Source organism: Malania oleifera, chromosome 1 (assembly GCF_029873635.1).
Source record: "Malania oleifera isolate guangnan ecotype guangnan chromosome 1, ASM2987363v1, whole genome shotgun sequence".
Lineage (NCBI taxonomy): Eukaryota > Viridiplantae > Streptophyta > Magnoliopsida > Santalales > Ximeniaceae > Malania > Malania oleifera.
In genome coordinates this window covers 56,545,104-56,617,192 of record NC_080417.1, presented here as the reverse complement: position 1 = coordinate 56,617,192, position 72,089 = coordinate 56,545,104, and the positions used below count along the sequence as shown (strand labels likewise).

At 35.4% G+C, this 72,089-nt stretch overlaps 3 protein-coding genes across 3 annotated transcripts; all 3 read left to right on the top strand.

The window, feature by feature from the left end:
- The first annotated feature begins 32,826 nt into the window (after positions 1 to 32,826).
- Positions 32,827 to 36,496, top strand: LOC131159374 (beta-amyrin 16-alpha-hydroxylase CYP87D16-like). Its single transcript, XM_058114248.1, has 9 exons — positions 32,827 to 33,149; positions 33,497 to 33,842; positions 33,982 to 34,131; positions 34,532 to 34,780; positions 34,950 to 35,042; positions 35,199 to 35,277; positions 35,701 to 35,807; positions 35,931 to 36,058; positions 36,166 to 36,496. The coding sequence occupies exons 1-9, from the start codon at positions 32,947 to 32,949 to the stop codon at positions 36,257 to 36,259; spliced, it is 1,449 nt and encodes a 482-aa protein (XP_057970231.1). The 5' UTR covers positions 32,827 to 32,946; the 3' UTR covers positions 36,260 to 36,496.
- Positions 36,497 to 45,672: 9,176 nt separating this feature from the next.
- On the top strand, positions 45,673 to 55,396 carry LOC131164553 (uncharacterized). The gene is made up of 2 exons (XM_058121865.1): positions 45,673 to 45,761; positions 54,916 to 55,396. Exons 1-2 carry the CDS (start codon positions 45,673 to 45,675, stop codon positions 55,394 to 55,396), a joined length of 570 nt encoding a protein of 189 aa, XP_057977848.1.
- Positions 55,397 to 60,824: 5,428 nt separating this feature from the next.
- Positions 60,825 to 62,558, top strand: LOC131164483 (uncharacterized). The gene has a single exon (XM_058121747.1). The coding sequence runs from the start codon at positions 60,825 to 60,827 to the stop codon at positions 62,556 to 62,558; it is 1,734 nt and encodes a 577-aa protein (XP_057977730.1).
- Positions 62,559 to 72,089: the final 9,531 nt, after the last annotated feature.

The following is a 72,089-nucleotide window of genomic DNA, read 5'->3' as shown; positions in this document are numbered from 1 at the left end:
TCTGACTAGGGTGCGCATAAGAAAGCCAGAGGAGCGACTTGATCAACAACGATAATCTGCTGTGCGAGATTTGCTGCAAACTTTCCTAATTTGTAAAACAACCCTTGTAAACTCTAGAGCCTACAAGTATTTGATATGAACACAAGCTCTGGGTTCCTCTTTGGCCTCTCTTAGGTTTGTGATAGACCTAGGAAGTCATTAAGAGCCAAGTTAGAATAGGAGTACAGTAGTTTCAGTTCGTATATGGAGTATCTAACGGCCTATGACAACCGGCGGCATTCATACAACAACCGTGTATATTAGGATCTTCTTTTGTACTTCTTAGAATTAGTGATAGACATGATGAATGCAAAGGGATGATCCTTTTACATGCTTTCATTTAGAGCTTTCCTTTACTGCTTTCATTTATGGTTTAGATTGTGATGATGTTTAGTGACAAGATTAGCACCTTTATTGCTCCAGTCAGGTACACGTATTAGGCTACAGTCTCCCATAGAGGTTCTTGTGATCGTTATACTCCGGTTCCCAATCGTGCTCCGGATGGCTGGTGCACCCTTGCTACTCTATAACCTCGAACGAATCCTTGGATTGTTTAGTCGGATTTTGGTTAGTTTAGTATGGTAAACTCACTGAACTTGGAGTAAGCAAAATAACATCCTAAACTATTCTCATGTCTAAACACTGCGTTGTAGGAGTAGAGTTAATATAAATTTACTTGCCTTCATTTAATTGCTTTCCAGTAGTTGGTTAGATTTCACCCATTGAAAAATATCACCTTTTACTTCTTTTTCATGACACGACTATAATACACTAATTTGGAAGTAGCTTGATAACTGCGCTTTAAGTTTCTGTGGATCGATACCCAACTTACCCACTTTCTATTGAACTTGGGATAGTTAGGTTTTATAAATATTATTTTTGGTAGTTAAGGACCCAAGTCTTGGCGAGCCTACCACCACTAACCTATTATTTACCTAGGTGCTGTTAGAATACCTAATTACTACTTACTTGATTGGTCACTAGACTAAACCTAGGCTAAGGAACCAGTAGTCTCAGTCTGCTTATACCAAAGTTGGGATCGAGAGTACAACTATGTGAGGGGAAGGCATTTGCACCCCCTACGCATCTGTTTGGCGAACGGTACCTACCCCAAATTGAATTTAATAATATTTAATTAATTCCTTTTAAAACAAATAAATAAATAAATAAATGAGCAAATTAAAAGGAGATTAAAAATCTTGGTGTGATTTAGGAACTTCTAATAAGACCTCCAAATAAGGGGGTCTTGTTAGATAAACCCCTCTTAGAGCTAATATGGGTGAGGTGTGAAGTACCTTATTGCCCATTTTTTAAATAATAGAGATGCACACACACAAAAATCAAATAAAATCTTTGATTTTTTTAAGCAAGAGAATCTTTAAAAACATTCCTAGATTTCTCAAAATTTTTTAGGAATTTTCTAAATTTTTTCAACATTTTTCCTAAAATTTTCTAGAATTTTTAAAGACTTTTCCTCATTTTTTTTTTTTTTTTGGCAAAAAAGCATTTCATGTAGTAAAATACAAGAGAACCTAGTTTAACTTCCAAATGCCCAATATGCAATGAATTGGCTTTTTAGAACATGCATGCATTGATGAGCAAACCAAAGCCATGTCATGTGATAAAAAGAAGAACAATGAAGCATTTAAAAGCAAACAACAACATATTGTGTTGATATATAAGGAAACTTGGTTAAAAAAGAAATCAACAACCATTATGGTCTTATATAAGGAAACATGAATCAAAAGGAAACCAACAACACATTCTGGTAATATATAAGAAGACGTGATTCAAAAAAGGGAAACCAACAACTATTGTGGTCACATAAAAGGAAACAAGAATCAAAACGAAACCAACGACCATTGTGGTTACAAAAAAGGGAACATGAATCAAAAGGAAACCAATAGCCATTATAGTCACATAATAGGAAACATAAATCAAAAGGAAACCAACAACCATTGTAGTCACATAAAAGGAAACATGAATCAAAAGGAAACCAACAACCATTCAAATCAAGAAAACAATTTGACTTAATCCATAAACATCAGGGACGCAATATTTAAGTCATAAAATAAGAAAAAGCCAACCCTAACCAAGTTGCAAGCCTCCAAAGTAGCCTTGCAACCTATTCAAATCAAAACTGATTAGATCAAATAAAGCCAAGGTTGCACGTTTAAAATTAAGAGAAAAGAAAAAGAAAGCCAAATCCTAGCCTACTTGGCCACCACGGCTGCCATGCGAAGTTGCCAAACTCCCAAACTCCCTTCAAAGCCACTCCTTTAAACACAAATACACAAGATAAATCAAACAAGAAGCAAGCAATCATTAAAGTATAAACATAAAAATGCTATTTTGCATGGAACTCATACCTTCAAAGCTCACTCCGTTAAACAAAAATTACACAAGAGAAATCAAACATGAAGCAAACAATCATCAAAGTATAAACATAAAAATGTTATTTTGCATGGAACTTATACTTTCAAAGTTCATTCCTTTAAACAAAAATACATAAGAGAAATCAAACAAGAAGTAAGCAATCATTAAAGTATAAACATAAAAATGCTGTTTTGCATGGAACTCATACCTTTAAAGTTCACTTCTTTAAATGCAACTGCACAAGAGAAATCAAACTTGAAGCAAGCAATCATCAAAGTAAAAACGTAAAAAAGCTATTTTGCATGGAACTCATACCTTAAAAGTTCACTCCTTTAAACACAAATACACAAGAGAAATCAAGCATAAAGCAAGCAATTCTCAAAGTATAAACATAAAAATGATATTTTGCATGGAACTTATACCATTTGAAGATGTATTGATTTTTTAATGCTTTCTTCTCTTTCTTTTATTTTTATTGGTTTGCAGCCCTAGCTTCCCTTTACTCTTTCTCTCTTTTTGATCTATTTTCCTCCAATCCTGAAGCTGTTGCCACAATGAGGCTGTTGTCCAAGCCACAAAACCAAATTTACAAAGCTTCAAATGACAGTCCAACTGATCATAATGAAGAAAGATGAGTCACGAACAACTTGTCAAAAGTTTAGCTCAATCGAATGATAAATTACCATCCAATCTTCAAGATCAAGCTAATTGTGCAGACACCTCCAATCCTGAATTTTTAGTAAACAATTTTTTATTCTCCCTCACTCTTTCTTAGCTGTCAAAAGGTATTGAAATTGTAGATATTTAAATGCACGACAAAAAAATTGATTTTTAGTGACGAAAGTATTAGTGACGGTTGTAAAACCGTCACTAATAGTACTGTATTAGCGACGATTTTTAAAAATCGTCACTATTAGTGTGACGGTTTTGACAACCGTCACTAATACAACACTATTAGTGACAGTTCTAAAACCGTCACTAATACATTCGTCACTAAAAACTAATTTTTTCACTCAAACTATCATGGGAAACCACTTTTCGTGCGGAGACTATCCCGAGAAAATATTAGCGAAGCTTCTTGGGGTATTAGTGATGATTTTAAGTTGTCACTAAAAGAAACTTATTAGTAACGGTTAGTTAACCATCACTAATAGTGTTGTATTAGTAGACAAAGTCAACATATTAGTGACGGTTCATAGAAACCGTCACTAATAGTCTATTCTTAGTGGCGAATTTTCTGAACTATCACTAATAGTGTTTTTTATTTAAAAAATATAAAAATAATTTATTTAACTATATTGGTGACAGTTTATGAAAATCGTCACTAATAGTCCATTATTAGCGATGGTTTACGAAAACCATCACTAGTAGTCTATTATAAGCAATGGTTTACGAGAACTGTCACTAATAATATTTTTAATTTTAAAAAATATAAAAAGAATTTATTTAACTATATTAGTGACGGTTTAGAAAAATCGTCACAAATACTCTATTATTAGTAAAGGTTTATGAAAACCGTACTAATAGTTTTTTTTATTAATTTTTTTAAAGATTCTTATTAAAAATTTAGAAAATCAATAGTTTAGTTAAATGTGCAGAATATTTTTTTAAATTTTTTTATTTATAGATTTCAATATAATTACATAAAAGATAACTCGCTTTCAATTTTTTAAAAATTATTTAAAATAAAATTTGAAATCATTTATTTTGAAATTTGGATTTGAATTTATGTATTAGAAAAAACATTACATATGGTCAATATAATTAAAATCCAAAATTTGAACTTCATCGTCCCATTCATAATGTAAGAGTTAGACATCTATAAAATAATTAAAAAATATTTTCTAAATTTTATAGAAAAATTTGAAAATTTTGAAATAAAAACTATTTTCAAAAACTAAAAAATGAAAAAATAAAATTATTTCCATAAGCATATAAAGCAATATATATGCGGAAAATATATATCAAAACACCACAAGCACAGGACACACAATTTTTACATGGAAAACCTTCTCGATGTGAGAAGGAAAAGTCATGAGACCGTAGTCTACTCAAACAATTCCACTCTTAATAATTACGGGAATGCATGTGTCTCCTCTAGTCTCAAATAGATCATACAATCAACAACTATCTTCAAGAAATAGAATTCTTGGCATAAATCAACTTGTACAAGAATTAAAGAAAGATCTCACAAAAATAAAGGCTATTGTTCTCAGGATAAAAAAACAATAATGAATGCCCAGAATCCAATTTCCACCTTTCACAATGAATATTCACATGTCATGAACATCCCTATAAATTTTTAGCTCAATCGAACTATAAATGCTCGTTGTTCGGAGCAGTTGATCAAGACTAGACATCTTTCTCTCTCTATGGTGGCACAAAAAATCGAGGCTACAGTTCACAAGCTGAAAACCAACACTGAATGATTAGAATCCAATCTCCATTGTTAAAAATGAAGTTTCATGTGTCATGTACATCCATGTAAATTTTCAGCTCAATCGGACCACAAATGCTTGTTGATCGGAGCAGTTGATCAAGACTGAACAACTTTCTCTCTTTGTGGCGGAAAAAAAATCGAGGCTACTATTCATGAGCTAAAAACCAACACCAGATGCTCAGAATCCAATCTCCACAGTTCACAATGAAATCTCCCATGTAAATTTTCAGCTCAATCGAACCACAAATGCTCGTTGATCGGAGTAGTTGATCAAGATTGAATAGCTCTCTCTCTCTCTGTGGTGGCCACAACTCTCTCTCCTTTTTCTTTCTTATTTTATGATTGTGCACTACTCTTTGCAGCAGCAAAGGATAGGGTTTAAACCTATTCTCCCAAATGGGCCTCTCCACACATGGGACCATATTAGGTAAGTTTGTGCCATCCTCACTTAGGCGGGAAATCCAACCCAACATGTCTTTCTCTTTAAGCATTCTATTTAAGGAAGTCTCACTTTCATCATCTGTGAAAGAGTTTTCCAGTTTCTTTGAGACAAAATTTGTAGTATTTTATTGAATTTACAATAAGAATTAAAATCTTTAGGGTCTTCATGTTTTGCTTCGAGTGTCATTCCTTGAGGTGCTCATCTAAGCCTGCACAAACACTTGAAAACCATCAAATACCTAAGTATTTGTCATTATCAAAACCGGGTGTGACCTATAAGGTCAACATTCTTCCCTGTTTTTATGATGGCAAATAGATCATGCAAAAAATGGGTATAGCCTTAGAAGGCTCCCCCTAACAATATGCATTATGTAAAACTTTAAATAATTTTCAATTCAACCCAATTTTTGCCCTCTTATCCATCTCTCCTTTTTGGCAATAGCAAAATGGGCCTTGAAACTAATAGCTTTAGGAAATGGGTAAGAATCATTTGTATACAAGAGAAGTTTGAGAATTTTTAAAAATTTCGGCAACATGCCGTTTGAAAATAAGACATTTCCCAAAAATTTCTATATAAAAATTACCTGTTTTGAGTTTTTAAGACCTAACAGTTTATCCACAACTAGTTAACTCAAACAGTTCCAGTATGATCAAGATATAAAACATAAGGGCAATCATCATCATGCAGTATATATGAGAATTTTGCATTGCAAAACATGATCAATTTCATAAAGTCTAAGCCAATAAGGGATATCAATAGTTATATTAGTTGTTAGACTTTAAAATTATTTGAAAGATCCCTCTAAATTTATGCAAACAATGAAATATCTAGGAAGCATCTCTACTATGCGTGAGACCTAATTTATGTCTAATTTGTATGAACCTATCTTCTGGAAGTGGTTTAGTGAAAATGACCGCCCACTACTCATTAGTTCATACAAACTCAAGAGCCACATCCCCTTTCTACACATGATCACGAAGGAAGTGATGCCTAATTTCAATGTGTTTAGTTCATGATTGTGAGATAGGAATTTTAGAGATGTTGATTGTGCTAGTATTATAACATTTAATCGGTACTGTATTGTAGTGCAACCCAAAATCCATAAGTTGTTGTTTCATATAAAGAGTTTGAGCACAACAACTTTTAGCCGCAATATATTCTTGTTCGGCTGTGGATAAGGCAACTGAGTTTTGTTTCTTGGAGAACCAAGAAACGAGAGATTATCCTAAATAGAGACAAGTGTCGCTGGTACTCTTTCTATCAACCTTACTACTGGCAAAGTCAACATCAGTATAACTCACAATCTCAAAGGTAGTATGCTTAGGGTACCATAAGCCTAACTCTATAGTTTCAACTAGATACCTAAGGATTCATTTAACTACTATTAGATGAGATTCCTTAGGAGTGACTTGAAACCTAGCACACATTCACACACTAAACATAATATCAGGCTTACTAGCAGTGAGATATAGAAGACTCCCAATCATGTCACTATACAATTTTACATCAACAGGGATCCCTTGCTTATCTTTATCAAGTTTAATGAAAGAACTCATAGGGGTACCAAGAATTTTACAATCTTCCATATTAAATTTATTTAGCAAGTCAATGACATATTTAGATTGGCATATGAAAGTTCCATATTCAGCTTGTTTAATTTGCAGCCTTAAAAAGAAACAAAGCTCACCCATCATGCTCATTTCAAATTCACTTTGCATGCATTTGGCAAACTCTTTACACAGCTCATCATTAGTTGCTCCAAAAATGATATTGTCAACATAAATTTGAACTAGGATCATATCATCATTTTTGGATTTGATGAAGAGTGTAGTTTCAATCATGCCACGGGTAAACCCATTTTCTAGCAGAAAACCACTAAGCCTCTCATACCAAGCTCTAGGAGCTTGTTTCAATCCATACAAGGCCTTAGACAACCGGTAAACATGATTTGGATATTTATGATTTTCAAAACTAGGTGTTTGTTCTACATATAATTCTTCATTAATATAGCCATTTAGAAAAGTGCTTTTAACATCCATTTGAAACAATTTAAAATTTTTAAAAGCGACATAAGCAAGTAGCATGTGAGTGGCTTCTAACCTAACTACAGGAGCATATATTTCTTCAAAGTCTATCCCTTCTTCCTGATTATAACCTTGGGCAACTAGTCTGGCCTTATTCCTAGTTACTACTCCATTATCATCTTTCTTATTTCTATATACCCATTTAGTTCCAATAATTGTATGATCATTAGGCCTAGGAATTAGGGTTCACACTCTGCTTCTTTCGAATTAATTAAGTTCTTCTTGCATGGACATCACCCAAGACTCATCCTCTATGTTTTCTTTAATATTTTTAGGTTTTTTTTGGGACAAGAAAGCGAGAATGACTCACTAGGTTCTTCAAGGAAAATCTTGTGGCTACACCACGGGATGGTTCACTTATGATTTGATCTATAGGATGGTTCCTAATGAGTTTCCAATCTCTAGACAACTTCTGAACTTCATTTTCATTGTCATTATCTTTAGATGATTTGTCATTTACTTCTGAATTTTCACTTGCATTGTTTTCAATAGATAATTTATCTAAGCATTTTCTAATATCAATATCGTCTTCATCATCTCTTTTAGAAAATGGATTAGGTTCATCAAACACAACATGGATAGATTCAATGATAGTCAATGTTCTTTTCTTGAAAGCCCTATATGCTTTACTGTTAAGAGCATAACCTAGGAAAATACCTTAATCAGATTTAGAATCAAATTTCCCTAGATGTTCATTATCCCTAAACACAAAACATTTACAACCAAAAACATGAAAATATGAAATACTAGGTGTATGATTGTTCCATAATTCATAAGGGGTTTTATTATCTAATCAACACCCTAGTCATGACATAACAAGCAGTATTTATGGCCTCAACCTAAAAATATTTAGGTAAGTTATGTTCATTCAACATAATTCTACCCATTTCTTGTAATGACTTATTCTTTCTTTCTGCCACGCCATTTTGTTGAGGGGTTCTAGGTGCAAAAAAGTTATGTGATATGCTCTCTAGGTCACAATAACTATGCTTTGATTTTTTAATTCAGTGCCTCTATCACTTCTTATTTGAGTTATCTTATAGCCCTTTTCATTTTGAATTTTCCTACAAAGCTTAGTAAATTGTTCACATGATTTATTTTTATGTGAGAGAAATAACACCCATGTGAACCTAAAAAATCATCAACAATGACAAAAGCATATGATTTACCACCAAGACTTTGCACAGAATTAGGACTGAACAAATCCAAGTGAAGCATTTCAAGTGGTCTAGTGGTAGATATAAATTTATTTTTCTTAAATCTTGATTTTGTTTGCTTACTCATTTGACATGCATCACAGATTTTATCTTTCACAAATGATGTTTTAAGCAAGCCTTTCACTAAATCTTTTCTTACTAGTTTTGACAATAAGTCCATGCTAGCGTGTTCGAATCGCCTATGCCACAACCAACTAGCTTCATTTATTACACAAAAACAAGTTACTTGTTGTGAAGCTAAGTTATCAAAAGTGGTAGTGTATACATTTTCATGGCAATTTGCAGTAAAAAGCACTTTATGATCTGATTTACTTTCAACTATGCATTTATCATTTTAAAATGATACCTTATATCCTTTATCACACAATTGACTTATGCTCAATAAGTTATGCTTCAACCCATCAACTAAGAGAACATTATCAATAATTAGAGAAGGATCCTTACCAACCTTACCTACGCTGATGATGCGTCCCTTTGCGTTGTCACTGAACGTCACATACCCACCATCCTTGGGAATGATTGATGCAAATTTTGCCTTGTCACCGGTCATGTGCTGTGAGCACTCGCTATCCAGATACTGCCTGTCCTTGTAGGAGGACGACGATCTCAAACATACCTGCAAAATAGACTAAGTAGCTGATGCTGGTCCCCAAATTTTATTGGGTCCACGGGGGTTAGTAACTGGATCATCCTTAACTACCCACACCTTTCTAATTTTCACATGCTTATTCCTAAGTGGGCAATCAAATTGAATGTGGCCAATTTGTTTGCATTTAAAATATTTCATTCTACACTTAGGATCTTTTGGTGGGACTTGAGATTTTGATTCATGCGTGAAATGTCCCAAGTAAAGATTAGGTCATCTAACATTTTGAACACCATTAAAACCTAGACCTTCTTTACTTAGAGAATATCTTTGGGCACCAAGTAGTTTTTTAAAGTTGCGTTTGCCCTTGTTGAATTTAAAAACAATCTTGGAGCTATCCTCCAATTTACTCTCAAGCTCAGCAATAGTCACATCTTTTTCTTTCAAAATTGAAGCGTGAGAGGTTTTTGCAATTCCAAGCAATTTTGACCAATTTTTACATTTCTTTTTCAAGTCATCATTTTCTTTGGTCATTTTATTCACCAGTATACATGAATATATTCAAAATGTAATTCTCTAAACGTAGGCATGTAATCAGAATCACAATCATCAGACGAATAATATGAAGACAAAGAACAAGAGGATGATACCTCATCTCCATGTGCCATCAAGCATATATTGGAAATCTCCGAGTCACTGCGGTCTGAGTCTGGGTCACTACTGCTTAATTTATCCCTTGAAGTTCCTGCCTTCATGACTTTCTTCTTTTTCTTAACCTCCTTTTTCAGTAGTGGGCAGTCTAGCTTGATGTGCCCAACTTTGTTGCAATTGTAACATGTGGGAGAATTTGGTTTTTCTTTTCTTTTACTATACTCTCCTTTCTCAAATGCGGACTCCCTATATATTTTGTATAGCTTTCGATTCTTCCTGAAGAATCTGCTAAATTTTCTAGTTAGCATGACCATATTATCCTCAGAGTCAGGTTCGTTGCATTCACTAGATGTATTAGTGGAGATCTTCAATGCAGTCACCTTTTTCGCCATATTATGTTCATTGAGTCTCTCATTTATGGCTAATTCATAGGTGATCAGGGAACCTATCAATTCATCTAGAGTCATGGCCTTAAGGTCTCTTCCCTCAGAAATGGCTGTAGCCTTAGCTTCCTAAACAGGAGGTAAGCCTCTAAGGATGTTTCTAATCATCTCATATGTAGGATAGGTCTTACCTAATGCATGTAGTGAGTTTATAATGTGTGTGAATCTAGTGTACATGCTCTGAATGGACTCACCTACATTCATCCTAAAGGCCTCATATTCACTAGTCAACATATCTATCCTACTATCTTTCACATCCCTAGTACCTTCATATGTGACTTCTAACTTATCCTAGATTTCCTTTGTAGTAGCTTATGCCATTACTTTATTAAACTTATTCACATCAAGACCACAATACAAAATATTCATAGCAGTGACATTCAAACTAACAGCTTTCATATAATCATCATTATACTCTTCCTCAGTTTTAGGAACTCTAGTTGTATCCTATGTTTTCATGGGAACATAATTTCCCTTAGATACGATCCTCCACACCTTCTAATCTGTATTTTGAAGGTAGATGCACATCCTTTGTTTTCAGAAGGTGTAATTAACACCACTGAAAATTGGAGGTCGTGTGGAAGATGGTCCCTCAGGGAAATGGGTCATAGAGTTATGAGTCATATAAGATCTTTTGCAAAATAACTATTATTCTATGCTACGTGGCTTTGATACCAATTGTTAGCTTTACCATGATCCCAAGAGGGGGGGGGGGTGAATTGGTATTTTAAAATTAATGCCTAGGTCAATATCCTAACAGCAGTATTTTCACAACCCTAAAGTCAATCTAGTGCAAGTAAATTAAATCAATTGCAATATGTAGCAAAAATTAAATAGCACAATCCAATCAACTAAGCATGCGCTAGAAAGCAGTAAAAAGTAAGTGACACCAAGAAGTGTTATTGAGGTTCGAAAAATGGCCTACATCCCCGCTTTGACTAACAAGCACAAGGATTACCACTATAATGCTCACATAAATGGGTAGAGCCGCACCTAAACAACTAGGTCAATTAGCACAGGATTGACCTTAACCTTTACACAATCCTTACTGAGTTGGATTACCGCTCCCTCAGGCCACGTCTGGAATACAACCAGATTTTTTCAATCAACTTGTACAATGATTATACTTTCATGTGAAGCAGATATTTACCTAATATGCACAATCACATACGCATCAATAACATGAATATAGTGTAAGCTCAGTGATGAAAATAGTTGTGCTAACAACACTCATATGGTATTATTAATGTAATGCTCAAGAGTGTTCAATACAAGCAATATCTTGGAATTTAAGCAAAGCACCTTTCAATAGCAAATCAAAATTCCAAAGATATCAATCATACATTCAAACTAGTTCAAAAAGATTTTCTTCAATGAAATAAGCACACCACTAGTTTGAAAAAATAGTTTTGCTTGTTGAAAATATTTTCGCACAATAAAATCAAAGCAATGGAAGTTTTGCAACAATTATACAAGGACCCCAAAACTTTCTAGTCTATCCCAGTAATGATTTATAATGTGAAATCAATGGGATAAAACTAAGCCAAACTCCCCAAAAATAATATCACAATCAAACACACAAATGGGAGTTTTTAGCAAAATCTACCAATCACAAGCACTCTAAATATGCTCTCACAATCTCAAAATGTATCAAGGGAATGGAAATTTGAGAGTATTTGGACAAAGAGTGTATTTTGAAAAGAGAGGATTTTCGATTAATGAAATTGATAATTAATTTTTTATCCTCACAAATGAGCCTATATTTATAGGCAAGGTAAAAATTATAACCGTTTGGGACTTGTTGGGAATTCTTTGAAAAGTTTCAAATTGTTTAATCATAATTATTATCAAAATAATCCATATTTACTGCAGTTAAATGATTTTTAACCCGGCGAGGTTGAGGTGGCTGAACCGTGGTTCGGTCTTCCAAATAGACACAGTTATAAAATCCTTTAAAATTAGTTTGGCAGCCCAAGTTAGAGTTCGGTGGCCCGAATCAAAGTCAGAAATATTTCTTTGTAACTTCGGATGCTCGATCATAGGTTCGATAGCCCGAAATCATGTGTTCAGTCGTCTGGGGCTCAAATTGAACTAAACAGCCTGGTAGCCCAAGTTGGTGAAATGTCCTTTTTTGGTGGTTTGGGCTCCCGTGGACGGTATGCACAAAATAATTCTGTCGCTTGAGAGCCTAAGTCAACTATTGATTCTTAATAGTTCGGGTGCCCGAGGAGTTTTGAACTCTTGAAGTTCGGTCACCCGAGCTCTCTCAAATTCCTTAGAAATATTCAATTAAGTGCATTTTTAACACTCCTGTATTTTGTATGATATGTGTGCATGAGTGTTGGGACCTAGAGTCATACTATGATCTTACTGAGCTTACCATATATCCTATATGCATGATATGAAGTTAATTAATTACAGACCAAATCCTAATTACTATTATAGACCCATATAATATAAATTGAATTTATAATAAGAATTAAAATTTTCAGGGTCTTCATGTCTTGTTTCAAGTGTCATTCCTTGAGATGCTCATCTAAGTCTGCACAAACACTTGAAAACCATAAAATACCTAAGTAATTGTCATTATCAAATTCGGATGTGACCTATAAGGTCAACATATCACTTAGTCAAGCACATGGTCAAACCTTGTAGCATTTTTTTCTCAGTCTAAACCTTAGAGTCTACAGTTTGTGACCTGGCCACCCCTATGTTAGTTGGTTGCCCACATGATCGAATAGGGTCTTCATTCTTTTGATGAATGGAGGCTTTAGGGGCTTGGTTGAGCATCTAATTTGAGTTTTGTGCACTCCAATTACTCCCTTGGCATCTCGTATTCCTTAATTCCTTGGTTTTATCCTGTTTTTCATGAAACATGAATAACCCTTGCATAAATCTGAACTATGATAAAAAAGGGTAATTAAAATATAAATGAAGATAAAACAAAGGTAAATTAAGGGGGCTAAAAATAGGGCATTTTAGGAACACATCACACCCTTGATTACTTTTTGCTTCAAAAAAGGGGGGGGGGGGGGGAGAAATATTGTATATGTATGCTCTTATATATCCTTGTGGGTTTTGCATATACTATATACAACTACTATCTTTGGATGCATAATACAATGTATACTTCTTTTAGTTGTTGTATGCACAATAGGGATTCGCCCATGATACTGATGACCCCCCCCCCGCCCACCACACACACACACACACACACACACACACACATATATATATATATATGTATATATGTATGTGCTTGATATAGTTTGCTATCCTCCTTTTTTAATGTTATTAATCCTTATAAGCATATAGTAAAGGGGAATATAAACAATGTTTGGTCATCATCCAAAGAGGAGATTGTTGAAGTTAAGTTTTGATGGATGAAAAAAATTGATTGTTAAACTTCCTTGCATTAGATGAAGTGTAATTGTGCTATAACTCTGCAACATTTATAGATGCACTTACAATTGCATTTATAGATGCATTTACAGACAAATTTACAGATGATGCAATTACAAATGAAATTAAAAAGCCATTTCAATTTATTCTCTCAGTTGACTGATTAATCTAATGTATTTTAAATTGTTTCCTATTTTATTTAAATTAATTGATATCTTAAAAAAATATTGATTCTTCATGAAAAAGTTTTGAACGTTCAAAATTCAAAGTGGAGAATCGAGATGATTTGTTCAAATGACTAAAAACTAATATTTTTAGAAAAACAAATGATCACCCCATGTGCACGGATTTGCCTAAATGATCAAGCATTTACTGTTGTGTCTAGAAGTGTTGAGCTAAGAATAATCATGCTACCACATCTATAAGTACTAGCTGATCAACTAGACTGAAGAGGACTAGGGAATCAAATTACACAAAAAACACACACACACACACACACACGCACACACACACACACACACACACACACAATATCATTTTGCCACTCTTTTATTTTGTTGTTTAGTTGTAATTATAGTCATATAAGCTTTTAAACTTGAAATTAGCCACACAGGTTGAGTTCTTTACAAATATTCTCTAGCCTTATTGATTTTGAAATTCAAACTTTGTGTGATCTAAAAAAGACCTTAGAGGCTTGTTTTATTTTATTTATTTTGCATAGTGTAATCTCAATGGGGTTGGTATGTCCTAGAGTGCTATGAAACTGAGGTAGGCTAAAAGGGTTATGTGATTGGGGCTATATTGATCCTAAAGGGTTGTTGTGGTGACCTAGGAAATAAAAGGAAAATTCAAAAGGAATAAAAGCATGGTTCATCGATGAACCCCCTGGTTTAGTTGACAAACACCCATATACGGTTCGTGGACAAGCTTCAGTGCCTTGTCAACGAAGAGATACCGAGAGGGGGATATTTAGACCCTTTGGTTCATCAATGAACTCATTATCCTCGTTGACGAACTCCCTTCTTCGGTTCGTCGACGAGTCCACGTGTCCCGTCGATGAAACCATGTGGCCAGCCATTTAAAAATATGCGAAAAATAAGATTTTGGGTGAGAAAATCAGTTTTATTCACTTTCTCTCTCTAAAAATTCGGTCTCTCCACCTTCTCTCTAAGATTTTGTCTTTTTTTTTCCCCGGTTCGACGATCAGAAGTTACCACGATGATCCTGAGGAAATTCTGTACAACTTAACCAGAGCAAAATTTTGGTTTAAGAAGTTCAAGCACCATCCCAAAATCAGGGTAAGTAGGTGATTTTAGGGTTTTCATGGTTATTAGGCTTTTCTGAACCCAGATCTTGTATTAGATGAAAATATACTGAAGTTTGAGTTGATTAAATTAGGGTGTTGTGATTTCAGGGTTTTGGAATCATGAGTGCCTTAAGCGTGAGTTAGAGGTCAATAAACGAGTACAGTTAACTAGGTAAGGGAAATATGTTATGCCAGTTAGATTAGAAATTTTACCAGTAAAGCGTAGTACTTGATTATGAGTTATAGAGTATGATTTCTTTTCAGAGCATGGAAATTATATAGTATTACAAATTATATTCAATGAGTTTTATTTAACTGTGTTACATGAGAAGTATTGGAATATTGCATAATTTTATACATATTTACAGAACTATGATTATATAGTTTTTACATAATTATGATATACAACTTGTGCAGTGTTATACAGAATCATGCAATTCAGATTACAAAACCATGAATATACAATATTTTACAGAATTATGAATATATATATATATATATACAGTGTTTTACATAACCATGATTATATAGTGTTATACAGAACCATGATATACAGATTATAGAACCATGACATACAAAAATATAGTTGATATAGATATAAAGTTATATTATAGCGTCATGGTTAATACAGAGAATTGCAGTATCATGTTAAATAGAGTTGATATAGAATCATGGTAAAATAGATAGAAATTATATAGATATAGTATTATTTAGTATCAAACCCTAATGGAACAGAACAGTTTACAGAGCACGGTACCGTAACTATATAGTATAGTAGTGCAACCATACATCTCAAATAGAGTGTGGTGTTGAATGCTGATTATGCCACAAGTAGAGTAGAGGGCTCCCTGGTGTCCGGACCAGGTGGAGTAGGCCTTTTATGCTATATATATGTATATATATATTTAGACTAGCACTGGTAGGCCAATCAGTGTTTAGTCCCACCTACGGGCCATATAACCTTGTCATGAAGGGTTAAATCATGAGATAAATCCATTTAGGGAAGTTTTTAGAACTATATACATATACAGTATACATAGAAAATAGAGATTATATATTATAGATAGAAGTATGTTTGAATAATTAACTCAAAATTACTGTATTTGAAATGACATAGATGTGGGTTGTAGTACATATACTTTTACATGATATCTCATTTATATTTTAATAAAAGGTTATGTTTTGCGTATAAACTCATATGCCACACACTGGTAATAACATGTTTCTCCTTACGGAGAGGTGTCTCACCCTAACAATATAAACATTTCAGGTAACCTAGAGAGACATACAGGGCTGGCTCAGAGATAAAGGAGGCGGCTGAGTCGACATAGTACTAGGGTGAGTTTTGGGCTGGGTGATAGAGTCCTAAACATTTTGGCATTTTTGGGTAAAGAATGTATATGTAAATGTGGGCGGTTCTGTAGTACTCTGCTATTATGTATTTTGGGCTATGGTTTGGATACTTTTGTTTTCCACTATATAGGTCGCATGTATGGAACACACAGGTTACTACGACACCCGCTCTGGGCTGTGATGATGTTATGTATATATATATTATACAGGATATCAAAGTTATGTTATATAGCTTGACAGTGTGTAAAAAAAATAGTATGAATTTTTGGGTCATTACAATTTGGTATTAGAGCCTAGGTTGTTAGGTTCTATAGACTATAGATTACAGCGGAAAACAATACCAGAGTATAGGAATAGATTTGGGAAAGAATGGAAATTGGGATGGATTACAATTTCAGTGAATTAATGTTGGTAAGTTAAGGGAGAATTTAGGGTTTTGTCTTGTGGTTTGGAGACAAGAACTTCGGGATGGTTTCTGTGTTTTTTTTTTTGGGGGTGATGATTTTAGGAAAATTATAGTAAACTATCGTCGGTTTCTATTTCCAGATGGTAGGATTGAACCATAAATTAGAAAGAAGTGGAAGGGGATATCTTATTTATATAAATGTAAGAATAATGTTATGAGGTATAGATTCTCAAATTTTTTTGCTGTTGTTGCATGATGGATCCAAGAAATAGTAGTGCTCATGCTAGCAATGATGATGGTGCTGTTTCTTCTGGCAGGGGTGACGGGGATTCTGATGCCGTTCTATGCAGTGTAGCTCAGCGGGTTATGGCTGAGATTGTGCGTAGCTCTAGAGAGCAGGGAGGCCATCGATATATCAGGGCTGTACCATCGAGAAGTTTACTAAAATGAATCCTCATACATTCTCAGGAGGAGCTAACCCTGCAATTGTTGAAAACTGGGTGCAAGAGATGGAAAAAATACTGACAGTGTTCCACTACACCAATGAGCAGAGGGTCCTCTATGCCACGTATAAGTTGACAGGCGAGGCCGAGGGATGGTGGACGACTATGAGATTATTGGAGTAGTAGAGATGTGTACCAGTAGCTATGACTTGGAGCCGATTTAAAGAAATTTTCTTTGATCATTATTTTCTTGCCACTGTTAGATAGGCTAAGGTAACTGAATTTCTAAAATTGACTCATGGAAATCTAACAGTCCAATAGCATGCGGCAAAGTTCATTGAGCTGTCACGCTTTGCCCCCTACATCATCTCATATAAGGTTTTAAAAGCGAGGATGTTTGAGAGGTGCTTGAGGCAAGATATCTACGAGCAGGTGGCAGTCCTAAAAGTGTAGGATTTCTCCGAATTGGTGGACAGGGCCATAGTCGCAGAGGAGAGTAGCCAGAGGGATGCGGGGACCACGAGTCATTGCAAGAGGCCCACGCCTCCGAGATTCCAAGCAGGGTCCAGTGGAGGCCCTTTGAGGGGAGATAGATATGGAAGAACTCAGAGATGGGATAGGGGAGACCATGGGTACTAGGGTGAGCAGACATACCCTATTTGCCCCATTTGTAGTAGGAGACATACAGGAGGATGCCAGTTGGGAAACAATGTTTGCTACAGATGTGGTACACTTGGACATATAGCACGAGAATGTCATTGGCCACTGAACAGTGCACTAGCCCCTAGAAAAATCCAGAGACATAATCAGGCACCTAGGGGTGGCAGCCAGTTGAGGAACACAACCCCGGCGAGGTTTTATGCATTGACACAGGGAGATACGGAGGCTGCAGGCGACATCGTAATAGGTATTATTAATGTTTTACCATATAAAGTTATTGTTTTATTTGACTCAGGTGGCACCTATTCTTTGTGTTGTCAACATATACTAAATTATCTGGGGTTGAGGTACAATTGTTAGATGTTGAATTGTCAGTAGCCACACTGACTGGATCAGTAGTGAGGTGTAGAAGGGTACTTAAAAACTATCCAATGGGCATTCAGGAGAAAGTATTACTAGCCGATCTCATAGTATTAGACATGCCGGGGTTTGATGTGATATTGGGTATGGATTGACTGGGAGCTAATTACGCCAGCATTGATTGCCATAAAAAGGAAGTGATCTTCAGACCCCCAGGTGAGCAGGAATTCAGCTTCGTGGGGTCTCATGTACGTGCCTCACCACAGTTTGTGTCAGCTATTCAGGTGAGGAGGTTGCTTCAGGGTGGTTGTCAGGGGTATGTTACTTATATAAAGGAGATGCCAAAGGAGGAATTGAAACAAGTTGATATTTTGATAATAAGATAATTTCTAGATGTTTTTTTGGAAGAATTACTTAGGTTACCACTAGATCGGGAGATAGAATTTGCCATTGATTTACTACTAGGGTCAGCACTGATATCTAAATTACCCTATAGAATGGCTCCGACAGAACTGAAAGAATTGAAAGACCAGTTGTAGGAGTTATTGGATAAATGATTTATCAGGCCTAATGTGTCGCCTTGGGGAGCATTAGTTCTGTTTGTGAAAAAGAAAGATGAGACTGTGAGGATGTGTATTGATTATAGAGAGATAAATAAAGTAACAATTAAGAATAAATATCCTTTTTCTAGAATTGATGATTTATTTGATAAACTCCAGGGGACCCAGGTCTACTCCAAGATTGACTTGCGATCGAGATATAACCAAGTAAAAGTTATAGCCAAAGACGTTTCAAAAACAACTTTCCAAACCAGGTATGGGCACTACAAGTTCTTGGTAATGCCATTTGGATTGACTAATGCATCGGGAGTATTTATGGACCTAATGAATCGGGTGTTCCATAAGTTCTTGGACCAGTTTTTTGTGATATTTATTGATGATATACTAGTCTACTCAAAGATTTTTGAGGACCACGAGGATCATCTGAGGTTGGTATTGTAGGTGTTAAGGGAAAAGAAGTTATATGCTAAATTCAAGAAATGTGAATTCTGGCTGAGGCAAGTCACTTTCCTCGAGCATGTGATCTCTGGGGATGACATATCAGTAGACCCGAGCAAGATAGAAGCAGTGGTAAGTTGGGTGAGATTAGGGAACGTTCAGGAGGTCAGGAGTTTCCTAGGTCTGACAGGGTACTATAGGCGTTTTGTGGATGGTTTTTAAGGGTTATCAGGTCCATTAACACGACTCACGAGGAAAACAGGAGATTAAAATGGATTGACGAGTGTTAGTAGAGCTTCCAGGAGTTGAAGCAGCGGTTGGTCACTACACTAGTATTATCTATTCCATCAGAAGAGGATGGATTTGTTATATAGAGTGACACGTCTTAGAAAGGGCTTGGATGTGTGTTGATGCAACATGGGAGGGTTATTACTTACACTTATTGGCAACTTAAGGAGTATGAAAAGAACTACTTGGTACATGATTTAGATTTAGCTGCAGTGGTGTATACTCTAAAGATTTGGAAGCATTATCTTTATGGTGGGAGATGTGAGATCTTCACTGACCATAAGAGTTTGAAATATTTCTTCACCCAGAAAGAACTGAATATGAGGCAGAGAATATGACTATAGCTCATTAAAGATTATCATTGCACTATCAGCTACCGCCCAGGGAAAGCAAATGTGGTGACTGATGCTTTGAGCTAAAAATCAGTGGGAGCAGCATTGTTAGCAGTGGAGATTCAGCATTCGATTCAAATGGACTTGGAGAGGTTCGGTGTGGAGTTAGTAGAAAATGATCGCAAGAAATTTATTGCCAACCTAGTATTACAGCCTACCTTGTAGGAGAAGATTAAAGTTGTTCAAAGGAATGACGCAAAATTAGTAGAGCTGATAGTTAAAGTGCAAGACTGATAGGGGGAGGAGTACATTATTTCAAATGATGGGGCTCTGAGGTTTCGTATCAGGCTATACATACCTGCAGATGTTGAGATTAGGAGAGTTATTCTAGAGAAGGCACACAGATCCTTTTACATAGTACATCCAAGAAGCACTAAGATGTATCAGGACCTTCGAAAATCCTTCTAGTGGAGCGGCATGAAGAGGGAGATAGCTGAGTTTATGGAATAGTGCTTGACGTGCCAGTAGGTAAAGGCTGAGCACCAGAGACCGGCAGGATAGTTACAGCCGCTCCACATCCCTAAGTATAAGTGGGATCATATTTCTATGGATTTTTTTTATAGGGTTACTGCCAGTGTTGTATGGTCAGAATGCTATTTGGGTGGTCGTTGATCAATTAATGAAGACTGCTCATTTTCTCCCTATTAAAGTCAACTACTCTATAAACAGACTAGCAGGGTTATACATACATGAGATAGTTCGGTCTTATGGTGTGCCAGTATCCATAGTTTCAGACCGAGACCCACGATTTACATCGTGATTTTAGAGGAGTTTTCAAGAGGCTTTGGGGTCTCAGTTATCATTTAGCATAGCCTTTCATCCCCAAACTGATGGGTAGATAGAGAGGATGATGTAGATACTTGAGAATATGCTATGAGCATGTGTTCTGGATTTCGGGGTAAGTTGGACCAGTTATATGCTGTTGGTTGACTTCGTGTATAACAACAGCTACCACACCAGCATCGGGATGGCGCCTTACGAGGCATTATATGGTAGGAGGCGTCCTTCTCCACTATACTAGGATGAAATAGGTGAAAGATGAGTTTTGGAACCAGAGTTAGTGCAGGAGGCATACGATGAAGTCTAGCTTATTAAAGACAGAATCAGTGCAGCTTAGAGTTGGTAGAAATGCTACGTAGTTACTCGCCGTTGGAAGCTAGGATTTGATGTAGAAGATCAGGTATTTTTGAGAGTAGCACCGCTAAGTGGAACCATGAGATTTAGGAAGAAGGGTAAACTGGGTCCTAAGTTTATTGGCCCATTCGAGATACTTGAGAGAGTGGCTTCAATCACCTACAGGCTAGCTTCACCCCCAGCTCTATCCAGGATTGATGATGTATTTCATGTTTTCATATTGAGGAAATATGTCCCGAATCCCTCCCACGTGATCAGCTACGAGGAGATAGAGCTTAGAGATACTCTACCATTTGAGGAAACACCAGTACATATTCTCGATAGAAAAGAACAGGAGTTGCATATCAAAAAAATTCCACTAGTAAAGGTCCAATGGAGGAATCATGCAGTGGAGGAGGCCTCATGGGAGTTAGAGGAGAAGATATGATAGAAATACCCACATCTGTTCAGTGGGGACTAGCATTAGACAGAAACGGAATGGTAATTATTTAGGTAAAGTAAGTATAGTTTGGTTTTATTATATGCAGAGTAAGATAATGTATGTCTAAGTTGTATTTTAGATCATAGGATAAGTAGTGCTTTTGGTTTTGGGAGAATTTTCTTTTATGTACATGCTTATAATATCCTAGAACCCTAATTGTAACCGCGGTATTCCTTCACCACAAGTGAGGGTAATTAATAAAATAAGTAGCAAATTTTTCTCAGAGGATGGTGTATAGCACATATAGCAAATTTCAAGAACGAAATATTATAAGGAGGGGAGAATGTAGAGACCCGGGAAATAAAAGGAAAGTTCAAAAGGAATAAAAGCAGGGTCGATCAACAAACCCCCTAGTTTCATTGATGAACGCCCACATACGGATTCATGATTATTAGGCTTTTTTTGAACCTAGATCCTGTATTAGATGAAAATATGTTGAAGCTTGAGTTGATTAAATTAGGGTGTTGTGATTTCAGGGTTTTGGAATCATGAACGCCGTAGGCGTGAGTTAGAAATCAGTAAACGAGAGTACAGCTAACTAGGTAAGGGAAATATGTTATGCGAGTTAAATTAGAAATTTTTCCAGTAAAGCATAGAATTTGATTATGAGTTATAAAGTATGATTTTTGAATAAATCAGAACATGGAAATTATACAGTATTACAGATTATATTTAATGAGTTTTATTTAACTGTGTGGTATGAGAAATACTGGAATATTACAAAATTTTATACATATTTACAGAACTATGATTATATATTTTTTTACAGAATTATGATATACAACTTGTGCAGTGTTATACAAAATCATGCAATTCAGATTACTGAACCATGAATATACAGTATTTTATAGAATTATGAATATATATGCAGTGTTTTATAGAACCATGATTATACAGTGTCTTACAAAACCATGATTATACAACGCTATTGATTACACGCTTAAATTGCGTAATTAGACATTGTAATTCATGCAATATTTTAACAAGGTATCCTATTTATAATCTCTGGGTTTTATTGAGCAATTTATGAATTTTTGGTATTTTTTTATCGTAGAAAAATTATTGGGTGCTAAAATCAGCATCAGTTCGTAATTCGTGCATAACTTTTCCGTTTGAGCTCTGATCGAGAGGATTCAAAATTTTAGAGAAAGATGAGAAAATTATCTACAACTTCTATGTTTTGAGCTTCGAGAGAAACGAGCTCCAAGAGGATCAAAATTGGCTTCGTTCGGTAAGAAACAAAAAGAAAAAAAAAGAAAAAAAATATTAAAAAAATAGTGATGTGACCCAGCCATGCAACCGGGTCGGATTGTGTTTTGGGTCCTCTTGGCGGGTTGTAGGGCATCCCCTCCCTTTAAATCCCTTCTTTTCCCCCTCTCCTCTTCCAGCACACCCGCACCCTTCCCTTTCCTTTATCTCTCTCACTCTTCCTAATCTCCCTTCTCCCAGCTCTCTCTCTCTCTCTCTCTCTCTCTCTCTCTCTCTCTCTCTCGATTTCTCTCCCTTCCCTTCCCTATTCTTTCCTCTCCTCTTCCCCACTTTCTCTTCTCTTTTCTTCCTTCTCCCTACAACCTGAACTCCTTCTCTTTCCTTTACCTTGTCACCTGCTACAAGTGCTGCCAATTTCCTGTGAAGCCCCCTCGAACAGAAGCTGCTGCCCAAGCCCGAGGAGATCCCCTGCTGCTGCTCTGACCTGCCACCATCTGATTTTCCCAGCTACTGCTATTCGACAGACCCAAGAAGACACCACCATTCCAGCTGCGAATGCTGCCAGCTTCCCGTGAAGCTTCCCTCCTACTCCGGCCAGCTATGTTCTTTGCTTGCTGCAACACCTACTGAGCCCCTCTCTACTGCTACTCTTTCCTCCAGATGTCCACCATTCATCTCTAGCCACCACACCAGCCACAACAGAGACCTCCAGCTAGTCGCCATCTCTGCAACCCAGCTGCTAGCTTCTTCCAGACCACCAGCAGCACCCATGACCACAGCCACCAGCGAGACAACTCTCTCTCTCTCATCTTTCTTTTTATTATTGTTAGTTGGATATTGTTAGAATTTTATTAAGGCTTATTTGAAAATTTTAGATTTCGAATAATTGTCTAAGGCATTTTATTTTATTGAAGTTTATTTATTTATCTTTCTTTTAATTAAAGTTAGCATTAGATTTAAATATTGCTTGAGTTATTTTTTTCTGATTAAAGTCCGATTTAGTTCTTAAAAAAAAAAGAAAAAATAATAAAATACAAAAAGAAATTTTTTTTTTTTTGTTTTTAAGAAATTAAATTAGTTGTTCTTTTCAAAATTTAATTTTTTGTCGAAACTCAATTAGTTTAGCGTTAAGTCTTATTAAAGTTCGTATTTTTATCGTGTCTAGTTATTGTTCAAGTCGTTAGAGGTTTAATATTTGTTCGAGTTCTTGGTTGCCTTTTAATTTTGATTTAGGTTCAAGTTTTTAGGTTTGTTAAGGATTCGGTTTTTATTGTTCGCGTATGTGTTTGATTGAGTTTCCATTATTGTGTGTTTTAATTATGTCTTAAAATTACCGTCTTTTCTATTCCAAAGTTTAACGTGTGTTTTGATGTCTACCTAATTAGATGTAGGGTTTTGTCGTTATTTATTTCCGTGCATGCTAGGATTAGGGTTTAATTTGCGTGTTTGTTTAAATTGTCAAAGGAAATCTCAATCAATCTGGAAAACTCCGAATCTGAACTGAGTTAAGTAATCTTTCATTTTTAGATTGGAAACACGCAAAATTTGAGATTAAATTGCATTCGCTGAGGAGACGTCTAACCCTTGGACTGAATATTACACGACAGAACACCTATACTTGGGATAGCTTCCGAACTGCTCATTTTTTGAGTGAGTTAGTTATACAGAACCATAATTATACAATGTTGTACAAAACCATGATATACAGATTATAGAACTATGACATATAGAAATACTGTCGATACAAATATATAGGTATATTATAGCATCATGGTTAACACAGAGAATTACAGCATCATGGTAAATACAATTGATACAGAATCATGGTAAAACAAATTGAAATTATATAGATATAGTATTATTTAGTATCAAACTCTAATGGAACAGAACAGTTTACAGAACACGGTACCATAGCTATATAGTATAGTTGTGCAACCATACATCTCAGACAGAGTATGGTGTTGAATGCCGATTATGCCACAAGTAGAGTAGAGGGCTCCCAGGCGTCTAAACCAGGTGGAGCAGGCCTTTCGTGCTATAGACAGACAGATAGACACACACACACACACACACACACACACACACACACACACACACACATATATATATATAGTTAGACTAGCACTGGTAGGCCAACCAGTGTTTAGTCCCGCCAACGAGTCGCATAACCTTGTCATGAGGGGTTAAATCATGACATACAACCATCTAGGGAAGTTTTCAGAACTATATACATATACAGTATATACGGAAAACAGAGATTATATATATATATATATATATATATATATATATATATTATAGATACAAGTTTGTTTGAATAATTAACTCAAAATTATTGAATTTTAAATGACATAGATGTGGGTTGTAATACAGATACTTTTACATGTTATCTCATTTATATTTTAATAAAAGGTTATGTTTTGCGTCTAAACTCATATGCCACACACTGGTAATAACATGTTTCTCCTTATTGGGAGGTGTCTCACCCCAATGATATAAACATTTCAGGTAACCCAAAGAGACATACAGGGTTGACTCAGAGATAGAGAAGGTGGCTGAGTCGACATAGTACTTGGGTGAGTTTTGGGTTGGGTGAAAGAGTCCTCAGCATTTTGGGATTTTTGAGAAAAGAATGTATATGTAAATATGGGTGGTTCTATAGTACTCTGGTATTATGTATTTTGGGTTATGGTTTGGAGACTTGTTTTCTGCTGTATAGGTTGTATATATGTATGGAATGCACAGGTTACCACGACACCCACTCTGGGCCATGATGATGTTGTGTGTGTATATATACAGGATATCAGAGATTATATAGCTTGACAGTGTGTAAAAAAAAAAAAAATAGTATGAATTTTTAGGTCGTTACAGTTGTGTTGTCCCTAGTGCTACAACACAATTTATTTGCGATTTTCCAAAAATGGTATGACGTGTGTCATCGTAATTGTAATATTAAGAGTGTTAATGAAAAGATCAAACTATTTACTTTGGGAAGTTGACATATATTAGGTAAATAAATGATCATAAAATTCTATCTACCACTCTTCTTTTTTCTTTAATCTATGCATTGGTCGTGTTCCAATCTTCTTTTTTCTTTAATCTATGCATTGATTTTTTTTTTCTACATTTTTATAACAATTAAATGATTATAAACTACTTATATAATTAACTAGATCAATAACTAAAAAGAATATAAACTTTTGGTATGAATAAAAATGTTCAATAAGTTGCTTCAATGTGTTGCATGCAAGTATCACTTGTTAAGAAATAAAAATAATAATCACAATGTATATGACATAGAGATAAAGATGTATAAAAAGAAAACAAAATAAAATAAAATGTATATATATTACTTATCTTATATATATATATATATATATATATATATATATATATATATTAAGGAGCATTAGTTAGGAAATCTAAATAAAATGGTGCAGCAGTAAGATAAGTCAAGATGGGGGCTATGCATGGGAGCAGTGGGGCCCTTGAGGCGTGACTCTGTCACCCTGCATGCATAGGTGAGCTTGCTCTTTACGTAGGATATGTTTGTTTAATAATTATTGTTTTTATTTTAATTAAGTATAAGTTAAATTTAATATTTTAGTTTCAAGGTTTTTAGAATATTAACTACCACTTTAATAGTTTCATATTTATAATGTTGGAAGTTAAAATAATGTGATGCAATTTAAAATTTGTTCTTTTTTAAATTATTGTCTCTTACAAACAGTTGTAAAAGTCTAGGATATCAATTGAACGTTGGAAAGAGTAGTGAAAGGTATGTGATGGACATGCGTTATTTCTCAATTTGATTATAAAGTGGTTTGGTCAAACTTAAATATTTATTTTATTTTAATCAAGTCACTAATCATTTTTTATTTGTTTGTTTATTAAATGTTGGTTGAATTTGTAAACTGTAGGTTATAAAAATAGTGACCTTCCATATTAAATCACGCCGCAACCTAGAGCTTAAACTAATTCAATTTGGTTCTATTCTTGAACCCAACGATTTTTATTTTTATTTTTTTCATATTGTGAAGCTGAATGGAAGATATTTGATACAATTGATTTAATTAAAACTTGTCTAAATTCACCCATATCCAAATCAAAGATTTAAAATTTAAGATCCAAAATTTACGCTATCAAACACTATCTTATAATTTGAAATAGGCTATCATTGTCAAATACAAATATTAAATGAATAAAAAGAAGAGATAGAAACTTAGGATGAGGCTGAGAGGACACTCCCAGTCCCAGCTACTAATAAAATGTCATTGAAAGAAGGTGGCAGGTGTAGGGAGCAGGTAGAACTAAATAGAATGGGAATTTTGTTTTTCTTGGAGTGTGCTTTCTTTTAGTTCACTTTATCTTAAATTTCTGAACATGGAACAAATGAATTTAAAATTGGTAATTTAAATAAAGTTCAAATTTTCAATTTATTATCCAATAAATTCTTTTAATATATCTTTTAAAAAAATAATATATTGGAAAATAAATTTATCATTTATTATTATAATAATGATAAATCGATTTATTACGTATAAAAATTTATTTCACAATTTATCATTTTTTTAAAAATATATTAAAATAATTTATTTCTCGATTTATTACGCAGAAGAATTTATTACACAAAATCTCTCAATACATGCAAATTTAAATTTAAAGAAAAAACATGCACATCATTTGTAAAATTAAATAAAAAGAAAAAAAATTACATAAATGAATTGATTATTAAAATATTAAATTATCAAGAAAGTTAAGAGAAATGTATGTTTGAAGATCTGCTATGACTACCATAATGGTGGATAGTATGCTCTCTTGTCAATATAATCTTCTTGAACACTTGAATTCTATCCTTCATTGTATATTTCTCTCTCCTTCCCTCCCCCGATGTAAGGTTCATTTTGTAATAGTTTATAGTTAAATGAAATAAATACATTATTTCAGAATGAAACTAAAAAGAAACAACATGTTTAAAAATATTTGACATAAATAGAAAATTATGTATAATTTAATTTAATTTAATTTTTTTTATCATCTTCCTTTTCTTCTATTTTCTCAAATTCTTGACCCAACAAAACCATAGCCCGATCTTAATTTTGAAACGTGATTGCTTGTGACGCTAGTTGATTTGCAAGATTAAAAACTTCAATTTTCTAATACGTGCTAAAGAGAACCTACGCATTAACAAGCAAGGTTGGGAGGTCCAAACTCTCATTAAGATCATCATCATAATAATAATAATAAAAATAATAATGATGGTGACCATGAGGACTCTAATGATGGATATGGGTTTCCCACTAGCCACGCCAACAAATATATATTGACTAGAGAGATATCAAGCAGTAGTCCCTAATTTTTTTATTTTTTATTACTCATAATTTTAATATGTATGGGTCTTTTGGAACATCTCAAGTGACGTCAAACCGCCTAATTAATCTCAATAATTAGAATTTAAATTATGGTATCAGTTTTATTTTTTTATATTCATTTTTGTACAGTGAAGAAGCAGTTTATCACAAAAAAATCTGGTATTGAATAAATATTGAAATTACTGCTCGTAGCATTGCAGTGTTAATAATAAATATTTTTCTTAATTAATATTGATATTGATAAAAAATCTTATATTGAATAAATATTAAAGTAATTTTTTTGTTGTGTCAATATATATATATTTATTTATTTTAGGTACAATTAAAATTTATTAAATAATATATTTTTTTAATACATTTTTCTTTTTGATTCCCTTTGTGAATAAGTTTAATGGGAGCAAATTAAACTAAATGGTATTCATAAAAGTCAAAATAGTAAATATTCTTAGTCATAGATGAGATTTGGTTTGTATTTGTATGAATTTTGACAAAATTAAATTTAAAATTATATTAAATTATATCTAAATTCTCATAAATTTAAATAATGCTTATTGAGTAAATAGTATTAAGGATAAAACCTAAAACCACCTATAAATTTTCTATATATAATATTATACCTAGTGAAGTTTTGATATTAAAATAATTTACAAAATGAAAATTAAGTGGAATGAGAATATTTTTTGTTAAGAAAATTCTTATCTTATAAATTTTCTAACATTTATTAAAAATTAATTACTCCAAGAGCATAGTGTAATATTTAGAAAACCAAAAAATATTATGAAAATATTATATTAATTTTTTAATAATTATCAGTTAAACTTGATTTAAATAAACTTAAAAAATTTATTACATCAAATTTCAATGACTTGGTTATAATTTTTGTAAAACTAAAAAGAAATCACAATGCATAAAGATGAAATTATTCAAAATTAATATATATTTTTGGGTCTTCCAAAGGAGGCCGCTTTTTCAAGGCATTCCTTTACAACCGAAGGAAGTCAAGCACAGTGCAGACAAGGTTACACGTGTAGGGATCTCAGGGCGACACGGCTGCACGGCCCCCATGGCAGCTCACGGTTCCCATAAAGTCACCTCCCCTTGAGCTTTAAGCTTGGGCTTTTCGAGTCCGCAAGTGCGTGGGAGACGCCACGCGTAGGCATGGCCAGCGTGTCAATTCTGCTGACGTGTGGTTCGGAGATCCAGCGGGGGGGTCTTCCGAGGTGGGCCCGCCATGTGGATTCCGAATAATTGAGAAAATTCAAAACATGCCAACAACTTTTATCCCGGTGCATGTGACACCTGTCCTCAAGCCTTTACACGTGTCTATATTCGTACGCGTACGATTTCCCTGTCTCGGCGCCCTTTGACAATGATGATCTTGAAAATATCCACTCCGCCGATCACCGATCTATCATTTTTTTTTTAAATATATTAAATAATATATATTTTTTTATAAGAATGACGCGTAACAAATCTTGCTACTCTAATAGCGAGATTTGTTTAAATCTTTCTATTCCAAGTTACGAAATTATGTCAGGTTATTCCGAGAAATTTTCTCAAAAATGTATTATTTAATATATTAAAAAAAGAGAGGATAAAATGGGAAAAAAACTCGAAGTTTTGTTATGTTTATTATTGATAAAAAATCTAGTCCAAACCCCTCACGAGAGAGAGAGAGAGAGAGAGAGAGAGAGAGAGAGAGAGAGAGAGAGAGAGAGAGAGAGAGAGAGAGAGAGAGAGAGAGAGAGAGAGAGAGAGAGATTTCATCTGCTTAACTTTTACAGTGCAACTTGCATAAAATATTTTAGACTGCTTAATGAACTCAAAAATTCTGAAGATAGATACGAAAATGGCGTAAGTGCAACCAAGTCATTATGGAGACACACGGCATCTAAAACTGGTATCCATGACAAAATTATCAAACCTGCAAATTATATAGGTAGCACGGCCGATCTTGTCTGTTTTCATAAAACAATGTATGTTATGACCTTCTATGTTGTGGCTGTTAAATGTGAATGACTCAAGGTGCCATGCATTAATTACGTAATACAAATAAAGCAGTTGAGCAGCATGCATTAAGCATAAATTAACAAATATTGTGAAAAAGAAAGTAAATCACAAAATCTCTCAATACATGCAAATTTAACTTGTAGACATACATTAAAGAAAAAACATGCACATCATTTGTAAAATTAAATAAAAAGAAAAAGAAATTGCATAAATGAATTGATTATTAAAATATTAAATTATCAAGAAAGTTAAGAGAAATGTATGCATGAAGATCTGCTATGACTACCACAGTGGTGGATCCTGTACAGTAGTATGCTCGCCTGTCAATATAATCTTTTTGAACACTTGAATTCTATCCTTCATTGTCTATTTCTCTCTCCTTCCCTCCCTCGATGTTAGGTTCATTTTGTAACAATTTATAGTTAAATGAAATAAATACATATTTCAGAATGAAACTAAAAAGAAACAACATATTTAAAAATAATTGACATAAATAGAAAATTATGTATAATTTAATTTAATTTAATTTAATTTAATTTTTTTTTTATCATCTTCCTTTTCTTCTATTTTCTCAAACTCTTGATCCAACAAGACCATAGCCCGATCTTAATTTTGAAACGTGATTACTTGTTACGCTAGTTGACTTGCCGGATCAAAAACTTCAATTTTCTAATACGTGCTAAAGAGAACCTACGCATTAACAAGCAAGGTTGGGAGGTCCAAATATATATTGACTAGAGAGAAATCAAGCAGTAGTCCGTCAATGATTTTAGCAAATGTGCTGGGGACCCATTGGCCTTTGTTTGTACAAATCCTTTAACAAACAAGCTGCCCATTTAGGATAGCTTGACAATGAATTTACTAATTAAAGATAAAAGCATTGACTTGCTGACCTGATATCAGCATAAATTAATTAATTAATCACTTCCAACGTAATAAATTTTTTATTTTGAACCTACGCATTAACAAGCAAGGTTGGGAGGTTCAAACTCTCATTAAGATAATAATAATAATAATAATAATAATAATAATAATAATAATAATAAAAATAATGATGATGATGATGATGATGATGGTGACGATGAGGACTCTAATGATGGATATGGGTTTCCCACTGGCCACGCCAACAAATATATATTGACTAGAGAGAAATCAAGTAGTAGTCCCTAATTTTTTTATTTTTTATTACTCATAATTTTAATATGTATGGATCTTTTGGAACATCTCAAGTGATGCCAAACCGCCTAATTAATCTCAATAATTAGAATTTAAATTATGGTATCATTTTTATTTTTTTATATTCATTTTTGTAGAGTGAAGAAGCAGTTTATCACAAAAAACTATGGTATTGAATAAATATTGAAATTACTGCTTGTAGCATTGCAATGTTAATAATAAGTATTTTTCTTAATTGATATTGATATTGATAAAAAATCTTATATTGAATAAATATTAAAGTAATTTTTTTTGTTGTGTCAATATATATATATATATATATATATATTAATTTCAAGTACAATTAAAATTGGTAATTTAAATAAAGTTCAAATTTTCAATTTATTATGCAATAAATTCTTTTAATATATTTTTTTAAAAAAATGATAAATTGGAAAATAAATTTATCATTTATTATTATAATAATGATAAATCAATTTATTACGTATAAGAAAGGGAGCACAACCGACCTTGTATATTTTCAGAAAACAACGCATGTTATGACCTTCTATGTTGTGACTGTTAAATTTGAATGGCTCAGGGTACCGTGCATTGATTACATAATACAAATAAAGCAGTTGAGCAGCATGCATTAAGCATAAATTAACACTTGTAGACATATATTAAAGAAAAAACATGCACATCATTTGTAAAATTAAATAAAAAGAAAAAGAAATTGCATAAATGAATTGATTATTAAAATATTAAATTATCAAGAAAGTTAAGAGAAATGTATGTGTGAAGATCTCCTATGACTACCACAATGGTGGATCCTGCACAGTAGTATGCTCGCCTGTCAATATAATCTTCTTAAACACTTGAATTCTATCATTCATTGTCTATTTCTCTCTCCTTCCCTCCCCCGATGTTAGGTTCATTTTGTAACAATTTATAGTTAAATGAAATAAATACATTATTTCAGAATGAAACTAAAGAGAAACAACATGTTTAAAAATATTTGACATAAATAGAAAATTATGTACAATTTAATTTAATTTAATTTTTTTATCATCTTCCTTTTCTTCTATTTTCTCAAACTCTCGATCCAACAAGACCATAGCCCAATCTTAATTTTGAAACGTGATTGCTTGTGACGCTAGTTGACTTGCAGGATTAAAAACTTCAATTTTCTAATACGTGCTAAAGAGAACCTACGCATTAACAAGCAAGGTTGGGAAGTCTAGACCCTCATTAAGATGGATATGGGTTTCCCACTGGCCACGCCAACAAATATATCTTGACTAGATACAAATCCTTTTCAAACTTCACACGTAACAAACAAGCTACCCATTTTGAACAATGACATCCATTGAAATTACTTAGAAGGATAATTTTACAATGAATTTACTAATTAAAGATAAAAGCATTGACCTGCAAACTTGATATCAGCATAAATTAATTAATTAATCACTTCCTACGTAAGAAATATTTATGGAACTACATTAATACACGTCGCCCTAGCTACCACCTATACTTAATTTGACATTTAGATATGAACAAATGTTGTATAAAAGTCGTTGCGCTGCTTCACGATGGTGAGCCAATCCTTGAATGCATGAACACTTCTTCTTCTTCTTCTTCTTCTTCTTCATTTTTAGCTTGCTCGTTAAGTGCATTGTAGTGGGATCTTGCTGCCAAAATGATGTTGCCTTTAGGCTTATATCTTTTGGGCTTGATTGTCATAGTTATAACCCACTGGACCTACAAGTGGAAAAACCCTAGGTGCAATGGGAGGCTCCCCCCAGGCTCCATGGGCCTTCCCCTCATTGGAGAGAGCTTTCAATTCATCACACCCAGCAACTCCATTGATATTCCCCACTTCGTCAAATCTAGAATCCACAAGTAATTATTAATAGTTTATCACTCCCCTGCACACTTATTGATCTTGTTATTTTTAATATCATTATTTTTATAAGGTGAATATGAATAAATTTTCTAGGCAACTTGGTCATTGAGTAAGTTACAAATAAGATGAATTTACTTTCCATAACGTCATAGAAGTCCATAAGAAAGGAAGTCAACAAACTTGGTTGCACTTGGGTTTTATGGAAATGTTTCCATGTGTTTTTATGTGCATGAACATATACACACACATATTTAGCTGTTTTTTTTTTTTGTTCAATATATTTGTCTTGGATAATTAATTAATTGTTATATACATGTGTGTGTATATTTGTTGGAAATGGTAGATATGGGCGTATATTCAAAACAAGCTTGGTAGGGAGAGCAATGGTGGTATCATCGGATGTAGAGTTCAATCATTTCATACTACAACAAGAGGGGAGATTGGTGGAGTTATGGTACTTGGACTCCTTTGCAAAGCTTCTTGGGCATGAGAAGGGTTCCAAAAAAGAAGGATCCACCAATTCCCATGGCCACATCCATAGGTACCTTAGGAGCTTGGTCCTCTCTCAATTCGGTCATGATGTCCTCAAACACACCCTCCTCTCCCAACTCCAAGACATCTCCATTAAAAGCCTCCATACCTGGCTAGCCGCTCCCCAACCATTGGAAATTAAACATGCCTTTTCTGTGGTACATATCTACCAACATATCTAGACATGTACGTACATACCTATGTATATAGGTATGCATGTATATGTAAAGTTTCATTTTTAAACATACATACCATGCACTTATAGCTTCCATTGTGATGATTTTTGAACTTTTGTAGATGATATTTGATGCTACTGCAAAACAGATGTTTGGGTATGAACCAAAAGAGCACGAGGAAAACCTTGGTGTGAATTTCACAAACTTCTTACAAGGTCTCATGTCCTTCCCTCTTAACATCCCTGGCACAGCCTTCCATAGATGCGTTCAGGTTTGTCTATGTTTATGCATATCTATCTATAAAGTAAATTTCTTACACACGCAAACACACACACGTACACACACACACACACACACACACACACACACAATCACAAGTTAACGAGATCAAGTTGAACCTGTAGAGTTGTTGCCATGTGACCTAAGAATTGTTGAAACAACTTCTTGTAAAAATATAAGGTAAGAGTATAGACCCCATTGTGGTCCAGCCCATCTCAATGTTCCACATGCATAAGAGCTTTGTGCACTAGACCACCCTTTTTACACTTCAATTAACCAATTAGTTTTCCTTTTATGCACATGCTTGGTGATGAAAATTTTATATATATATATATATATATATGTATGTATGTATGTATGTATGTATGTATGTATGTATGTATATGTATCAGAACCAGAAGAAAGCAATGAAGATGATAAAGAAGATGATAACAGAAAGAAAGGCATCGCCGGAAAAACGAAGAGGTGATTTGTTGGACCAAGTGCTTGATGATATGAAGAAAGAGGCATTCTTAACGCACGATTTCGTAACCGTGGTGATGTTTGGCTTGCTTCTTGCTAGCTTTGAGACCATTTCTTCCACCTTGACTCTAGCCATCATCTTACTCACGGACCACCCTTCTGTGGTGCAACAGCTAGAGGTATGTGCGTACGTACAATGCCCTTAGATCTTTACTTAGATCAATCTCATCCTCATGCCATTTAGAATTAGTGGAACTTTTGCATTGACGTATCAATCCCAACCTTGGATCTATGTATTATCAATGATATATTTACATGTTTCTTTGTATATATGTACATGCATAACAGGAGGAAAATGAGGAAATTCTTGAAAAGAGAGGAAGTAGCAAGGAAACAAGGTTGACATGGAAGGAGTATAAATCAATGACCTTTACGCACCAAGTGAGTCCTGATGTTCACACACACAAAGGCGCGCGCGGGCACTAAAAGATAAATTAATTAATGTTCTTTTAATTTTTATAGTTACTTATTAATTAATGTACAATTTGAGGCAAGTTTTTAATGGGTTCATGATTAAACTGGATTAATTGTTTCTAGGTGATTAACGAGGTGTTAAGAATGGCTAGTGTTGCTCCTGGGATTATAAGGAAAGTAATTAAAGATATCCATGTAAATGGTAAGTATATTTGTGTTGTGCTATGCTGTGTTGTGTGTGTGTATACATACATACATACATACATATATATATATATATATATGTATATATATATATATTTGTAAAATCTATTTAAGACTAATTATTTGTGAACTACACAGTAAGAGATAGTAGTATGGTGAGAAAACTATCTCACCCTCTAACCTCATGCCTAGTATTTAAACTCAAATCAGTCAACATGTAACTCCAGAAATATAGAACTAATATTGTTGCAATTGTACGGCAAATATTCAGTCAGGCACAGATAGGCATCTAGCTAGGATGCAACTAGTAGTAGGAGAATGCAACAGTACTATATGTGCATACAATAATGAATTGTTATAGTTTTAATATTTATTAATTACTAAAAATAATAGTTACTACTAATTTTAAAATTAAAAATAGGATATACAATTCCGGAAGGGTGGACAATTATGGTAGTTCCATCAGCCATTCAGTTGAACCCAGACACTTATGAAGACCCACTAACATTCAATCCTTGGCGATGGAAGGTCTCTCTCTCTCTCTCTCTCTCTCTCTCTCTCTCTCTCTCTCTCTCTCTCTCTCTTTATAATTAGATATTTTAATTACCATTTTTTTGTTGATATTAAATATTAAAAAAAAAAAAAAAACAGGATGTGGGAGCAATCTCGACAGCGAAAAATTTCATTCCATTTGGTGGGGGATCAAGGGCATGCGCTGGAGCTGAGTTCAGTAGAGTGTTAATGGCAGTGTTCCTACATGTCTTCGTCACCAATTATAGGTTACTCATTTTATTCTTCAATATATTGTGTTCACTCGAGTGGTTGCAGATGCACATGTGCAAGAGCGAACTAACCTTTGGATTTTGGAATTACTAATGATATGTAGGTGGAATAAAGTCAAAGGAGGAGAAGTGGCTCGGTCACCGGTCTTAGGGTTTGGAAATGGCTATTTTATTAAGCTTTTTGAAAAGCTCAAATGAACACCGCAACATATTCGCCACAATGCAATTATGGACAAATCTCTATAGATGGCATCTGGCAATACTCAAATATTAGAAACAGCAAGTGATTATCTATGAATGTTTTTATGTAGTACAGTTGTTTACACTACTAGAGTAACTATTGGGATGCTATAAATTGCCAAGAAGTACTTTTGAAATATGTAATGCTACAAAAATTTGACCTCATTTAGACCTCAATCCTTCGATTTCTAGCAATTAGGCAATTAGCCACGATGCCGTAATCTGCACTAGCTTGGGAGGCTTGGGTGACCCGTGAGGCCTTTTTTGATGTCCAAGTCTTCCAACTTGTTAATACTCACATAATTATAGAAAGTATATAAATTTAAATATGATATAATCAGACCTCAAGCTAAAAGAATTTAGTTGAATTACATTTGTATATATTTAATTTGTTGTTATGCTAATTCATTATGGTCATCCATTACTAATAATTATGACTAACTTCTCATTATGTTTCCATCAACAACTATGAGTGATTAAGCGGACTTGTCATATGAAACTCTACAATTGATGTTTACATATGCTTGGTGGTTAGTAGCCCCTATCTCCATGCCCAAGCTAGAGGTAGGCTACCAATGTTGGAACAATGTAATAGTCTTTCAACTAAGTCGGAGCAAAAAGTTAGGGATGTTTTCACGAACCTTGTAGAAGAAAAATTTTCTTTCCTAGTGGTTTAAACCACTAATATATAGGCTTAAAAAAACCAATAATATGTTCTACCATCGATCATAGTAACAACTGACACAAATAAAAAATTATTGAAAATGATACAAATATTATAGGGATGCCAATATATGCCATGCCACCTAATTATCCACCGAGGGAAACCTTCCCATTGCTTTTGGCAACTTCAATCATTTCAACTAGAAAGATTTTAATGAATCACTTCAAGTGTTGTAGTAGCAGTAGCACTATTGCTCATACAAATCGGGCTGTAAGGGCAATTCTCACTCGGACGCTCCTCCCTTCTTAAATGATTAATATGCAGATATTTGGAATTCATTGCATGAAATTGAGAATTTTCTATTTATTTAGAGTTTTCCTTTCATATGTTTCTTGATTCTCTTAGACTTTTAATTTTTTTTTTAGTTTTTTTGCGATACTAATAAAAGTGATTGGTCATATAAGAGATATATATTTAAAAAGCAAAGGATTGAAGCAAAATGACGTCTTTTACCATCCTTTAATTGAAAAATAATAATAATTGGTGATTGTTATGCATGAGCCTATCCACGCCTACTTGCATGCCAACTGTTTCATCAAAGTTACTAGAATTTAGTTGAATTTGTATATATTTAATTTGTTGTTATGCTAATTCATTATGGTCATACATTTACTAATAATAAATGACTAACTTCTCGCTCTATTATTGTCAAAAACTATGAGTGATTAATACCGGAAAAAAAAATACGAAGAACATTGACATGTAGTGTACATAATGGTGATATGGATAATATAGTGGCTAGGATTTTTTTTATTTTTTATTTTTTTTGTGACATAGTATTCACAATGCCTGTGATACCACAAATAAAAACATAAACATGAAGAACAATAGTTTTTTTATTCCAATATTGAGTCGTGAACACTACATGCTTTAGAGATGACACAAGCATGGATATTTATAGGGGATGAATGATACATTTGCGGTATTTTGAATTTCAAAAATTCGACTCCTTGAGGTTCCTTGAAGATTGGAATAAGGTCTTCAATAAGTGTTTAGCATCGGTTTCAATGTTTGAAATCTTCTTTAATTGGTGAGGGATTTGTTGAAGAGTCTTCATGGATGGAGTTGGAGTGCCTTCAAGGGTGGAATTTATTTCTTCATGTGGGTGGAATTGAAGTGTCTTCATGAGTGGAATTGATTTCTTCATGATTTGATGAAGTGTCTTCATGGGTGGAATTGATGTCTTTATGGATGGAATTGATTGAGGGAAGTGTGTTGCTAATAATTACGAGGATTTTTCATATGAAACTTGAAAATTGATTTTTATAGATGTTTGGTGGTCAATAGCCCCCAATGCCATGTCCAAGCTAGATGCTGGCTACCAGTATTGGAACTATGTAATAGGATTTCAACTAAGTTGGAGCAAAAAGTTAAGGATGTCTTCACCAACTTCGCTAGAAGAAAAATTTCCTTTCCTATTGGTTTAAACCACTAATATATAAGCTTAAAAACCACTATTATGTCCTGTCATTGATCTTAGTAATAACTGACGCAAATAACAAATTATTGGTATAGTGTTGCTACCTAAACATTTTCTTAGTAGATTTATAAGCCACTTTAGCAAGTCCTTTATACTAGTGATTTCGAAAAAGCTATTGGTGTATCCCTAATCATGATAATTAAAAAATCTTAAGAGAAGTGTTGCAAAAAGAGAATAAACCATGAGTATAGGCTCCTAAAGATATCAAAACCATGGGTTTAAATTGTTAATTTTCTAGTAATATATATATAAAAAAAAAATCATTGGTTTAGACTAGGGTAGTCTAATTAGATTCTCAATAAAACACGAACAAAAGTCAATAAATTGTCACTATATGTTGAAAAACGGCCACCATGGATTTACAAAAAGTTGGTTTGCTTATTGAATGTAACGCCCCGAACCCTTAAACCCGGGTCCGGCGCATTATACCTAATAATCCATAATTAACATAAAATACGCAGCGGAAAACATAATCATAATCTCCATGTAACATAATACCAGAGTTTACTAATTCTAACTATAATCCATATTAAATCATCCATCACCTGCATTTCCATAAATCTACACAACTCCCAAACAATTCAGTATTTTCACAATCATTCCTTACTCAATAACCTTAAAACATAAAGGCATAAAACATAAATATTCTACATCCCAAATTTAACATACAAATATACCATTTTCTTTTACTATTTCCCAATAATGTTATAGAACCTCGAGCTCTCTAAGCTCGATCTCGATGAAATCCTGGAAAAAAAAAAAAAATTCATATTCGGGTGAGACACATCTCAGTAAGAGAAGAAACCATATATTAAAATAGTGTGTGGCCAACATGAGTTTATATATAACATAATATTTAACATTTAAAAATCCTTAACATAATTTCCGAAATCATTCCCTGACCCTAATCAAACACATGCAAATGTTTAACCCACGAGATTACCCAAGGATAGAGGTGATTACCCGCCCATATATGTAGCACCCCTCTGCTCTGATATTTAGGCAACCCAAAGGTCGCAGGTAAATCATACCAGGACACTCACCTTACTCAATAAGCCCTCAAGTGATAAATTAATCTCGTACTCACGCTGTTCAACAATAGCTTACCGGCAAAGGCCCTATGGATAGGGAAATCTACCCGCCTATACAAGTAGATTCCGTTTTCCCTAGTACGTTATGCGGCTACTACCACATCTGTAGCTATTAGTGCACTCGCCTTACTTAGCAAGCCCTTAGGCGAAGAGTATACCTCACCCAATCGTAACATGTTCTATGCACATACATACTATTATTATCATAATACATCATTCTGTTCTGTCATTATACATTCATGCACATTCATTCCTGTTCATAACTTAACTTTGCATTTCGTTTCACTTTAAGTGACTCTTTCCCATTTACATCATTTACTTTTGTCATTTCATTTCATTTGTCATTTCATCGTCATTTCATTGCATAACATTTCATTTCATTACTTTGTACTACAGCTGGTCTTTAGTCATCATCAGTTAGTCTACATAGAAATGTGCTAGATCTTTTAACACAGCTCCTTTTAGCTGTCATTAGTTAGTCTATACAGAAGTGTGCTAGATTTGCTAACATGACTGTCTTTCAACTATCTTACATTTACATGGTTGCATTTAACATACATAGACAACATTGTCCATATCATATTTTCTTTTCATTGCTTTACTTACTTAGCCTGCATCTCATACATTTAACATATATTTGCACAGAATCTCATGCCACACAATTTAGTAATAAAATTCATACACTGCCTGTAAAATAAGCGAACCAACATTTAATATTTATATACTGAAAAATATTTTTCATTTCTTACTTAATTATCTTAAAATATTTCTCACTTTCATCAGTTCATTTTCGCATATATATATATATATATATATATATATATATATCTAATAAACAACCCTAAACTTGAGGGAAATATAATTTAAATAGTTGGCATTTTACCCATACTGAAACATGTACACGTACATATAACACAATTTATTTTTCCATTAAATTCATAAAAAATTTTGATTTAATATATATATTTTCCCATACTTGGTTTCTTGAACTACGCCAATAGGGACTCCGAAAAATACTTGCGGCGCTCACCCGGACTCTGAAATTAAATTCCCAATTCCAATAAATTATTCATGAATAAAATATTAATTTAATACTTCCTAGGTCCATAACTTCTAAATAAATAATAATACCCTTAAATTTAGCCAAATTTTCAAATTTCTCAAATCTCACTCTCACTTTGGAGTAGGGCCTAGAAAATCACAATTGAAAAATTATCTACGTCAAAATGACGACGACGACGACTAGGACCCCGTGCTGGTGTCCGTTCGTCGATTTAAACACATTAATGGCGAAATTGAGAAAATGGAAAAAAATTACCTTTCCCTAGGAGCAGTGCTAAGCCATTCTCATGACAAATCTGCTCTAGTAGAAATGTCGGCAGCGAAACCAAGAATCCAACGGCACATTCCATTTCCCGATCCGTCGCAAACTCATCGAGAAATTGAGAGAAGGAGAGAGAGAGGCGGAGATGGACGCAGAGACACGCATGAGATTTGCAGAGTGGGGGGGGGGGGCGTCCTGACTCCTTTGACTTCTTCTCCTTCTTCTTTCTTCTTCTTCTTTCTTCTTTCTTCTTCTTCTTCTTCTTCTTCTTATCTTCTGTCAGTTACTTTATATATATATATATATATATATATATATATATATATATATATATATTTTTTTCTCTTATTTAAATTAATTTTTTTTAAATCCAATGTACAAATATTTAATTTAATAACTAATTATTTAATTAATCTTAATTTAATTTAATTTCTTTAATTTTATTTTTTTTCTTTTCCCACGTCATTCCTTTTATTTATTTATCTGTTATTTTATTCATTTATTTTTTAAATTATTTTAATCTCTTTAAATTTTTGGGTCTTTACATTCTCCCCTCCTTAAAAAAATATCGTCCTTGAACTTTGTTACCCGATCTTTCATTCCCATAATTCCTTGATTTACCATATCCCACACCATAATCTCAACAACACAATTATATACTTTAAATTCAATACACATCCAAGTTCTCCATATAAGGACCAGTCTCACGGCTAAGAAACATCACCGTCGATAGATTTACCGTGGTTTTCATAAACTTTCGAATGAATCAGAAAATCACATAAGTCCGCCAAGGGATTTCCGCCTCCAAGCTATAAGACAAAATCCTATACTTTCCTACACCATACCTACTTCTCAACATCAAACCTAACCCATCCATTTAGCATTCTTATCCTAATTGTTTCCTATACTTTGGTATAAATCATCTCTAATCTAACACTCTAACATTTCCATATCCAGGTGATGTGAAAGTAATCACACTTCCGGCTGGACATTGCTCTAATACCAAAAATGAAACGCCTCGAACCCTTAAACCCGGGTCCGGCGTGTTATACCTAATAATCCATAATTAACATAACATACGCAGCGGAAAACATAATCACAATCTCCATGTAACATAATACCAGAGTTTACTAATTCTAACTATAATCCATATTAAATCATCCATCACCTGCATTTCCATAAATCTACATAACTCCTAAACAATTCAGTATTTTCACAATCATTCCTTACTTAATAGCCTTAAAACATAAAGACATAAAACATAAATATTCTACATCCCAAAATTAACATACAAATATTCCATTTTCTTTTACTATTTCCCAATAATGTTATAGAACCTCGAACACTCTAAGCTCGATCACGATGAAATCTTGAAAAAAAAAATTCATATTCGGGTGAGACACATCTCAGTAAGAAAAGAAACCATATATTAAAACAGTGTGTGGCCAACATGAGTTTATATATAACATAATATTTAACATTTGAAAATCCTTAACATAATTTCCGAAATCATTCCCTGACCCTAATCAAACACATGCAAATGTTTAACCCATAAGATTACTCGAGGATAGTGGTGATTACCCGCCCATATAAGTAGCACCCCTCTGCTCTAATATTTAGGCAACCAAAAGGTCGCAGCTAAAGCATACCAGGACACTCACCTTACTCAGTAAGCCCTCAAGTGATAAATTAATCTTGTACTCACGCTGTTCAACAATAGCTTACCGGCAAAGGCTCTAAGGATAGGGAAATCTTCCCGGCCATACAAGTAGATTCCCTCTGGCCTAGTACGTTATGCGGCTATTGCCACATCTGTAGCTATTAGTGCACTCGCCTTACTCAGCAAGCCCTTAGGCGAAGAGTATGCCTCACCTAATCGTAACGTGTTCTACGTATATACATACTTCTATTATCATAATACATCATTCTGTTCTGTCATTATACATTCATGCACATTCATTCCTGTTCATAACTTAACTTTGCATTTCATTTCACTTTAAGTGACTCTTTCCCATTTACATCATTTACCTTCATCATTTTATTTCATTGCCATTTCATCGTCATTTCATTGCATAACATTACATTTCATTACTTCGTACTGCAGCTGGTCTTTAGCCATCATTAGTTAGTTTACATAGAAACATGCTAGATCTGCTAACACAACTCCTTTTAGCTGTCATCAGTTAGTCTACACAGAAGTGTGCTAGATTTGCTAACATGACTGTCTTTCAGCTGTCTTACATTTACATGGTTGCATTTAACATATACAAGCAACATTATCCATATCATATTTTATTTTCATTGCTTTACTTACTTAGCCTGCATCTCATACATTTAACATATATTTGCATAGAATCTCATGCCACACAATTTAGTAATAAAATTCATACACTGTCTGTAAAATAAGCCAACCAACATTTAATGTTTATATACTGAAAAATATTTTTCATTTCTTACTTAATTATCCTTAAAATATTTCTCACTTTCATCAGTTCATTTTTGCATATATATATATATATATATATATATATATATATATATATCTAATAAATAATCCTAAACTCGAAGGAAATATAATTTAAACAGTTGGCATTTTACCCATTTGAAACATATACACGTACATATAACACAATTTATTTTTCCATTAAATTCATAAAAATTATGATTTAATATATATTTTTCCCCTTACCTGGTTTCTTGAACTACGCCAACAGGGACTCCGAAAAATACCCACGGCGCTCACCCAGACCCTGAAATTAAATTTCCAATTCCAATAAATTATTCTTGAATAAAATATTAATTTAAAACTTCCTAGGGCCATAATTCCTAAATAAATAATAATACCCTTAAATTTAGCCAAATTGCTAAAATTTTCAAATCCCACTCCCGCTTTGGAGTAGGGCCTAGAAAATCCCAATTAAAAAATTATCTACATCAAAATGACGATGATGACAACTAGGACCTCGTGGTGGTGTCCGTTCGTCGATTTAACCACATATTAACGGCGAAATTGAGAAAATGGAGAAAAATTACCTTTTCCCAAGAGCAGTGCTTAAGTCATTCCCACGACAAATCTGCTCCAGTAGAAATGTCGGTAGCGGAACGAGGAATCCAACGACACCTTCCATTTCCCAATCCGCCGCAAACTCATCGAGAAATTGAGAGAAGGAGAGAGAGAGAGAGGCAGAGACGGATGCGGAGACACGCAAGAGATTTGCAGAGAGAGGGGGGGCGCGTCCTGACTCCTCTGACTTTTTCTCCTTCTTCTTTCTTTTTCTTCTTTCTTCTTTCTTCTTCTTCTTCTTTCAGTTACTTTATATATATATATATTTCTCTTATTTCAATTGTTTTTTTTAACTCTAATGTGAAAATATTTAATTTAATAACTAATTATTTAATTTATCTTAATTTAATTTAATTTCTTTAATTTTAATTTTTTTTCTTTTCCCACGTCATTCCTTTTATTTATTTATATGTTATTTTTTATTTATTTTTTTAAAATTATTTTAATCTCTTTAAATTTTTGGATCTTTACATTGAACCACTAGCCAAAGTCAACAATAGCATATACTATTTGAACATCAAGTATATGCTACTTAAGTGTTTTATTAGTTGGCATTTGTAATTGTTGCAAACTTGTAATATTTCAAGAATTATTGCTAAAATTAAGTTAATTGTATATGCCACAATTTTCACATAGTTCATTAATAGAAACATCCTCCCAATTTGTATTCATAATAGTTAAAACAAGGATAAAATTATGTTCGAAGTGGATTTCTAACATTCATATGGTGCAAAACTACTCCAAAACATTTAGTTAAACATAAATTATCTTTTACATAACTACAAAATAGAAAATAAAAGGTATGATAACATGTTCTTAAAATTAAACTTTTTTTAGGTAAAATGAAAAGATTTCCTGGAAAGTAAATTCGTGAGCTTGACATTGCATGCACAAATGCTTCGCTCTAGCATACTTCTCCAACATTTCTATATGCAAGAGAATATGTTGGGGATGTGGCTTATATTCAGAGCGGATCACATGTATCGGAGAAAGTTACGTGACATGAGGGACAAAGGGGGAGAAGTAAGGTGCAACCATGGAGGGCAAACCATTGATGGTTTGGGGCCTAACCGTCAACAATTTTAGGCACTAGCTGCAAGGTGTTTTATCCTATCCCAAATCGTCAACGGTTTAGTCAAACTGTCGACAGTTTCCATCAGCGCAAATCACATAAATTCAAATTGGGGACTTGTAGATTGGGCTTATTGAAGCGATTTCCTCTAGGGATTGCTACAAAAGCATTTTAGATCAACTATAGGTCCTCTGTATGCATTAGATTGTTATATAATCATCATTATGTAACCCTATAAGGGATTAAGCATGTAAGTTTCATTGATCATAGTGAAAACCGAATTGCTTCTCCCATGGATGTAGGCTATTGCCGAACCATGTAAATCTTATGTGTTCTAGTTTTGTTTTTTCTTTTTTTTTTCTTATTATTATTTGATTGCTTCTTTAGTATATCTCATCATCAAGTGATTACATTAGCGGTTGTTGATTGTTTCGTGTTTGATTATGTCCTTTCGCTACATGTATCTGGTGAATGAACATCAACAAGTGGTATTAAAGCTATTGGTTCTACAATATCTTGGGTCTCTTCAATGAAATTCGATGTGGATAAGTTCGATGGAACTAGTAATTTCGGGCTTTGGCAATGAAGGGTGAAGGACTTGCTAGTGTACCAAGGGATGGTGAAGGCGTTATACAGAAAGAAGCTGGAGGACATGAACGACGCAAGTTGGAAGGAGCTTGAAGCAAAGGTGGTTTCCATGATCAGGTTATGTCTAGACAATTATGTGTTGTGTCACGTCATGGATGAGGACTCTCCGGCGGCGGTTTGGCTGAAACCGGAGCACTGATACATGTCCAAGTCAATTTCGAACAAGCTGTATCTTAAGAAAAAACTTTATTGGCTTAAGATGGCGGAGGGTTCGGATTTGAGTCAGCACATCAACACATTTAATCAGATCATTAGTGATCTAGAGCGAGTTGATGTGAAGTTTGAAGAGGAGGACAAAGCGTTGATGTTGCTGAATCCCCTACCTATGTCACCTACGTATGAGAATTTGGTTATGATGCTAACTTGGGGGAAAGAAACCCTGGTGTTGGAGTACATCACAAGCACATTGTTGGGGTTCCATCAAAGGAAGAAGGTCAACAATGAGGGTTTACTTGGTAAACGGTGATTATGCATCAAAGTTGCATAATTAGGCATTTAAATTCATACATTGATGATTATAATTTTAATTAAATGCCTAATTATGTCTAATATTTTAACGTTGAACTCATTTGATAATCTTGAGATAAATAACCTATTTTTGTCATAAATTTATGGCCATTCGTGTCCTATTATTGTAGGAAAATTTTTGGATATTAAAGATGTACGTGGGTAGTGCGTGAGAGAAACCGTGTACGTGAGCCATGCGTGTGACAAGGAGACGCCACGTGTACAACAAGAAGCCGAGCATCGAGTGAATAACCATGGGCTTCATGTATGGGAGTGACTTGACAACATGAAATTTTGAGTGGGTCTTGGGTTGCATTCATGTAAGGTCGTGGTTGAAGATGGACCATTCATGAGGAGCCATGCAGAGGACTTGAGGCCATGTGCATGAAGAAGGCGAGCTGGCCACGGGTTGCATGCGAATCCAAGGAGGGTCGGGTGCATGGAAGCAGCCATAGGCTTCATACACAAGAAGCCTTGTGTTGATGCAGGCTGATACTGTGAAGAGAGCTTGGAGGCTTGCTTTGGAATGGATGAACCAGCCTTGGGGGAATTAAAGAGAAAAAAAAAGCAAATGGGCTGCATGCAAAGAAAGGTTTGTTAGGCCAAACAGGCTTGGCATATGCGTGAGTGGGGTGGCTGCCGTGCACGAGTGCATTGAAAATAAGAAAAGAAAAAGAAGTGAGTGGGCTTTGGCTGTGTACATGCTGAACAGGAAAGAAAAAAAAGGAGGTCGGGTCTTGATGTGACCCAGCCATGCAAAGAACAAAAGGGCCTTGCTGTGTGTGTGCGCTAGCAATGTAGGTGCTAAGGGTAGTAAAGGAAACTGGCTGGAGGGTTTGTGGGGAAATAAAAAAAAAAAAAGCTTTAATGAAGGTAGCATGTAGGGTTTTAAGGGGTAGCTAGGGCTTTCGGTAGGGTTTTTACTTGGAGAGTTTTCAGGAGAGGGGGTTTGCCGCATAAGACAAGGTAGAAAGGGGTTCTTGGAAGCGGCAGTGCTGCACTACAACTCCACATTCGGTCTCCTCAGCTCCTTCTCCATTACATACGGCTACACTACTCTTCTCTCTCTCTCTCTCTCTCTCTCTCTCTCCTCTCTTCTCTATCTCTCTCTCTCTCTTGGACATAAACACTTATTTAAATTATTATTAATTTCAGTTGTGTTTCATTTAAAGTATTGGGTGTTTTAATTTCTGTTGGATTATCGTATTAAATTTAGTTTTGTTCGATTCTTTTTTTTTTTTTAATATCATTGTTTTAATCTCTCTCTCTTGCATTTAAATTCTTGTTTGAGCATTATTATTGTTAATTTTAGTTGCCTTTTCATTATTTAAAGTTTATGTAGGGATTTAGATATTTTATTTGGGTATTTTTATTATTAAAGTTAAAGTTTTTATTTAGTTAAAATTTATTCCTGTTTGGGTTTATGTTTAAAGTACGTATTTTTATTTAATAGAATGATAGCAGAGTTTGTTTCTTTCATTATTCTGACATTGAATCTGACATTTAATTACTTATTTTTATGCATGTTAAATTTTCAGTTAGTGACAAAGCCTCGTTCACCACATAAAGATTGGTGAGTCCTGGTTCCGTTCTGTTGAGAAATGGTTCAGTTTGCAAAGTTATCGTAATGGGGGATATTAGGATCAAGATGCATGACGGTGTGGTAAGGACGTTGTGTGGGGTAAGGCATATACCCGATCCACGAAAGAACGTTATATCATTGGGTGCTTTGGATTGTAATAGGTATAGTTGCAAGTCCAAAGACGGGACGATGATGGTGAGTGATGATGTATTGATGGTGATGAAGAGATAGAGGATAGCAAGGAATCTCAATATATTGCAGGGTAATACAGTTCTAGGTGGATGTAATGCCCCGAACCCGGTGGGGCCCAAAGTTCTATTATTCATACATATATCTCTGACACCATCATTATAATGACCTGAACCCGAAGTGGGGTACTGGGTACACCTGTCCATAACTCAATTAAAAACATGCAGCAGAAATACATCAAACCTCAATTACCATACCAGAGTTCTAAACCTTCTAATTTACATAGGTATCTCCAAAAAGCAATATTACAACCCATGGTATACAAAAACATCTCTATATATATATATATATATGCATAAAATAAAATCCTTGACTGGAACACATCATGTATTTACATGATCAGGGTGTGCAGTCCAAAAAATTACCTAGCAATCTACAACTCTAGGTAACTGCTCTATTTCCCTAACCTCAACTTTCTATTTCACATAGTATCTCCAACATTTTTCGAGGTCAGTATAAAACCATAACTTTTACTATACCATACCATAAAAACCAACAGGTTTAGTTATGCAATAATAATCACCACATTTGGCAAAAATATCCTTTGTGAAAAAGGGGCAAACATCTTCTCTTATAATATATATGATTATATTTTGTTTATATATATATAATAAACCCAAAATCATCATTTTCATATGCCCAATTATTCAAAAAATCATATATAACATTCCTGTAATCTCATGCTTCATTTAATTAGTTAACTCCAAAAATAATTGACATAATCTATTCCCCTTACCTTATCCTTTGAGTGGTGCCTACGATGCCCAAACGACGAATCAACTCCGGTTAAAAGTTTAAGGATCGGAGCTAGGACCCACAAAAGGTGTTTGTTCTTCAATTTGGCTAAGGATGGAAGAGAAATTGAACAGAGAAAAAAAAACCGCAGCCTAGAGAGAGAGAGAGAGAGAGAAAATTTCCAAAAGAAATAAGCTGAAGTTCAATTTATAGGCTATTTCCCCAGACAAAACCATCGATGGTTTGGTCTTTAACCAAACCATTTTTACTGCATTTTTATTTAACGGCCCTCGGTAATTCAAAACCATCAACGGTTTTCCTGAGTTCCACCAAACCATCAAGGGTTCGATCTGCACCAAACCAAATTCCCCCTTATTATTATTATTATTATTATTATTATTATTATTATTATTATTATTATTATTATTATTATTATTATTATTATTATTATTAACCTGGTCTCTACATCCTCCCCTCCTTATATAAATTTTGTCCTAAACATGCCGGGGTTTGATGTGATATTGGGTATGGACTGGCTGGTAGCTAATTACGCCAGCATTGATTGCCATAAAAAGGAAGTGATCTTCAGACCCCTAGGTGAGTAGGAATTCAGTTTTGTGAAGTCACATGTACGTGTCTCACCACAGTTTGTGTCAGCTATTCAGGTGAGGAGGTTGCTTCAGGGTGGTTGCCAGTGGTATGCTACTTATATAAAGGAGATGCCAAAGGAGGAATTGAAAAAAGTTGATATTCCGATAATTAGATAATTTCTAGATTTTTTTTTGGAAGAATTACTTAAGTTACCACCAGATCAAGAGATAGAATTTGCCATTGATTTACTACTAGGGTCAACACTGATATCTAAATTACCCTATAGAATGGCTCCAACTGAACTGAAAGAATTGAAAGGGAAGTTGTAAGAGTTGTTGGATAAAGGATTTATCAGGCATAATGTGTTGCCTTGGGGAGCACCAGTTCTGTTTGTGAAAAAGAAAGATAAGACTATGAGGATGTGCATTGATCATACAAAGATAAATAAAGTGACAGTTAAGAATAAATATCCTTTTTCTAGAATTGATGATTTATTTGATAAACTCCAAGGGACCCAGGTCTACTCCAAGATTGACTTGCGATCGAGTTATAACCAAGTAAAAGTTAAAGCATAAGACGTTTCAAAAACAGCTTTTCAAACTAGGTATGGGCACTACAAGTTCTTGGTAATGCCATTTGGATTGACTAATGCATCGACAGTATTTATGGACCTAATGAATCGGGTGTTCCATAAGTTCTTGGACCAGTTTGTTGTGATATTTATTGATGATATACTAGTCTACTCAAAAAGTTTTGAGGACCATGAGGATCATCTGAGGTTGGTATTGTAGGTGTTAAGGGAAAAGAAGTTATACGCTAAATTCAAGAAATATGAATTATGGCTGAGGTAAGTCACTTTCCTTGAGCATGTGATCTCTGGGGATGACATATCAGTAGACTCGAGCAAGATAGAATTAGTGGTAAATTGGGTGAGATCGGGGAACGTTCAGGAGGTTAGGAGTTTCCTAGGTCTGACAGGGTACTATAGGCGTTTTGTGGATGATTTTTAAAGATTATCAAGTCCACTAACACGACTCACGAGGAAAACATGAGATTTGAATGGACTGACGAGTGTGAGTAAAGCTTCCAGGAGTTGAAGCAGCGGCTGGTCACTACATTAGTATTATTTATTCCATCAGAAAAGGATGGATTTGTCATATACAGTGATTCGTCTTAGAAGGGGCTTGGATGTGTGTTGTTGCAGCATGGGAGGGTTATTACTTACACTTATTGGTAGCTTAAGGAGTATGACAAGAACTACTTGGTACATGATTTAGATTTAGCTGCAGTGGTGTATGCTCTAAAGATTTGGAGGCATTATCTTTATGGTGGGAGATGTGAAATCTTCACTGACCATAAGAGTTTGAAATATTTCTCCACCCAGAAAGAACTGAATATGAGGTAGAGAATATGACTGTAGCTTATTAAAGATTATGATTGCACTATTAGCTACCACCCAGGGAAAGCAAATGTGGTGACTGATGCTTTGAGCTAAAAATCAGTGGGAGCAGCATTGTTAGCAGTGGAGATTCAGCATCCGATTCGGATGGACTTGGAGAGGTTCGGTATGGAGTTAGTAGAAAATGATCACAAGAAATTTATTACCAACCTTGTATTACTGCCTAGCTTGTAGGAGAAGATTAAAGTTGTTCAGAGGAATAAAACAAAATTAGTAAAGCTGATAGATAAAGTGCAAGACGGATAAGGGGAGGAGTTCATTATTTCAGATGATGGAACTCTGAGGTTTCATATCAGGCTATGCATACCTGCAGATGTTGAGATTAGGAGAGCTATTCTAGAGGAGGCACACAGATCCTTTTACATAGTACATCCAAGAAGCACTAAGATGTATCGGGACCTTCGGGAATCCTTCTGGTGGAGCGGCATGAAGAGGGAGATAGCTGAGTTTGTGGAATAGTGCTTGACGTGCCAGAAGGTAAAGGCTGAGCACTAGGGACCGGCGGGATAGTTACAACCACTCCACATCCCTGCGTATAAGTGGGATCATATTTCCATGGATTTTGTTATAGGGTTACCGCCAGTGTTGCATGGACAAAATGCTATTTGGGTGGTCGTTAATCGATTAATGAAGACTACTCATTTTCTCCCTATTAAAGTTAACTAGTCTACGAACAGACTGGCATAGTTATACATATAGGAGATAGTTCAGTCTTATGGTGTGCCAGTATCCATAGTTTCAGACTGAGACCCACGATTTACATCGCGATTTTGGAAGAGTTTGTAGGAGGCTTTGGGGTCTCAGTTATCATTTAGCATAACCTTTCATCCCCAGACTGATGGGCAGATAGAGAGGATGATGTAGATACTTAAGAATATGCTACGAGCATGTGTTCTAGATTTTGGGGGTAGTTGGACCAAGTATATGCCGCTAGTTGAGTTCGCGTATAACAATAGCTACTAGGCCAGCATCGAGATGGCGCCTTACGCAGCTTTATATGGTAGGTGGTGTCCTTCTCCATTATACTAGGATGAAATAGGTGAAAGACGAGTTTTGGAATCAGAGTTAGTGCAGCATACCTATGATAAAGTCCAGCTTATTAAAGATAGAATCAATGCAGCTCAGAGTTGGCAAAAATGCTACGCAGTTACTCGCCGTTGGATGCTAGAATTTGATGTAGAAGATCAGGTATTTTTTAGAGTAGCACCGCTTAAAGGAACCATGAGATTTAGGAAGAAGGGTAAAATGAGCCCTAAGTTTATTGGGCCATTCGAGATACTTGAGAGAGTGGCTTCAGTCACCTACAGGCTAGCTTTACCACCAGCTCCATCCAGGATTCATGATATATTCCATGTTTTCATATTGAGGAAATATGTCCCATATCCCTCCCACGTGATCAGCTATGAGGAGATAGAGCTTAGAGATACTTTACCATATGAGGAAACACCAGTATAGATTCTAGATAAAAAAGAACAGGAGTTGCACATCAAGAAAATTCAACTAGTAAAGGTCCTATGGAGGAATCATGTAGTGGAGGAGGCCTCATGGGAGTTAGAGGAGGAGATATGATAGAAATACCCACATTTATTTAGTGGGGACTAGCATTAGACAGAAATGGAATGGTAATAATTTAGGTAAAGTAAATATAGTTTGGTTTTATTATATGCAAAGCAAGATAATGTATGTATAAGTTGTATTTTAGATCATAGGATAAGTAGTGTTTTTGATTTTGGGAGAATTTTCTTTTATGTACATACTTCTAATATCCTAGAACCCTAATTGTAACCACGGTATTCCTTCGCTACAAGTGAGGGTAATTAATAAAATAAGTAGCAAATTTTTCTCAGAGGATGGTGTATAGCACAGATAGCAAATTTCGAGAACAAAATTTTATAAGAAGGGGAGAATGTAGAGACCTGGGAAATAAAAGGAAAATTTAAAAGGAATAAAAGTAGGGTCCATCGATAAACCCCCTAGTTTCATTGACGAACGCCCACATATGGTTTGTGGATGAGCTTCAGTGCCTTGTCAATGAAGAGGTACTGATAGGGAGATATTCAGACTCTTTGGTTCATCGATGAACTCATCATCCTCGTCGATGAACTCCCTTCTTCGGTTCGTCGACGAGTGCACGTGTCTCATCGAGGAAGCCACGTGGCCAGCTATCTATAAATATAAGGAAAATAAAATTTTGGCGAGAAAATCAGCTTTCTTCACTTTCTCTCTCTAAAAATTTGATCTCTCCACCTTCTCTCTAAGATTTCAGCTCCATTTTTCCCCAGTTCGATGATCAAAAGTTACCACGATGATCCTGGGGAAATTCTCTACAACTTAGCTGGAGCAGAATTTTGGTTTGAGAAGTTCAAGCATCATCTCAAAATCAGGGTAAGTAGGTGATTTTAGGGTTTTCATGATTATCAGGCTTTTTTGAACCCAGATCCTGTATTAGATGAAAATATGTTGAAGCTTGAGTTGATTAAATGAGGGTGTTGTGATTGTAGGGTTTTGGAATCATGAACGTCGTAGGCGTGAGTTAGAAGTCAGTAAACGAGTACAACTAACCAGGTAAGGGAAATATGTTATGCCAGTTAAATTAGAAATTTTATCAGTAAAGCATAGTATTTGATTATGAGTTATAAAATATGATTTTTGAATAAATCAGAGCATGGAAATTATATAGTATTACAGATTATATTTAATGAGTTTTATTTAACTGTGTGGCATAAGAAGTATTGGAATATTACAAAATTTTATACATATTTACAGAACTATGATTATATATTTTTTACAGAATTATGATATACAACTTGTGCAGTGTTATACAAAATCATGCAATTCAGATTACAGAACCATGAATATACAGTATTTTATAGAATTATGAATATATATGCAGTGTTTTACAGAACCATGATTATACAGTGTCTTACAAAACCATCATTATACAACGTTATTGATTATACGCTTAAACTGCGTAATTAGGCATTTTAATTCATGCATTAGGGCTTATATTTTTAATTAAATGCCTAAGTACTCACAATATTTTCATAAGGTGTCCTATTTTTACTCTCTGGGTTTTATTGAGTATTTTATGAATTTTTGGTATTTTTTTATCGCAGAAAAATTATTGGGAGCTAAAATCGGCATTAGTTCATAATTCGTGCATAACTTTTCCGTTTGAACACTGATCGAGAGGATTCAAAATTTTAGAGAAAGATGAGAAAATTATCTACAACTTCTGTGTTCTGATCTTTGAGAGAAACTGTAGACACCCCATTTTTACCTAGGCCCAATGTATTTATTACTATTATTATTATTATTAGTATTTTTATTATTTTATTTATTCTTATTATCATTATTATTATTAATTTTCATTAGTCTTATTATTATTATTATTATTTTATTTATTATTATTATTATTATTTTTATTTTTCATTAGTATTATTATTATTACTTTTATTTTTATTTTTACTTCTATTTATATTGTTTATTATTATTATTATTATTATTATTTATTATTTTCATTATTATTAATATTATTTTTAATTATTATTATTATTATTATTAGTATTTTTATCTTTATTTTTACTATTATTATTATTTATTTCTATTATTATTATTTTTATTATTAGTATTATTTTACTATTATTATTTTTATTATTATTATTTATTTATTTTTGTTATTACTATTATTATTATTTTGCTATTATTATTTTTACCTTATTATTATTATTATTATTATTATTATTATTATTATTATTATTATTATTACCATATTAATAATTATTTTCCTATATATTATTTCCAAAAGAAAAAAATACCATAAACTAAAAAGGAAAGGGGAGATTTAGGGTTTCTAATTTTTTCTCATAAAAAGCCTTTTCTTCTCTTCAAAAAAGGGGCCAGCACACAGTGAAGAAGGGGATCCGTTTCTTTCCCTCTGCTTCTTCTTCTTCTCTGGCCATCCGTCCACTTCTCTCCCACACCACCGTTCCAGCCTCCCTCTACTCTCTCTTACCGTAGCACAGCCGCCATCAACCACCACATAGCCTCTCCCTCACTCTCAGTTTCTACCTCACCCTCACTCTCAGTCCCTTACCCGAACGGCCCTCCAGTCCGTCGCTGCTTCATACTGAACCCGAACCTCCAGCGACATTCTCGGCCACCACAGCACAGCGTCACCGTCGCCATCGCCGTTCGCAGCCACCTGCTTCTCTCAACCAGCCAGCCACCATCACCACAGCCGCGCCAGACCACCCTCGCTCAGCCCACCCCCCACGAGCAGCACCGGTCTCTCCTTCTCGCCGCCTCCGTCCAGTTGTAGACCGTGAGCCACCTCCGTTCAGCTGCCAGCCGTCACGACCTCACCTTCGTCGGCGTTCGACAAGCTCTCGGCCACACACTGCAGTCGCCCAGATCCCAGCAGCAACGACTCCAGCCGCAAGTTCCGGCGGCGAAACCTCCCACCATCGTCACTCTTTGCAACCTCCGCCTCCAGCCACCACGAGCCCCGACAGCAGCTCTCCAGCTTTACGTTCCAGTCACGCACCAGCAAGTCCGCACCAAACGTAGCCAGAGCTCCTGCTCTGGTCCGCCTCCAGCCGGCTGTCAGCACCGACCCCCTCTCTGTAAGTCTCTCTGCTGTATACACGTGCACGCACACACTGATACATATATATTGGGTTAGCTTGTATTTTATTACATAGAGTTTAAGTTTTTTTTTTTTTATGTTACAGTATGTGTATCTTGCAGAACCCACACATGCGCACACACCCTTGCACACACACACACACCCACCTGCCTATACTTATCCATGTTTTATTTCTTTTGTGTTTATTGTGTGGCACTTTGTTTTTTTTCATAGTTGGTGTTGTTTGCTTCCGTTTTAATATTTAAAGTTCAATTCTTCATTAGGTATGTGTATAAATCAAATGGTTAACTAATTTTTATTAGTTGTGTTTTTTTAATATGCAGGAATAACCTTTTGATTGTATATATATTAAATAGTTAGTATATGATATTTGTTCATGCTTATTTGTTTATTTATTTATCTCTAGATACTAAATATGAGTATAGAAACTTCATTGTAGAAATTTATTTTTAATAGTTAAAGTTTGAATTCTCATTGTATTAATAATATTGATATAGAATGGTGTATGTTTTAGTGTTTAAACGCAGTAATATCAAATGTAGTTATTTAAGTATATAATATTCAAGTCGTATACCTAGTATTAGGGTTGTGATTGTATTATTTTATAAGGTGTAGGTTGTACATAATATTTAGTGCGTATTTCTAGGGTTTGATTATTTCCATACTAAATTATAGTATTAAAGTTAGGTTGATTATTAACATTTAGGATTTAATATTGATATTTCAATTATTATGATATAATTTTTACGTGTTATGATTTATATTTTAAGTAATATATTATTTTTTGTTATTAGCTATTTGAACTTTTTGTAAAATACAAAAAATAATAAAAAATAGAAAATTAGGAGAAAATTCTAAAAAATATTTTTGATTTATTATTTCAAAATACAGTAAAAATATGAAAAAAATAAAACAAATCAGAAAAAATAGAAAAAGGTAAGGAAAATACTTTGAAACTTAAAAATCATTTTTTTTTAGTTCCAAAAACCTTCCAACTAGTATTTTAATACTTAGAAAAACCCTAGAAAATTTTCAAAATTTGGAAGTGTATTTTGTAAATTATTTTCGATTTTTTCCCTATGATTTTATTGCGGGGGTATGAGCCTTCGGGCATCACGTACCCTAAGTTTTGAGGGAATATATATATGTATATATTTATTTATTTATTTATTTATTTTACATGTATTTATAAATTCATAAAAGGGAGTAATTTAAAGAATTATTAGATTAACTTAGAGATAATTTCAAATTAATTAGGTACCATTCGTAAGAACGGGCGCGTAGGGGGTGCTCGTACCTTCCCCTCGCGTAACTGAACTCCAGGCCCCAACTCTGGTAATGTAGACCGATTCTACCCCTAACGGGGTAGTAATCATGTGTTCTAACCACACTAAAGGTTAGTGGCGACTCCTACACCATATTTTTCCTGAAAAATATTAAAATGACTTTAATTTCGCCACCCAGGGGCACACACGCCCCCGGGACGCCGCGACAACTTGGCGACTCCGCTGGGGACCTTAGAGAGTCGAACCATTAATTAATTAGAAATTATCCCAAGTTCAAATTTAATAAATCTTTTAATTACTCCATATTTTGTAAATATAGTAATTCGTAAATAACCTTGATTAATTGTAAATATTTTGCTTCCATAATTTACAAATAACCTTACTTAATTAAAAATATTTTGTTTCCTAATTTTGTGAATATTAATGGTATATATTTTGTTTCCAAATATTCTGAATAGAGCATATTAATTGTAAGATATTTTGAATAAGTAGATATTTTGTATACTAATTGTAAATATTTTGCTTCCATAATTTTTTTAGTAAGCATATTAGCTAACAATATTTTGTTTCCAAATTTCTTTTTTGGAATAAACATATTAATTGCATATATTGTGTTTCCTTATTTGTAGATAGTAGATATCTTGTTTCCATATTATTTATAGCATGTGAATAAATGTGGGGATAGTGGGATTAGGATAAATTTAAATTCACACACTCTCACGCTCTATACCCGAGCTTTACCGGCTAAGATTAGATAGGGGTGTAATAGCGTTTGTCCCTTCGTAGCTTAAGCTTGATGGGACCCGCGAACCACCCCGCTCAATGCGAGTTTTGTCCAGACCCCTACGGGGGAGGATGAAATTTCAAATTGGGGACCTTTTTGTCAATAGGGATTAGAGCCTACCCACACGTACTTGTCCATAGTTTGTCCTTAACTAAGATAGAGCCATGAAGAACCTTGTATATACATACCTACCCTGGGTTGGGACAGGAGCCACATCCTTCTCCATGTATAGTATATATATATATATATATATATATATATATATATATATATATATATATATGTTGTACTTTGTATTACATCATACATTTTGCGTCCAATTTTACATACTACTTAGTCAGTATTCAGAAAAAGCTCCAATAATGAGACAAAGGCCCATCCTTTCAAAAATGAAACACTTCGCCCAACTATTTTAAAATATGGGTCGGCCCAACCCTTTTCAAATAACTCGGGCCCAATTTTTTGAGAAATAACAAGTATAGGCCCAAGGGTCAGGAGCGACTGAAATGTTGCGTATCATTACTCTATGTTTGGTTTGCTAGTCACCTGCCAAGTAACCAAGGGGGGTACCGTAACACCTTTTTAGCTCTTCGAATCCCCTTAGCCGAGTTCGAGGAGGCTCAGCAGAATATTCAATGGAGCAAGGCTAACTGGAATGAAAAATTACACAAACTGAGGGAGTTGGGATTAGTTTGGCAAGCGCCATGGATGAACCATTCCAACATGATGTATCGGTGTGGAAACTTCCCGTGGGTCCCGTTATTAGGTCCATGGGGAGGAATAGCATACGCTCCTTTGATGGCAAGAAGGCAAGTGGGAGCGTCTCAGTTTGTGCCTATGACTCACGGATTAGCCAACTCGGACTTCGCATATGAAAAAGGGGACACTCAAAATCAAATTAGAAAGTCCATGGTGGCTTGGAAACATGTGCACCTAATAGGTCCAGGTGATGGAATTGCCACAGTCCAAGGAAATTATGAAGTATGGCGGGAAAACTGAGTAAACCCCCGACTCAAAAGAAGCCCAGAAGTCGTTATTGAGCATGTTAAATCATCAAGCGCGTGCACACAATTGAAGCCACAAGGGGCTCCATGCCCAGTAGAAAAGGGAGATGCAAGAGCAGAAGTGGGGAATCAGCAAAAGGAGGCTCTAGTCTCTGTCTATCGCAAGGAAATCAAGCGACAGAGGATTCGGTACATACAATCAGAAGAAGAGGTCGTGGCTCTAAGGAAGGAAAGACGAAGACTTCGAGGAGCACTTGAACAGAAATCCCAAATGTTAGAAGATGCCCATGCCGAAGTTAAAAAGAAATCGCTCTACATACAAGAGTTGGAGAGGCAGGGGGATGAGCAGAGAAGCAAGTATAATCAAGTACTGGAAAAGATGGAGCCGTGCATAACGAAAGCAGGCTACTGGGAGGCCAAGTTTCGGGCTTTGCATAAAAAAACGACACAGCCAAATGCAGAGATTGTGCAATCATGAGCAGATTTTGATTTAATATTCGGTTGGATTTGTTATTGTATGAAAGGATTCTTTTAATGAAAAGCAAATTTTGTTTTCTACAATGATGATGATCTCTTCCATGAACCTTGATTGGAGTACATTAGGTTGCATACATATGTTTCATATTTGTGAAATTTACACGTGTCTTGAAAAGACCATTGCATTTCATGCATTCATACCTATGCATTCACGATTCTAAAAGGGGAAAGTTTTGGTTTGCAGTGCCTAACCACAAAATTCGTCTGAGCAAGCAACATTGAGACTGTCACGCATCAATACAATACCAGAAGAAGGGCAAAAGAAATGAGTGAACAATTGGAAGGTAGAGTCCTGGGCATAGAGCAAGGACAAGAAGAATTGAATGAAAAAATGAGCAAAATCCTAGAATTGTTGACGAACAAAGGAAAAGCAGTGCAGAATGATCCGGAGATAGATATGGATCCTACTCATCCTCCAGGGTTTACCCCAGTGCGTGGACAAACGTCAGCTCCACTACCTGGCGTCATGGAGGGTTCAATGCCAAGTATACCCCCGTTCATCCCTAATATACCAGCACAGGGGTTTCCAATAGTGGGGACTCCCCCATTAGTAGCTTCTGATCTGGGGATGAATAGATCTGAAACTGAACGTCGATACGATGTACTAAAGGAACGTCTGAAAGCTATTGAAGGATCCAATACATTCGACTCTGTAGATCCCAATGATCTGTGCCTCGTGCCAAAGGTCACCCTGCCACCAAAATTCAAAGTACCAGATTTTGAAAAATTTAATGGAACTAATTGTCCTCGAACTCACCTGCACCTGTATTGTAAAAAAATGGCTGCATATTCCGATAATGAGAGACTAATGATGCATTGCTTTCAAGACAGCTTGACAGGGGCAGCTATCAGGTGGTATATTCAACAAGATCGGGCTCGGATCCGCACATGGAAAGATCTGGCTAATTCTTTCATAGCTCAATACCGCCATGTTATAGAAATGGCACCCGATCGTATGACCTTGCAGAGTATGCAAATGAAGCCCACCGAAACATTTAGAGAATATGCATATAGGTGGAGGGACATGTCTATCCAAGTCAATCCTCCGGTAGAAGATAGGGAGGCTATTTCCCTATTTGTGAATACTTTGAAAGATCCTTACTTCGGGCATCTCCTAGGGGCAACCCCCCATGACTTCATGGACATTGTTTCTACCGGAGAGAGGATTGAGACGGCCCTCAAAGTAGGGAGAACTAAAAGTATTAGTACAGAGACTGGTCTAGGCAAGAAGTGGACAAGCAAAAAAAAGGAAGAAGAGGTCCAGATGGTTCAAAGACAACAATATCAAAGAGAGCATGGCCAAGGGGTTAGGAGGAATTTTGTTTTCGAGCCCTCTGTCAATCAGACAGTTCATATGGGAGGTAGACCCCAAGTTGTTCCTTCCGGGGCCATGCCCGCCCAACCGAATATGCGAACTCATGATAGAGGCATCCAGAGAAATATGAGAAGGATAGATCCTATTCCAATGACATACTCAGAATTATTCCCACAATTGATGGAGAGGAACTTAGTTTCAGTCATTCCTGGAACGGTCGTTACGGCACCTTTTCCACAATGGTATGACCCCGAAGCCAAGTGTGCATATCACACTAACACTCCCGGGCACACTATTGAACGTTGTTGGGCATTCAAAAATAAGGTTCAAACACTAAGAGAAGCCGGATGGCTAGCATTTGATGATAAACAACTAGGAATTCAAGGGAACCCTTTGCCCAATCATGGGGGTAACAATGTCGGAATGATAGAAGAAGGGACGAATGAGGTGGATTTTGAACAAATGTCTTTAGATTGGGTGTTCAATGAACTTATTGCGGCAGGTCGGATAGGGCAAGAGGCTATTTGCCCCACTAATGCACTTTGTTTATGTCAGAGTAAAGAAGGAAGATCTGTGAAAAAGTGTGTAACTTTTAGAATGTTTTTGCAAAAGATGGTGGATAACAAGTTTATAGAGATTGGTTGTACCCGCAAAAGTGGAGAGATTGCAGTCATTGGGGAAAACAGGCCGGTATATCATCAGTGCACTAATCAACCATTCATACCTACTATGAACAAGGCTCTTCCCACACAGGAAGCGCCAGCTCGCTTGGTGATCTCTACTCCCAGGCCATTCCCATACAAGAGTAACCAAGCAGGACCCTGGAAATATGAATGTGAAGTGTATGTCGAAGGAAGCACCAGCAATATAGCAGGGGTGAAAGGGATAACTCGAAGTGGTAGGGTGTATATGCCAGATTCTTCTAAAACAAATCGACAGAATGCAGGGGAACCAGACAGGGCAGTGAAAAGTCCAATATCTAATGGAGAGGCCGAAGAATTCCTGAAGATAATAAAGCATAGTGAGTACAACATTGTGGACCAACTAAAGAAAATGCCGGCTCACATATTTGTTTTGTCACTTCTACTAAATTCAGAAACCCATCGAGAGGCGTTACTTAAAGTCCTAAATCAAGCCTACATTTCCCAAGATATCAGCGTTGATAAATTCAATCATGTGATCGGAAGTCTAGCAGCCTCCAATTACATCACTTTTACTGATGAAGAAATTCCTCCAGAAGGCCAGGGGCACAACAAGGCGCTGCATATATCCACCAAATGTAAGGATCATATGATGTCTCGAGTCCTGATAGATAATGGATCATCCCTCAATGTTATGCCAATGACTACACTGCAAAGGTTACCCATTGACCCTTCTTATGTGACACCAAACAATTCGGTGGTGCGTTCCTTCGATGGGACACGAAGAGAGTCAGTAGGGTCGCTTGACATCTCTATTCAGATTGGACCCGTAACCTTCAATATCACTTTTCAAGTCATGGATATTACGCCTTCATACAGTTGTCTCTTGGGAAGGCCTTGGATACATAATACTGGGGCAGTTCCCTCCTCTTTGCATCAGCGAGTGAAATTTGTAGTAGGGGATAAACTGGTATGTGCTTATGGAGAAACCGATATAATGGTTACTAAACCTTCTTCCACTCCCTATGTGGGAGCAGCTGAAGAAGCCCATGAAGATTCATTCCGAGCATTTGAGATCATCAACGTCATTACTATAATGGAGGGATCTTTTATCCCTCAACCTCGGATCTCTTCTTCCACGCGCATGGTGGCCTCTGAAATGATTAAATCAAGGTTTTGCCCGGGAAAAGGGTTGGGGAAGTATCTTCAGGGCATCGCAATGCCATTGTTACCAGAAGGCATGAATGAGAGATACGACATCGGATATACTCCTACTTTAGCTGACTATAAGAAGAAGGCAGAAGAGAAAGGAATAATCCGAATCGAGAGGCGCACAGGAAGAGTAAGTACCAAGTGGGGGGTAGAAGTTCCGCCAATGAATCAGACCTTTCGAAAGGGCAATCAAGTCACTCTTGAGGAAGAAATTAAACAGATGAGCATATTGGCCTTGGAATCAGGGGACCACATGAATGACTTAAGTAGATGGATCTACCCATTGACAGGAGCAGAAATTTAGAACTGGACATCTTTTGATTACCCAATTCACTTCATGTAATGGCTTTTGCTCATTTTGCTTTCTTTTTGTAATCCGTGGACTTTATTGCCTCGAACCGTTTGTCTTTTTCATCAATAAAACCAGTATGCATTTCTTTCGCATTTATTGCATCACTGGGTCATTTGTCAAAGAATTGTTTACCTTTGTTTTATGCAGGGATAGGGAAAATAATCATACCAGTATTCAGGAGCCAGAAATTGATGTTAACTTTGAAAACTTAATCCTAGAAGCTGAAATAGAAGAGGAGACTGACTTATCACCTGAAATGCAAAGAATGTTGAAATCAGATGAAAAACCAACTTTAACCAGTAGTGACCCCACGGTCACAATAAATTTGGGGACTAATGAGGAATAAAAAGAAGTAAAAATCGGGGCACTATTGGGAGGAAAAGAAAGATGCGAAATGATAAACCTTCTGAAGGAATACCAAGATGTTTTCGCATGGTCATATCAGGACATGCCAGGTTTGGATACGGACTTAGTAACACATAAAATACCCATTTACCCAGATAGCAAACCGGTAAAACAGAAACTGAGGAGAATGCGCCCAGATATGTTGATCAAAATAAAAGAAGAGGTACAGAAGCAGTTTGAGGCTGGTTTTTTAGAAGTAGCCAAATATCCAGAGTGGATGGCCAATGTAGTTCCAATAATGAAGAAAAATGGAAAAGTGAGAGTCTGTGTTGACTATCGAGACTTGAATAAAGCTAGCCCTAAAGATAATTTCCCACTTCCACACATAGATGTGCTGGTAGACAATACCGCGGGACATGCCCTGTTTTCATTCATGGATGGGTTTTCTGGATATAATCAAATTAAGATGGCCCCAGAAGATAAAGAGAAGACCACATTTATCACCTTATGGGGGACCTTTTTCTACAAGGTTATGCCCTTTGGTTTAAAGAATGCAGGGGCAACCTATCAGAGAGCCATGGTAACGTTATTCCATGACTTGATGCATAAGGAGATAGAAGTATATGTGGACGACATGATTGTTAAGACTCGAGATGAGTATAGCCATGTGATGAACTTAAGGAAGCTATTTAAAAGGCTACGAAAATGTCAACTGAAATTAAATCCAGAAAAATGTACATTCGGAGCTTCTTCAGGAAAATTGTTGGGATTTATCGTAAGTGAGAAAGGGATTGAAGTAAACCCAGATAAAATAAAAGCTATTCGAGAAATGCCTAGTCCCAAAACCAAAAAAGAAGTCAGGAGTTTCCTAGGCCAATTGAACTACATAGCTCGATTTATATCTCAGTTGACTGCTACTTGTGAGCCCATATTTAAGCTACTGAAGAAGGATAACCCCGAAAAATGGAGTGAAGAATGTCAGAAAGCTTTTGAGAAAATAAAAGAATATCTATTGAACCCTCCAGTTTTGGTTCCCCCTGTACCTGGAAGGCCTCTTATATTGTACTTAGTAGTATCAGAGAATTCCATGGGGTGTGTGTTAGGACAACACGATGAGTCTGGAAGAAAGGAGCGCGCCATCTATTATTTAAGCAAAAAGTTCACGGAATACGAATCTAGGTACTCTAACCTGGAGAAGACGTGTTGCGCTTTGGTGTGGGTGGTTAGTAGATTAAGGCAATACACACTGTATTACACAACATGGCTGATTTCTAAAATGGATCCGATTAAGTATGTTTTCGAGAAACCTGCAGTAACAGGACGGATGGCTCGTTGGCAAATGCTATTGACTGAATATGATATTACATATGTGACGAGAAAAGCCATCAAAGGGAGCATTATAGCAGAATATTTGGCTGATAGGGCCGTTAATGATTACCAATCCATGGAGTTTGACTTCCCGAATCAAGATATTGATTCAATTGATCAAGAAAAGGAAGGTAATGTTGGGTGGATGATGCTATTTGATGGGGCAACCAACGTATGGGGGCATGGAATAGGGGCTGTACTCATATCACCAGAGGGTAAATATTACCCAGTCACAGCCAAACTCACCTTTCCGTGTACCAATAATATAGCTGAGTATGAAGCGTGCATATTGGGCTTACAGGCGGCTATTGACCGAGGCATTAAAAAATTGATTGTAAAAGGAGATTCTGCTTTGGTAATTTATCAGTTGACTGGAAAGTGGGAAACCCGGGATTCCAAATTAATACCATATTAGGAGTTCATTCAGGAAATGATGCAGGAATTCGATACTATCAGTTTTTCGCATTTACCGAGAGAGAGTAACTTAATCCCTGATGCGCTAGCAACATTGGCGGCTTTATTTAAGGTTGAATCCGGAATAGAGATTGAACCCATTCGAATAAGGATGCATAGGGAACCTGCATATTGTATAATGACGGAAGAAGCCGATGGGAAGCCATGGTTTCATGATATCAAAACATACATTCAATGGAAGGAGTATCCCATAGGAGCCTCTAATAATGACCGAAAGACAATTCAGAGGCTAGCTATGGGATTCTTCTTAGATGGGGAGATATTGTATAAAAGGAACCATGATTTGACCCTCCTATGGTGCGTGGAGTTGCAAGAGGCAAGACAAATCATATAGGAAGTACACGACGGCGTTTGTGGGACCCATGCGGGAGGATACTCGTTGGCCCGAAAAATCCTAAGGAGTGGATACTATTGGATAACCATGGAACGGGATTGCATAGAGTATGTTCGAAAGTGTCATAAGTGTCAAATCTATGGAGATCGTATACAAGTCCCACCCACTCAACTCCAGGTTTTATCTGCACCTTGGCCTTTCTCAGCATGGGGCATGGATGTGATCGGACCGATAACCCCGAAGGCCAGTAATGGGCATCAATTCATTTTCGTGGCCATTGACTACTTCACAAAATGGGTAGAGGCAGCATCATACTCTAATGTCACTCAAAATGTAATCAATCCTTTTATCAGGAGAGAATTAATTTGCAGGTATGGGATCCCAGAAAGGATAATATCAGACAATGCTAAAAACTTGAACAACGAGGTTATGACAAAATTATGCAGTCAGTTCAAGGTCAAGCATCATAATTCAGCCCCCTATCGACCTCAAATGAATGGAGCAGTGGAAGCAGCCAATAAGAACATCAAGAGCATCTTGGAAAAAATGACAAAGACCTATAGAGATTGGCATGAGAAGTTACCTTTCGCTTTATTGGCCTATCGAACCACTGTTTGAACATCTACAGGGGCTACCCCTTTCTCTTTGGTATACGGAATGGAGGCCGTAATTCCAATAGAAGTTGAGATTCCATCGTTACGAGTCTTAAAAGAAGCAGAGTTAACCGAAGCAGAATGGGTGCAATCTAGATATGACCAGTTGAATCTAATTGAAGAAAAAAGATTGACAGCTATAGTTCATGGGCAGTTATACCAAAGGAGAATGATGAGAGCTTTTAACAAGAAAGTGCGTATTCGACGGTTTCAAGAAGGAGATCTAGTCTTGAAAAATATTTTACCAATTCATAATGACCCCCGAGGTAAGTGGACCCCAAATTATGAAGGGCCGTATGTGGTAAAGAAAGCATTTTTAGGAGGTGCGCTATTGTTATCAGACATGGATGGAGCCGATCTGGTGCACCCCATAAACTCAGATGCGGTAAAGAAATATTTTTCTTAGAAACCCTGTAAACTCTCAAGGAAATTCAATAAGATGACGATTTGCTTCATAAATCTAATCACTGTTCATTATTCATGTTTTGATCAAATGATAGATGGCCATCGTTGGCCGATCTGCTTTCCTATAAAAAAGCCAAATAACGATTTACCATTTGATAACCAAATTGAGCCTAAATGATAAACCAGTATTTTTTCAAAAGTCAGTTTACAAAATTTAACCTGGGTATGGGTCCTTTAGGGTCTGGCAAGTCATATGAGACAACAATTGGCTACTCGAAATGATGGCAGGCCATCTTTCTACTACCCAAAAGAAACAAAAAGAGATCCCTTGCAAGCCCTTCTTGAGCCTGGAAAATTCAATTTTTGATTAACCCGTCAAAGGATCACACCCCACACTGGGGCAATTTCAAAGGATTAGTCCCAAATGAAGTCCAAACAAAAATGACCGAATCCCTTCATGAAAGAGAAAAACAAAGGGGAGCAGCAAAAGCAAAGGGAAAAAGAAGAAAAGAGAAAGAAAATAAGGGACATACTACGCATGTGATCTTTGACCAAGTTGCCCTTAATGAAAGTGCTGATTTTGAGCCTTATTTAACTCTTTCTTTCTTTAACCCGTACCCCTAGCCTATATTACAGTCCAAATAAAAGACCTGACCAGATTGGTATACATTGTTGTCTCTAATGATTTGTCAAACTCAATGATTGAGTCTGAACTACGTAATGACCTAATCCTGAAAAGGTACGTAGGCAGCTTGTTCAAAAGACAAGTTCGGTCAAAGCAAAAACAAAGTGCCTCAACTTAAACTGGGGCAGAGAATGTCATTATGGGTTGGGATTTTTGAGCCATAGTTTCCCTCTTCTTCAGAAAACCTATATCCCCAAGCCTACGTTTCGTCCTGAGTCTTAAAGACCATCTTGAGATCAAAACATGAACTGAACCTGAGGCAATAGTTTAACTTGAGAATTATAGGGGTTCGCAACAGAATAAGGCGAAAGGAGGGAGAAATGTTTGGGGTCATCAACGAAAAAGAAAAAAAATTAGTCAAAGGGGAATTAAGCTTGACAACTTAACATTCATGTGCTTCGACTTTTTGAATACTGGTATAAAGTTTTTCCTTTGAACTGACATTTAAGTCTAGTAAACTAGTCATCTTGCATATATGATATTTTGATATAGCAAAGGGATGTTACAATTACATGGTTGGATATTTCTAAAAAAAAAAAAAAAACCTTTTTCATAGTCTCGAGAATAGGGTAATCAAAAGAGTTCGCTAGTATGCTTCCTGTTTCAGGCATGATCAGCAAATATGACTTAGAGCTTTGGAAATGTGGTGTACAACCGATGAATAAGGCAGAATCTGAGGTGGTTGTGGCCTTCATATGAAACTGAGAGCTTTTACTGATGCATTTGCAATGAGGCAATTGTCGTGTCAAAACTTGTCTCCCTATCCAATTGCATTAAGCAAACAGGGTTAATATTGGTTGTAGATCCATTCAACTGAGGCAGATTTTTTTTTTTTTTTTTAGTGAGTTTCCTTTTAGCCAAGTCAATCGTCTCCATGATTGGGTGAATTAAGAAAATTGAGCTAAGATCAGTTACAGATGTGGCAAGTATCAAAAGCATGGCCAAGATGAAAGATGAGGTTATTGATCACAGACGCACCAGGGGAAAAGATTCAGGAATTTCCTTCATTTATTACCATACATTTCAAGCATTGCATAAAAACATGTAGCAACATATCCCCATGTTCTGGCACCACAGTAGACAGCATACATGCACTACTGCATTCTAGTCATACCCCTTTGTCATGCATCTCTTTTGATCATTATCCAAACGACCTTTGTCTCACTAATGTTTGAGTTATTACTCCATGAACTATAGCTCGGGTTCCTACACCCGATGCAAGTCACCCCTCATGAACTATAGCTCGGGTTCCTACACCCGGTGCAAGTCATCCTCCGTGAACTATAGCTCGGGTTCCTACACCCGATGCAAGTCACCCCTCATGAACTATAGCTCGGGTTCTTACACCCGGTGCAAGTCATCCTCCGTGAACTATAGCTTGGGTTCCTACACCCGATGCAAGTCACCCCTCATGAACTATAGCTCGGGTTCCTACACCCGATGCAAGTCACCCCTCATGAACTATAGCTCGGGTTCCTACACCCGGCGCAAGTCATCCTTCCGTGAACTATAGCTCGGGCTCCTACACCCGGTGCAAGTCACCTCTCAAGAACTATAGCTCGGGTTCCTACACCTGATGCAAGTCACCCCTCATCAACTATAGCTCGGGTTCCTACACCCGGTGCAAGTCATCCTCCGTGAACTATAGCTCGAGTTCCTACACCCGATGCAAGTCACCCCTCATGAACTATAGCTCGGGTTCCTACACCCGGTGCAAGTCATCCTCCGTGAACTATAGCTCGGGTTCCTACACCCGGTGCAAGTCACCCTCCATGCACTATAGCTCGGGTTCCTACACCCGGTGCAAGTCACCTTTTGTGAACTATAGCTCGGGTTCCTACACCTGACGCAAGTCTCTTTCTAGGAACTATAGCTCGGGTTCCTACACCCGGTGCGAGTCTCCCTCCGTGAACTATAGCTCGGGTTCCTACACTCGACGCAAGTCATTCTCACGCCCTCTCAAGCATACATGCAAATCGGTTTTCACAAATCATTTTGGTCTCTTTTGTTACAATGGGTCTGGTCCAAAATCAGCGTCTTTTATCTTTGCAGGCTTGTTGCCACAAATAACATAGGAGAGATCTTACTTTTACTTTGAAGCAACGAATCCTACAAAGAGGGGCAGCTGTAGACACCCCATTTTTACCCAGGCCCAATGTATTTATTACTATTATTATTATTATTATTTTATTATTATTATTAGTATTTTTATTATTTTATTTTTTCTATTAGTATTAATTTTCATTAGTCTTATTATTATTATTATTATTTTATTTATTATTATTATTATTATTATTATTTTTCATTAGTATTATTATTATTACTTTTATTTTTATTTTTACTTCTATTTATATTGTTTATTATTATTATTATTATTATTTATTATTTTCATTATTATTAATATTATTTTTAATTATTATTATTATTATTATTAGTATTTTTATCTTTATTATTACTATTATTATTATTATTTATTTCTGTTATTATTATTATTATTATTATTATTATTTTACTATTATTATTTTTATTATTATTATTTATTTATTTTTGTTATTACTATTATTATTATTTTGCTATTATTATTTTTACCTTATTATTATTATTATTATTATTATTATTATTATTATTATTACCATATTAATAATTATTTTCCTATATATTTTTTCCAAAAGAAAAAAATACCATAAACCAAAAAGGAAAGGGGAGATTTAGGGTTTCTAATTTTTTCTCATAAAAAGCCTTTTCTTCTCTTCAAAAAAGGGGCCAGCACACAGTGAAGAAGGGGATCCATTTCTTTCCCTCTGCTTCTTCTTCTTCTCTGGCCATCTGTCCACTTCTCTCCCACACCACCGTTCCAGCCTCCCTCTGCTCTCTCTTGCCGTAGCACAGCCGCCATCAACCACCACATAGCCTCTCCCTTACTCTTAGTTTCTACCTCACCCTCACTCTCAGTCCCTTACCCGAACGGCCCTCCAGTCCGTCGCTGCTTCATACTGAACCCGAACCTCCGGCGACATTCTCGGCCACCACAGCATAGCGTCACCGTCGCCGTTCGCAGCCACCTTCTTCTCTCAACCAGCCAGCCACCATCACCACAGCCGCGCCAGACCACCCTCACTCAGCCCACCCCCCACGAGCAGCACTGGTCTCTCCTTCTCGCCGCCTCCGTCCAGTTGTAGACCAAGAGCCACCTCCATCCAGCTGCCAGCTGTCACGACCTCACCTTCGTCGGCGTTCGACAAGCTCTTGGCCACACACTGCAGTCGCCCAGATCCCAGCAGCAACGACTCCAGCCGTGAGTTCCGGCAGCGAAACCTCCCACCATCGTCACTCTCTGCAACCTCCGCCTCCAGCCAACATGAGCCCCGACAGCAGCTCTCCAGCTTTATGTTCCAGTCACGTACCAGCAAGTCCGCACCAAATGTTGCCAGAGCTCCTGCTCTGGTCCGCCTCCAGCCGGCTGTCAGCACCGACCCCCTCTCTATAAGTCTCTTTGCTGTATACACGTGCACGCACACACTGATACATATATATTGGGTTAGCTTGTATTTTATTACATAGAGTTTAAGTTTTTTTTTTTTATGTTACAGTATGTGTATCTTGCAGAACCCACACATGCGCACACACCCTTGCACACACACACACACACACCCACCTGCCTATACTTATCCATGTTTTATTTCTTTTGTGTTTATTGTGTGGCACATTGTTTTTTTTCATAGTTGGTGTTGTTTGCTTCCGTTTTAATATTTAAAGTTCAATTCTTCATTAGGTATGTGTATAAATCAAATGGTTAACTAATTTTTATTAGTTGTGTTTTTTTAATATGCAGGATTAACCTTTTGATTGTATATATATTAAATAGTTAGTATATGATATTTGTTCATGCTTATTTGTTTATTTATTTATATCTAGATATTAAATATGAGTGTAGAAACTTCATTGTAGAAATTTATTTTAATAGTTAAAGTTTGAATTCTCATTGTATTAATAATATTGATATAGGAGTTTTAAAAGTTATGGTGTATGTTTTAGTGTTAATTTTTATTAGTTACATTTTTTTTTATATATGCAGGATCAACCTTTTGATTATATATATATTAAATAGTTAGTATATGATATTTGTTCATGCTTATTTGTTTATTTATTTATCTCTAGATACTAAATATGAGTATAGAAACTTCATTGTAGAAATTTATTTTTAATAGTTAAAGTTTGAATTCTCATTGTATTAATAATATTGATATAGAATGGTGTATGTTTTAGTGTTTAAACGCAGTAATATCAAATGTAGTTATTTAAGTATATAATATTCAAGTCGTATACCTAGTATTAGGGTTGTGATTGTATTATTTTATAAGGTGTAGGTTGTACATAATATTTAGTGCGTATTTCTAGGGTTTGATTATTTTCATACTAAATTATAGTATTAAAGTTAGGTTGATTATTAACATTTAGGATTTAATATTGATATTTCAATTATTATGATATAATTTTTACGTGTTATGATTTATATTTTAAGTAATATATTATTTTTTGTTATTAGCTATTTGAAATTTTTGTAAAATACAAAAATAATAAAAAATAGAAAATTAGGAGAAAATTCTAAAAAATATTTTTGATTTATTATTTCAAAATACAGTAAAAATATGAAAAAAATAAAACAAATCAGAAAAAATAGAAAAAGGTAAGGAAAATACTTTGAAACTTAAAAATCATTTTTTTTTAGTTCCAAAAACCTTCCAACTAGTATTTTAATACTTAGAAAAACCCTAGAAAATTTTCATAATTTGGAAGTGTATTTTGTAAATTATTTTCGATTTTTTCCCTATGATTTTATTGCGGGGGTATGAGCCTTCGGGCATCACGTACCCTAAGTTCTGAGGGAATATATATATGTATATATTTATTTATTTATTTATTTTACATGTATTTATAAATTCATAAAAGGGAGTAATTTAAAGAATTATTAGATTAACTTAGAGATAATTTCAAATTAATTAGGTACCGTTCGTAAGAACGGGCACGTAGGGGGTGCTCGTACCTTCCCCTCGCGTAATCGAACTCCCGGCCCCAATTCTGGTAATGTAGACCGATTCTACCCCTAACGGGGTAGTAATTATGTGTTCTAACCACACTAAAGGTTAGTGGCGACTCCTACACCATATTTTTCCTGAAAAATATTAAAATGACTTTAATTTCGCCGCCCAGGGGCACAC

Bases quoted from the DNA above. Each gene is read 5' to 3' on its own strand.
- LOC131164553 (XM_058121865.1), top strand. From the start codon at position 45,673: ATGGTGAAGGCGTTATACAGAAAGAAGCTGGAGGACATGAACGACGCA. The intron at 45,762-54,915 runs GTTATGTCTAGA...CCTCACTCTCAG, and splicing joins AAGGTGGTTTCCATGATCAG to TCCCTTACCCGAACGGCCCT.
- LOC131164483 (XM_058121747.1), top strand. From the start codon at position 60,825: ATGATAGAAGAAGGGACGAATGAGGTGGATTTTGAACAAATGTCTTTA.
- LOC131159374 (XM_058114248.1), top strand. From the start codon at position 32,947: ATGATGTTGCCTTTAGGCTTATATCTTTTGGGCTTGATTGTCATAGTT. The intron at 34,132-34,531 runs GTTTGTCTATGT...TATATGTATCAG, and splicing joins CCTTCCATAGATGCGTTCAG to AACCAGAAGAAAGCAATGAA. The intron at 36,059-36,165 runs GTTACTCATTTT...AATGATATGTAG, and splicing joins GTCTTCGTCACCAATTATAG to GTGGAATAAAGTCAAAGGAG.